This window comes from Lytechinus variegatus, chromosome 16 (genome assembly GCF_018143015.1).
Source record: "Lytechinus variegatus isolate NC3 chromosome 16, Lvar_3.0, whole genome shotgun sequence".
NCBI lineage: Eukaryota > Metazoa > Echinodermata > Echinoidea > Temnopleuroida > Toxopneustidae > Lytechinus > Lytechinus variegatus.
In genome coordinates, this window is record NC_054755.1 from 1,114,062 (window position 1) to 1,175,597 (window position 61,536).

Here is a 61,536-nt window from a genome sequence, read left to right on the forward strand (position 1 = left end):
TGTTATCTGAATTAGGACGTTTAAAGTGCAAGCATGTGTGCCAATAAATGAAATTGGAAATGGAATTTAAGGCGAAATCGAACAATCAGTAAGTCGTCGCGAAATTAAATAACAACTTTGGGCCATTACTTTGAACGAATTTCTCTCTAAATTGAATTTCTACAAAATTTGAAGGAATGCTATAGAACGGAGATGAATACTGAATAAATGAAAAGGAAACAAATTATGAATAAAAGTTTATTTACAAGTAACAAAACAATACAAAGGGAACATATTTTTGCCATGAACTTCAATGAGTTCATATATGTCAAAAATGCATTTTTTTTAGATCATTCAATAATTTCATTTTTTCTTTCCTTTCATGTATGATAATTCGAGCGTGTTTTCATTCCACACCATTATTATTACTATTTATCATTTTATTAGTTCTTTCCAATTTCCCAAAACCACCAACCCTTCAATAATTCCAATATACTAATGATGGGCGATATTATTAACAGTATCGTTGCGTTCATTATTATTCATACATTTGATCAAAAAAGCAAAGCGACACAACTCATAAGTAATTTTGTGTAGTCTACAAAATTTGTTACACTCTTCATCATTTTTATCATAATAAAGTAGATGTATTCTTCTGCCAAGCTTCCTGATATCCTCATGGAAACTGCACACTACACTATAATAATAATCATGATAATAACAACAACAACAATATAATAACAATAATAATATTCATGATATCAATGACATTTTGAAAATAATTGATAATGTAGATTTGGAGATTTTGTGCTAACAAGAAAAGGGTGGAAAATGAAAATAAGTAATAAACAAATAAAAAAGAAAATTCGTACGAAATTAATAGTTGATCTGTCCACCTAATAATGGTGATAATGATGAACACCTTTTAAAGATACGAAGCGCTTTTAACAAAGAACAAATAAAGATACATGAAGGGATCTCAAATAAAAAACATAAAAACCTAAAAGAGTATGAAATTTGCATGGGAGCTGTAAAGAAATTAGAATATATATTTATATTTATAAATGTTCCCTTAAGGAAAAAACCGTATGTATACGCCTACATAACAACCTTCATTCTTAACCGAATGATTTCTATTTTTATCCAGTAATTGGAATTCAAATGAATCTTCAAGTAATCTGTAAGTTTTAAGTTCGAAAAGCTGTATCTGGGGGTTTGTCTGGTTTCAACTGCATCTAAATTTAGCTTAGTCTAGTTCCAGTGTATCTTTCATGTATGAAATTCATTTCACTTTGTAAATTAATCTTATCGACTTTTATTTATTCAGTATGTTACCAGAGACTTTTTATCTATGAGTTGATGAAAGGCCTAAAAGTTGGTTTTTTTTCACAAAACGCAATCGAATTGAAAATATGGTACCGCAGTTCGTAAGCTTGATTCCCCCTGTTTCTCTTCCATACATTTATATCATTAGACATCTATTAGGCAGATTAAATATTCTTTTATTTTACTTTATTCACTGCGAGTTTGACACAAAGACTATTAGGTGAACCACGCCTTATAACAATAATTACACTATAACATTAACACGACCTTATTTGTTGACGATCGGTGGTGATATTTGATTAATGTATTTTTGTTTGAGTAACGTTTCGAACCGTCTTTTTATGATGATCGTAGTGGCTCAGCAAAAGGCTATCATTTTGATCACTTAATCAAATTACAACAAAAGGGATGATAACAAAGAAGAAAGAGTCTATTTTCTGTTTTATATTTTAATTGCGGTGAGCAAATAATGGAATTCAATAACGACCCTAAATTCTGGACTCACTTGCTCACAAGCAGGTGCATTAGCAAAAAATAACACCCAGAAAATAGTGTGAGGAAATTACTCACACAATATATAACGGAATAAATAAGCAAGCGCCGAACGGGGTATATGAAGCATCTTTCGGTTATTTCTTTTTATCCTTCAATCAATCAGTAACATAATATCGGACTTATCCAATTTCATATAACCCGATCTACGATATGAGCCTCGGCCGTACGTGATAACACGTTTATGTAAGGCGGCCGAATTGAGGTATTCTCGTAAAGTAATGACACACAGATACACACACACTCCAAACCACGTATCTCCCGTGCATTCGAAATCCCATACGAATTGAACCCGGCTGCAATGAAAATACACACAACTCTCTTTGTGAATGACGTCACACCTCGAGCTCAGACCGGGGAAAAGCATGGTATACTTTATCATTGCCTGCAAAGTATTCTATAGCTCAATAAAAGCACGCTGAAAATCGCATACACCACGTCCCGCAACGCCGACAGAGCACGCGGGTGAAAGAAAAAAGAAAAAGATCGCAAGACTTCGTTGAAATTTTTCTTTGGAGCCGGTAAGCTTTAAATTGACATCTTTTCATATCTCGTGAGCTTACAAATTAGAAAGTTCACCTTTTATCCTAACTCATTATGTATTTCTTGTTATTTTTGAAGCACGGGTTCGGTTTATATAAGTGTGAAAATACATCGTTTTATTACGATTTTCGGCTGTGTTTATGTTTTTCCTTTATATTTTTTTCCCTCCCTTTCTGATTTCGCAGTTTACTTTGCGCACGCAAGCTGGTTGAGGCTTGGCTTACATTTAAACCGCTTTGAAATATGAAAAGATGATTGAATACTGCTCGCTACGTGAAACATGGATGTAACATTTTAATTTCCTATTTCTCCATATTGCGTTCGTGAATACATTTTTTTAATGTTTCTCTTTCGTTTTCTCATGTATTACTGCTGATGATTATGAAAATGGATGATGGCGGTTTATCAATGATTTGTTTGATGTCCGCATCTTTCCCCTCTCGAGGTTTTCGAGGTCATTATATTTTGGTTGTTTGGACCACGCGGTCTTGCTATAATCGAATCGATGTGAATTATTCTCTTCTCTCTAATATGGGGTCTACAATTCCCGATTCGTTGCCGCCATTTTTTTTCTCTAAATTTTGTTTCGATCGCGGTTTCTCCTTTTGATTTGATTTTTTTTCTTTCTTGTTTTATACGTTTCTGCAGTGTAGGATATATTCTATTTGCAGTAATAATCTACAAATATAACATATTTTCATTCTATTGCTTACTATATTATCTGCGGTCGATCGCAATATTGGGATTGACGCAGCGGGAAATGAATTAAACAAAGGATATCGCTCAATTTTAAAATTTTGGTTTAAGGATTTGTAATCAGGAAATCGAGTATGTTTGGATACTTTAATATCATCGGAAGCTGTGTAATGAGAGCAAAGGCTTGTATATCCGGGACCAAATTATGATGAAGACGGCCTTGCTCATTTCCGACTCAATTATCAAAATAGTGTATAATAATAGCTCCCCCCCCCCATCATCCCTCCCCACACTCCTCGATCCGGAGATCGAAACGGTCGGAAAGAAATTATGGTTGGAATTTTAGATCATTGCAAGCGATACTCCATTACGATTAAACGAGCGTGCAAATCAAGAAAACGTATTTTCTTTGAATTGTCAAGGACTTTTGAAAATAGTTACATGGCCTAAAAAATTTGCCGCCGAAAAGGGCAGTGGACTCGCTAGTAGTTGATTTATTCAAATATATAATAGCAAAATATTTTTTTAATGCTAAGTTCCTACTGTGTAAAATTATTATGAATGTAACATTATATTATGTCAGTTTATTGTATATGCATGGTGAAAAATAAAACAAACAAAATATGTGTGTGTGTTGTTTGTTTTTTATACCTATGGTGGTGATGATGATGATGACGACGACGATGGTGATAATAATAATGATAACAATGATGATAATAATAATAAAAATAATAATAATGATAATAATAATAATAACAATAATGATGATAATAATAATAAACATAATAATAATGATAATGATGATAATAATAATAACAATAATGATGATAATAATAATAAAAATAATGATAATGATGATAATAATAATAATGATGATAATAATCATAAAAAATAATAATAATGATAATGACGATAAGATCAATAACAATAATGATGATGATGATTATAATGAAGATGGTAATGACTACAACAATAGTCCCTGGTGGTGAAGATAGTGATCATGATACTAGTAAAAAAAAACTACGTATTAATATAATTATATTGATTAAGTCACCTTATTATAATGACGTTTTCTAGGGACCTTTTCTCATTTGTATTCATCAGTATTACTTTATTTGATTTAAAGTGTACTAAGTGCACATACAAATTGTATTGGGAATATCGCAATTTATCGATGACATATTAAATTAAAGCCATGCGTGCACAACTATGGGTGTGGCTCACAGCTATTGAGGTTGTATAGATACTTCGTTCCCTTCGATCGGTAATCGCCTTTTCCAGCGCACGGGATTCGTATTAATAGAAATTAGAAATCTTACATCCAGTATTGAAATACCTCATGTCAGATAATCTGTATTATTGATTAAGGTAAAATCATGCGTTGATATTAATCAGTCGTTGATATGAAATGGAAATAAGTCCAAAGTTCAACAGGCCTTGAGATAAAAGAGAAAAATAAACAAACAGTCAAAAAATTTATTTCTGATATAACAGATATGGTTTATGATTTATAAAATAAGTCTCAGAAACATGATCCACCCTGGATTTAAAATAAATCCTGAAATAGATTAAAACTCATTCAATTATTCGATTACTTTGGTTCCTGATGGTCAGGTCTAAGTGTAGTTCGCATTTATCATTTTTCTCTTCAATTTTGATACTAATACTAATCGATACAAAGGCTACTTTAATGATTATCGTATTGATACTATAATAATTAGAGATTTCGTGGCCGGGTGGTCTAAGACTCCTGACTATACATAAAAAGTCCGGGGTTCGATCCCCGGCCGCGGCACCTATACCCATGAGCAAGGCATTTAATGTGCAATGCTCTTTTATCCTGTTTTCAAATAAATGGAAATGCATTATTGGTAACTTGGTGTGCACTTGTTTAAAAAATTGTCGAATAAGAGAGTATTTTCTCTTAAAAATCAAATTATGATGATCCATCGCTCCTTTCACCGGCCTAGTCTCCGTTTGAACTAAATCAATGTATATTGAGAAAGTTTGTGAATCAGTAAGCCCTATAGGTACAATTATAGATACCCCCCCCAAAAAAAAAAAACCTTCGACGAAAATCTCACAATATTGAGTTTAGATGATACAGTCATGATAATACGATATTACATTTATATAAACACTATGTTTTATTCATTATCAGACGAACATAGTATAAAACTACCATCCATTTTCCATAAATACCTAAACCATGTAAACTGAATAGGAATGAAATGAATGATAAATGATATAGCACCTCCCTTACTGTCCCGATCAGCACATACCCCCCCCCCCCCCACCGCCCCCACTTCCGAAAGAGCGCGCCATCGTTTCATGAACACTGTCACACATAGCGCATTTTCTTTCCTTTATTTTACGTGATTTTATTTGATGAAAAAAAATCATCAAATATGGAATGGACATAGTGCGCTGTGTATGTTCGCACACGCCCAGATCAACACAGATCATAAAACTTGGTTTTCACCACGTAGTTCCAAAGTTTAATTACAGCGCTAAATAATACAGTACTTGAAGAACCATGGCAACAAAACATAACAAAAACCAAAGATCTTCAAAATGCGTCAAGAATATCAGAATAATCAATAACTGAATATACATTAAAAAAAAAACGAAAATACAGAATGCAAATTAGGCAGCTTTAGACTTGCTGACGCGGGTTTTTTTTTAAGTTAAAATGTTCTCATGCGCATGCGCAGAACAATAACTCCTGATTCTAGTTTTTATTATTATTATTTATGTTATTGTTCTGCGCATCAGTGCATGGTATCACGAAATGATTCGCTTGTCCAAATGATCATGTTAAAATGGAAGGCCTATAATAACACTTAACATAATTCTTTAAATCTTTATATCTTAAGTTTTGATAATAGTGTCTGTCTTGGTTCAAAACCAGGATCTTACAATGTAAGTCCCAAAACGTTTCCGAATGGTGTGGATGGTATAAAATACAAACATTTTAAGTTGGTGTATTTTACGATTATACACTGTAAAAACATGGGTGTTAAAACTGATACCAGTTGGTGTTAATAGAGGACCACACCCTGAGGTGTTAAAATTACACCCTAGATATTAAACATAACACCAAAGAATGTAAATGGAACAATCAAAGGTGTTTTGTAATAACACCTCTAGGTGTTAAACTAACACTGTCAATTTAACACCGGTGTAAAATGACCGCGGTGATCCTCTATGTACACCGGTTAATACCCCAGTATTTGCTATGTACATCGACATTTATTTTGATCGATTGCCCGATCAAAATTATATTACCCTTTTATTTTTTTTTCTCGGTTTCGAAATCAACCGAAGAATGGGATGGTTTATTTCCAATTCGTCCAATTGCAAGCTCATCTACACAGCAAAAACTGTGGTGTTAACCGGTGTACATAGAGGACCACACCAGTTATTTTACACCGGTGTTAAATTGGTGGTGCTAGTTTTACACCTATAGGTGATATTACAACACCTTTTGTTGTTACATTTACACTCATTGGTGTTATGTTTAATCTTTAGGGTGTAATTTGAACACATCAGGGTGTGGTCCTCTATTAACACCAGTTGGTGTCAGTTTAAACACCACAGTTTTTACAGTGTACTACCATTTGGTCTATGTACAGTTCGTCAACTCACACATTGTCTACTTTCATTAAGTCGTATGTCATTCCGTCTAATAGCCATTTGTTCCAATAGCCATTTAGTCCATATACCATTCGGTCTAATTAAACTTAAGTGTTAATTGCGCAAAATGAATGAAAAGAAAATTGGTATAAGCCCAACTGTTTATTAGACGAAATGGTAATAGACAAAATGGTGAACAGACGAAGTGGTGATTGGACCAAATGTTTATTGGACCAAATGGTGGTTAGACGAAATGTTGAAGGACGGAATGTCATTGTACTAAATGAAATTAGACCATGTATTGAGTGAGCAATTTATCGATAGGATGGGGTGTCGCTCCGAAATCCAATCATTAAATCTGAATTTGTGAAATATGTCTCTACAGGGTTTGTTTTAAAGAAAAATAAAGAAGGGCCGACAGAATGCGACACATACAAAAATTCAAATTTTCGCAGAGATTGATATTGTAGGAAGAAGAAATCCACTGCCACTACTCTTGTAATATTAAAATGCTATAAAGATACACAAGTATCATAGAGCTATTACTATGCAATCATAGAGCTATTACTATGCAAGTATCATTCCCATTATAGGAAATTTACCAATGCTTGTCATATGTTTTTAAATTACCGCTCTCTTTTTCTCTGTGCTTACAGATGATAGTGATCCATACATTGCAAGAAATCAAGAAACCCTGTTTATGGCGTCAATGGTTGTGTAAGTATTGATGTGGATTTGGAGTGAGATGGACCGGAGTGTGGGCTATATACGTGGGCCTACATGATGGGGGGGGGGGGGGGAAACACTTCTTGAACCTTTTCGAAAGCGAAAAATTGATTAAATAACTTGTACACCAGACGAAAATTAATGCATATAAACTTCGACATGTAACTTGGCAATTTCCATGGATTTTCACAGCTTACTGGTGAGTGTAATTTGGGAGCTTAGAAAATGAGCTTTATCTGCCATACGCCTCTCTATGACGTCATGTAATGTGAACGTAGTCATGTGATTAGATGTATTTGTATGTGAAACAAAATCTAAATTAAGAATATTTCCTTCTTTCAAGATTACAATTTAGAATTTTCAAAGATAATTTGCACATAGAGAGATAGTGAAATATTTGGTTACTTAGCATGCCTAGTGTAACGAGAGAGCTCTAGATCACATGTAAAGCATTTTAAAAAATTTTATTTCATTTATTATTATTTTTTTTTTTGGGGGGGGCTCGTGTATGGTTGTGGATGCTATGGCAGGCAGCTGTTATATAATCTGAATGCAGGTGCACATGTTTAATGCTTCGTCAATCCAGCAGATGAAAAGTATACAATTAATAAACACTGTAAAAACTGTGGTGTTTAAACTGACACCAATTGGTGTTTATAGAGGACCACATCCTGAGGTGTTAAAATAACACCCAAGAGATTGAACATAGCACCAAAGAGTGTAAATATAACAACCATAGGTGTTGTAATAACACCTATAGGTGTAAAACTAACACCACCAATTTAACACCGGTGTAAAATAACTGGTGTGGTCCTCTATGTACACCGGTTAACATCACAGTTTTTGCTGTGATTAAGCTGCTGATTTTTAGTAAGTATTTATCAAGAGATAGAAACTATTTTTCATAAGTTCGAATTCATAATATTTAAAGGAAGAAAATAATAGATCTTTTACAAATGCAGTCTACATATTGTGTACAATACAGGTCGGTGAAAAGCACAACAAAGTTCACTTTTCGAGGTGTTCCTTGAGCTAAATACACGTCTTGAATGCAGTGTAATGCAACAGGTATTGTTGTATTTTATTTTGTCAAGTTTTCCGAGAATTTTCCGTTATTTTAATTTTCGATATGGTCTTTGAATTTACCGATAACTAATATGGAAAGTTTGTACTTATATCCTTTTAATGATAACAAGGTTTATTCCACCCCCGATAAAAAATGAAGTCAAGCAAACGTAACGCTAAAAGTTACGTAAACATACTGTGCAAAATAAGAAAATTATTACATATTATCAGATTTCTATGTAAAAAAAATGAAATTTGGTCCGAATCCAAAGTTCCATTTCTTTTGTTCATGAACAGCCATAGTTTCTATACTCCGATTGAGCTTTAATGGCCGAACTGGCTATATAAAGCACTTGAACTCGCGTACGTTAATTTTCATAATACACCAGGCGTCAAGGCCCTATTATCAAAATTACTTTTCATAAATACATAATTATCACAATTTACAAACAAAAAATGATCTTGCTTAGAATGATTAATGAAACTTGGTTGGTTTATATCTGGTTTTATTGTCGATACCCATTCAGTTTTGATATACATCATGATCAATTACATCTCAATAGCCATTGAGTTTTTCTTTCGATGATATAAATGATTTTAAAAGTGCGAAATACAGGGTGGGGAGGGAGGGGAGGGGGGGGGCAAGTAAACGCTATTTGGCACTTGAGTACTGATCGCTATCAAAGTTCAACTTTATATGATTCCTTCTGTGAATAAAATGTGGACATACTTTTTATTATTGTTTAATTTCATCTTCGATTTCCTCTCGTCTATTATCATCATCATTCCAGTCATACACATTTTTTTCCTCTTCCCACTTTATTACCCGTTCTCCTCTTCCATCCGCCCGTCTTCACCCCCCCCCCCCCTCGTAAAATAAGCGATTGCGCTGAAGAGAAGGCTACAGCATAATAGATGAGGAATGTAATCACGGGTTTTGATTTATACATAGCATTGTTTATGCAAAGACAAAAGAAGAAAGGCAGTTTCATGTGAGGCGAGAAAGAGGGGGAAAAGAGAAAGGGGGGGGGGGGGTAGAGGGAATGAGGGATCGGCAAGCATCAAAACCGAAACATCAGCTTGGGTTACCGTGATCATAATTCATCACACGATACGTCAGGAAATCATGGGATTGAGCGAAAGAGAATTGTGGACAAGGATGAATTGACTGCAGTTAATAATTTATTTCGTGTCAGGTATAGAGTTTGTGAAAGTTTGAAACTGAGGCTAGAGATTGTACCCCCCCCCCCCTGCTCTATGCACCAATTTTATAATGCGATTTGCAATTTTTAATCATCATTAACATTTTGCATCATATTTTGTAAAGTTTATACATTTTACTTTCCATTACATAATTCAACTGCCCGGGATCGTTTAAGCATCTACAGAGAAATAATACGCTTGTATATTACGAAAGATTAATGAAAAGAGAAGAGGTCCTAAATTAGACGCCTGAGGCACACCTATCGTATTGTAAGCAAGCAGTGAACAACCATACAGATTGATTTGCAGTTATCATGGTTATATCATCAGATTATTCATTAAGATAGTAGTCCTGAATTGGCAGATTGCATTAGTTAAAAACCTTTTACCATTTGGGTCAGAATAAGAAAGAAAATAGAACATTATCTATACACATATTTCATCCGAAGTCATTTTTTTAAAGGAATATCATCCGCCATTTCCACAGCCCTTATAAGTTTACACCTTACAAACTTTCGTTTGAACAAAGTTTGATCTTGGAATTAGAACGATATCATCATGGACCTACTATCATAAAGGTCTTGCGGGTAAAATTGATCCCGCACTTTTACGCGAGATTCACTTGACCCCCACACCGTCTCTCCGACCTACACCTACGCATGCTCACACGCATTGCCCTCTATTTCCTCACTTTTTTTCTTGCGTGTTTAGAGTTTTATATGGCAATATGCTTTTTTCCTTCATTGCGTAAATATCGACTGATCACGGAAATGTAACTCCTTGACTTCAATCCATTTATGTACCGTATTCATGCGTGTGGCTGAGTAAAAGCGCCTTGAAATGAAGGTCAATCGAGCTTATATAGTGCCGATCGCAATGAGTCCGCCATTCAATTGCCCCGTCAATTGCTCAGTAAATGATTGTAGCAAGTTTTGTAAAGATTACTGTTTATGAATTCGCTTTGTGGTAAAGGGTAGTGAGTTGGTTTTGTTATCATTAACGTGCGAATGGGGATTGTTGATGAGCAGATCCCCCCCTCTCTTGAGTACGGCTGGTAGGAAAAACCTGTTGATTACACTAATCTAGCACATGATTTGTTTTGCAATCTGTGATATATTCATTCACTGTGTCTTAAAAGTAATAATGTTTTATTAAGTATTGGCAAAGCGAACGACAATTGAAAAGTACAAACAAAGAAAAATACGAAAGAAAAATAAAAGACGAGTTGACGATATTAAAAGGCTGAAAAGGAGGAGACGATACTCGATAGCCATGAAAGACGTAGATTAAAACAAGAAGAAGAAGAGAGAGAAAAGAAAATAAAGATTTAGTTGAAAATTCTAAACATTTGTATATATGTTGGACCTCAACAGCTCTTTAGATTGACATTCAATGATACGTGCAGTATACATGTATTATATTACATGTTGCGTTTTTTATAATGCTGTATTAAGAAAGATATCGTAGGGCCTATTACTTTGTCATATTGATTTTTTTTGTTTCTGGATGCGAAAACGGCCCACATGGGCCAATCAATAAATCAATGCAAAATAAAACCATATAATTAATCTTGATGGATTCAACGAATACATTTACATAATGTCGTATCTATATGAAACACACACCTGGGGACAATGCGAACGTCATGCCCCTTTCAACCGCCGACAAATCGTGGCATGCAGATCGGGCGGCGAATTAATTCGCGCCATTTCTGGCACCGGGGACTAAGCCTGGCTCACGCCCGTGTGTTTTGGGCTTGCGGTCAGACGTTTGACCGAACCCAGGCAAGCGTAAAAGGCAACACAACGCAATGAGACGAGCAAATACGTGGTCAAATCGCAAATAAACGCAAAGGGCTTGCGTTCTACCTCATAGCTCGTTCCCTCTGTCGTGCGATCCATTACGAAAGCCACGGTTGGTCTTTCTTAACTGATCGCGATTTTTTTAACCATTGCAAACTCTTCTACGGTCAATTCGATTGCCACGACTGATCTGATTATGATCTGATACGATCTGGTAAGATCACTACGTTTACGTTTGATTTATGGCGCAAATCGTGACAGAGGGAACTAGGCATCAGTTAGCTTAATTTTTTTTCGAACATCCATAACTGAACGCAAGAAAAAAATGCGAGCATTGTCGCACGAATACAAGCAAAAGCGAACGGCTTAAGCCAGAGTTATACCTTGGTCACATTTGTTCCACGGCGGCCGTACGGCGAGTCGAAAACAGTCGTTTTATTCATTTTTATTCAAACCACCTATATGTAGCTGGTACAAAAAATGTTAAAACGCGACTGTTTTCGACTCGCTGTACGGCCGCCGTAGAAAAAAAAACACCTTTATGTAGCTGGTACAAAAAAATATTAAAACGGCTGTTTTCGACTGGCCGTACGGCCGCCGTAGAAGGAATGTGACCAAGGTATCACACCAAAATTCAAATTCTCCCAAATAAATTCGAACCGATTCTCGCCGAATCCGGCCTAATTGGGTTTGTTTCGGTGGCTTCGAATGTTCCTGAATCCTTCTTGATTTTTCTAGCATTCACGGAGGGAGAACAGAATGCTCTCGAATTCGGATGGATTCGCAGCTGATTCGGTCCGGGTATAACGCGGTCTCTACGCAGGCAGACAGTGTCTGGGCTAGATTTAGCTCGACCTGACTCGTGTTGTAGGCCTATGCATGTTTGTACGATGATTGTAAGTGTTTATTTGTGAGTAAAGACCAAATAACTTTCAAATCGTGGGCAATCGTACGGTCGCTATTCATTTCACGACTAGATATCAAATTCGCTTTTACTCTAATAAGTATAATAGCGTACTCACAGATGGGAACATAGGTGATGATTTATAACTTTATAGTAAGATATCCCATTTTTCAATATTAGCATCAAACTCTACTACGTTTTATTCCAAAATCTGGCCGCAGACCAATCATAAGGTGTGCGGTGGCCATACTGGTCTTGCCGACCCCACCCCCCCAAGAAAAAAAAACACACACACTTCTGCGCGAACACGAAAGGAAGCTTTGAATTCATCACACAACGTAAATGATAGTGATGTTTTGAGAAGGAAGTCGTTGGGTTCAAGATTTTCCAAAGCACGCATATCGCACAATACGGGTGTACAATTTTATCGCTTGTGCAAGGCGTTATTTTCTCAATTAGAATTATTTGATTTACAGAATTGTGGCCTAAAACCTCCATAAATTCGGGTTTGACCTAACACGGCGGAAGGCCATAGCCGATAATCAATCAGCTATGGTCAACTGAGACAATTAAATTAATACACACTCGATTAAACGCTCATACGCACACACACCCAACCTTACACACACACATCAAATTCTCATATTTAACATTTAACGAATTCATACTGAAAAAACTTTGGACGACAATATGCTGGTTCCACTGCTTTATATCGGCTTCGTACCGATATAAATATTTGCAATCCTCATCATGGTTAGAAATAGAATGACTGAATACTTATTTGTAAGATGTTATTATTTCGCCATGCTGTGAGCGATACCAGCACAATCTGTTCACGATAATAACACACGTACAGAATTATTCCTGCAGTCCACGCTATATCGTGATTGTTATCAATACTGATTTTAAACTTGTTTTGCTGATGCTGTTGACATTATTGCTGTTATTATTATTATCATACAAGAACTGTGTTTTTACTATTATTATTGTTATAATTATTATCATTAAGTTTATTATATGAAAACAGACATACAAAAGGTTTGCGACGTTCCCTCATGGGACTCGTATGACGTACAAATGAATAGAAGCATTTTGGTACTCCTTTGTTGCAAGTCTGATTTCCGTGGTATTTTTTTAAAGGAGTACCACTACCGGTACCAATTAATATCTCTGATTATTATTATCATGCTATTATTGTCAATATTTATGACACTATGGTCACACAGCAAAAACTGTGGTGTTAACCGGTGTACATAGAGGACCACATCAGTTATTTCACACCGGTGTTAAATTTGTGATGTTAGTTTTACACCTATAGGTGTTATTACAACACCTTTGGTTGTTACATTTACACTCTTTGGTGTTATGTTCAATCTTTAGGGTGTAATTTTAACACCTCAGGGTGTGGTCCTCTATTAACACCAATTGGTGTCAGTTTTAACACCACAGTTTTTACAGTGTATTGTTTGAATAATTTGATATGACTATATATTAATAATCGTATTCGTGAGCAGTGTATTTTTGTAGGTAGTCAAGACTCGTTTATGACGATAAACAGCGTGTGTGTAGAATATATTAATAGCCACTTCCCACAATTTTCAGAACCTTCCTTTTTGTTGTAAATTTCTTCGAAATTCCATCTAAAATGTATATCAAATCCTATTTATTTTTATTACAAATACTGAAAAAACTCCGTCTCCATCGCTTCGTCCTGTCGCATGTCACACTAACATGAAACCGATTTCTATACCGATAACGTTGTTCACAATGCCATACCATTGGTCGGTTTTGAGTCGGTTTCATGCGTGTGCCTTTTAAGTTTCCTTAAAGGGATGCTCCGGGCTGAGAATACTTATATCTAAATAAATAGAGTAATATTCACAAAGCAAAATGCAAAAAAAAAATCATCAAAATCGGATAACAAATAACGAAGTTATTGAATTTTAAAGTTTAGCAATATTTTGTGAAAACATTTATATGTACGTCGTCATGAATATTCATTAGGTGGGCTGATGATGTCACATTCCCTTTTGTTATGTTATTACATGAAACCATAATTGTTTTTTCATACATGTTCCATGAAAAATAACTAATGTACTGAATAGTTGTCAATCCAATTGGTTTAGTTTTCGGTAGATTTTTTAATAAATCTAATTTCATAAAATAAAATAGACCAATCTTCAGCCCACCTAACGAATATCCATAAAGACATGCCTAGAACTGTTTTACCTGAATAATGCAAATGTTTAAAATACACTAACTTAGATATTTGTTATCCAAATTTTTCAAATTTTCAGTCTTTTGATTTGTAAATTTTACTCTATTGAAATATAAATATCTTCAGCCTGGAGCATGCAACTTCGAAAGAAATGTTTTGTTTAAGGAGAGGGACTTAAGGACAACGTGATCGGAGATCACAAAGAGTTCATGGTGTCCAATACGTCTAGTATTCTACGTGAATAGAAAATGTCTTGTCTTACATGTTTTAATGACCATCCAAATATCACAATTCAATCAAATGAATCAACCGAGCCATTCTGAACTTATTATGGTATTTCGTTTTTATTTATCTTTTTTTATCATGTATATAGACCTACTGTATCAAAGTAATCAAAACTTTAACGGCCCTCTAAGTTTTTTTTTAATTTTATTTGAACTAATATATAAATAGAATAAAAAATTAGTGGAAATGATACCACAAACAATAAATAACATTTCAGCTTTATAGTCTTTTTTAAAGGACACTTCCGAAATGGAAATAATGTTCAAGGGCAGAATAATAGACAGTGTGTATTTGATGCAAATATATTTCTTGCAAATATTTGGTTGTGTTTTCAGTCAAGGTCGACGTGTGAATTAGCTGCACGAATTTCTCTCGAAAAATAAACATTGCTCTACAGATTCTGACATGGCGTGGCTAACAAATGCAGATATTTGGATCGAATTCCGTTGTTTGTTTGTACAAAGGAAATATTGTTCATGGATAAAATGTTTTCCACGGCTCATGATAACGAATAGGGAATGGTTTTTAGCGAATATTTATATTCATGACTTTATTTGATTAGGCCTGAACGTGTGCGTTCTTGTTTGTGTGTGTGTGTGTGTGTGTGTGTGTGTGTGCGCGCGCGGGGGGACTCATTGTGGGTTATGAGGAAGGGGGCTTATATCGTGGGTGTTCGCGGTACAGTCTTGCCCCTGAATACATCACGTTATTTATGTAATTCGTAAACAAATTAAGCGAGCCTTCCGCAAATCAATGGCGAGATTTATTAGCTAGTCGCTGCGAATGTTATTTGCGTCATCATTTGAAAATGCGTGCGAATCACGGTATTTTTACGAGTATGAGCGTGATCTCAATGAATTACAGCTTAGAAAAAAGGAAATGATGCAATGGAAGTCATTATAATTACGCCCATACGAGGCTAATAATACAGCACTCATTTATTTACTTTGTCATCCACAAGAAAGATGTTGGCATAAGGAAATTTCGTTTTGTCTGTCCTGAATGTATGCCCTAATCACAGCTGATTTTTTTGAAAGGTGTTTAAAGAATTGGCAAGTTTGAAGCGATTCGTTTGAATGTATTAAAAAGCCAGATACAATTCAGATTACAATAGTTTTGGGGTAAGCGTAATGTACTCTGCGAACCATGACACGTACGAGTCGAGTATAAGCCAGTGCGTAGTTCCTTTCTGCGCATGATCAAAAGATTCTACGCATGATCAGAGGAAGGTCATTTATAAGCACCAACTTTCATGTCTTGATTATTCATATATTCTTTTGAATTGTGGTTTTCATTTACATCCACAAAAAAAAACAATGCGCCCACGAACGACTGGTATTTCACAGTTTGCCAAGTACATTGTGCAACATGCTATGATATGCATTCAAAGAAGGAATGCAACAAATACCTTCATAAAGTGTTCATTGGTGTGCTATTCTAGTCACCTGGTCTTTTCAATTTCTTCATCCTGCTATGTAAGGCAAGCTTACGTAATATCTTGCTTTGAAATCTGCCTATCATAATGAAAGAAATGAAAGGTCATTTGACCAAAATTGTCCCTGAAGTAACTACGAACTGGTCTGTGGGGGGGGTCTGCACTATGTAGGTCTTTACACGTTTATTTATCGAGAATAATTGATCCTATTGAGACCGTGGTTGTTAACGCAATTTATTTACTCTGATATTTACTTTTCCGTTGACTAACAATTGAAGAATTAAGGCATGCAAGTATCGAATACCCGGCGAATACCATGTTCACCTATCTTAAGGATTAGAGTTTGTTTCCCCCTTCGTGCGTAGTGAATCTTGTTGTTAAAGGTTGCCTTCATGCCCGCCTTTTTGTGTAAATCAAATGTGTGATACTAAATTACTATAGTACTAGGAGTCATGTGATTTGTGGGGAGGTGAGTTTTAACATTATTCTATAAATTTATATACGTAAAAGCTTAGCAGCAACAGCGGTGAAATGAAATGTCACCCCCCTGCTGAACTAGACAAAGCGTAAGTGGTAAAGGGCTTGATTATATTTACCGTATATGGCTCAATTTGTCTATGTCATTGTGAACCTGTACCAAGTATGGTGCTACAAAAGAAAATAATTATTATTCACTCTCTATTTCATGCATGGCCTCTCGCAAAATTATTTCATTTCATTCTGTGTTACTCATTCAAGCACCATCGCTGTAACAACCAATTTGAATAATAATGATTAAAAATAACATCGGCGACATGTCTGTAGCCCTGAGGGTTCGCCGTGTTCCTTTATTCAGGTAAAACACAGCGCAAATGCCATGTGATGCTCTCTATTCGCGAGTGTGAAAATAACGGGCATTTTCCGAAGAACGGACATTGTACTTAAAGAACTAAACATGGTATTAGAATGCTTGAATTTTCATGTACATGTATTCAAATTCTGGCCTAGTTTACTGGTGTCATTTGATATACGAACCACCTCTTATTGATTTTACTTTCTAGTCTTGCGCAACTTTTGAGACCAATTTTGCGTCACCAGGGTACGCGGTTACGAAATTACGCAACATTATGTAAGTGCATGTCAGACCCCAAAAACGTGATTTCGTGTACAAAGTCAATGCAAATTGTGTTTTCAACCAAAAAACATAAATGTATGATAATTTTTAGTTTTGATGGTCTAAATGTGTTTATGTTATGTTGTATGTGACCTCCGAAGAGTCCTCAACAAATTTCATTAAAAAAACAATGAAACAAAAGGTCCAAAAACAAAGAAATACATAATAAATTTCTAAAAAGCAATATAATACATAAGAAATTGAGTTAGAAGAAAAAGTATGTTTTCGCATACTAATTACGCATAAACTAGCATAATCACTCGATAGGAATTTGCTTGAAATTAATTACTATACGATTTTGTTAATATGTTCCAGACAAACTGCGTGTAAATTTTGGCGCGATCACGCCGCGGTCGACGGCCGAGATCTCAAAGGCGGCCATATGAACTCCCAAAATACCCCGGCCTAGATAGGGTTAACTACAATGACAATATAGGCGCTCAAGGTGTGGGTAAATGTCTTGCTGAACATGGCAGGGATCGAACCCACGTCCTTTAGATTGAAGGATGAGAGTCATAACCACTAGACCACGACACACCCAACTGACGCATACATGACGGAAAATAGAAAATAAAGAACAATAACAACTCTGGATCGAGTGGGTGTATTTCCATGGAGAAAATATCGATGTAAAATGGTCACAAGGAAAAACATATTGTTCGAAATTTCTGATCACGTGATTCGCCACCGCGAGCGTGAGAATCCTACAAATTGGCTCACACGGACATATTACTGACATGATGTTAAACATTCGCTGTTGTTCGTTGGATTTTCTGCATTTTGAATGGAATTGAAATAAAGCATTAGAATGTGTACAAGATGAAAAGAATAAGGCCAATGGGACAATGTATAAAAGGGTCTTTGTTGATTTGTCTATTAGTGGTGCTTGGATTGTCATGGAGTTGAGCTATTCATCTTATTTTAAGAAGCTGTATTTTCATGATATATTACCAAGTTACCATGGCATCATCACGTTCATTCAGATAATAAACAAACATATCATCTTGAGCCTCGTTGCTTTTATTTCGTACCTGATGTTGGATTTTACATGCTTAAGAGGTCGGCAATGTTATGAATAAAATGGATATGAAGATTACATTGAATGAAAATGATAAACGACACTTTGTTTCTATACTGATGAGGTAATCTGTTCATCATGAGTGTGTATTGATACATCAATAGGCCTATACATCTGTATACATGGTATATATTTGGGTAATAGGTTCGTGCTGCACTGTAAAAACTGTGGTGTTAAAACTGACACCAATTGGTGTTAATAGAGGACCACACCCTGAGGTGTTAAAATAACACCCTAGAGATTGAACATAACACCAAAGAGTGTAAATGTAACAACCATACGTGTTGTAATAACACCTATAGGTGTAAAACTAACACCACCAATTTAACACCGGTGTAAAATAACTGGTGTGGTCCTCTATGTACACCGGTTAACACCACAGTTTTTGCTGTGTGGACAATAAAAAACGCGTGTGAAGTAAAGAGTCCTAGATCAGCAGAGTATTTTGAAAAAAAAAATCCAATCGCTTGAATAATTTACTTAATAAATTTCGTGTTAAAAATAGGGGGTGGGGGTTAATGTTTGTCTTGGTGGGGGGAGTGGGGAGGAGTCAACAAATGCCTTTAACAACGTCACACATGTTATGCGTGATTGTACCAGGTGCAAGTATGCCACTATACCATATGCCGTACCGAAAAAAATCAATAAATTCTAATAGCCATTTAGCTCGAGGTTTAAGACAAAAAATATCAATAGAGAAAAAGAAGGAAAGAAAAGTGAGTAAAATCGTTTTAAAGACGAACATCATTGATATTATTAGTAATTTTTTAAACACAGTCAATCAGCGTATCATAGTACCCTTTTTTTCCTTTAAAATTTACTTATGAAATGTTGGCAAGATCATGAGGAATACTTATTCTTTTGGCCAATGACAAAATAATAATAGGCGATACTGTTGTTTTGTTCTACTAGTCCGTCTTTCTTCTACTTCTTCTTTTTTGGAGGGGGGGGGCTGTTGTTTGAATATTTCTTAAGCTTTAAATCCACCGGGTGTTTCAAATTCGTCAATGTCCGTTTCTAAGCTCTATCAGCATACATTTATTACAGCACCTTACGCGATACACATCTAGCGGTTTAACGATTGTAACAAGATCGCTTTAATTGTTCCGCTGTACTGCGTCCTTACCTTGCGGATATAATAATAGAGGGTTTTAGTCCTACACCTATACTCAAATAACACCTTCAATTGCATGCCCTTTCCCCACCCTGTACCCTCCGTGTGGCCATTTCTAGTACTGTTTCAAGAAAGATTGTACATTGTAATGATCTTTATCATCGTAATGATCTTTATCATTATCCTTTTCTTCTGTCTGTAGGATTTTAAGTGATACTATTGCATTAGAATACATTTACACGGAGATTATACAATGTGTGGATGTCATATTTTCATTCGAGCCAAGTTATTTATTTTTATGAAACTGAGCGATGTGAAAGGGAAAGCTTTATGAGGAAGTGTGAGGAAAATGTCTTGTTTTGTTTGAAGATGTGCGCTCGGGCTTTAATAACATTCGATTGTGAAGCCAAGAAAGGTTGATATTATCGTACCGGGTGTAATATAGCAGTAATATTGCTTTCAAAGATAGGGGAAGCAGAAAAACCCATCAATTTTGAAGAAGGAAAAAGAGCGACTAGGGTAATGATACGTCGGAGATCTCAATTCAAACATCGATGTGTCCTATTTATGTATTGCTCTCTCCACGAGCCATACGTGATATACCCCGTAGAGTTTCGTTCTGTTTTTTCGCGTCATGACGAAATTGAGCTCAAATGTCGCGTGTTTTTCGTTTACGGCAATCTTGTCTTTGAATCACTTCGAGGACCCTGGGCATTGGACAAGCTTTGATATTATTCACATCATGATCACGAATTAAACAACGAATTTCCTTCACATTTCTTTGCATGTGCATAATAGGAAGTTGCTGATTGGTTGAAACTCTTTTGACGTTCTGTGTTAAGGATTTCCCTCTTGTTTTCTTAAAACTCCCATTAGTCTTGCAGAAATTCCGCAAGAAACGCGGCAAACGACACTTGAATCGTTGCCTTTCTTTAAGGAAGTGAAAATCTAAAGAAAATCGATTTCTCAAACATGATATTAGATATATACCTTTATTTGACACATTTCACATAATTCTGAACACAATACAAAAACAATATAACATCAGGAGAATTAACATGGTGTAAAATCAGACACGGCACCATTCATCTAAATAAATTATTAAAGCGATTTGAAATCAAAGACAATTTAAAGTATGTGAATGAGGGAATCTACATAAAAAAGCAACGCTTGTTCAGTAATATGTAGGAGAGGACAATGAAATGATTCGATTACATAAAGAAATGCCAGAATAAATTATAGGGGGTGAGTGTAATTCGATAAGAAAGGATGTCTCTAGAGATATTGACGAAGATTATGAATTATATAGATCGACTGCTTGCGCTGAAATTTCGTAAATATATCTTTAAAAGTAAATGACGATTGTTATCTCATCATGTACATGTAGATAACATTAGTAAAACAACGAACATCCGCTACACAAGTGAATCAATACAGTTGAATTAATGAATTACATTTATTAAACAAAAAACATTTCCGCTATACTGTTGCCGTTTTTGTTGACATGCAAATGAATATAATATCGTTATCAGTCGTCTCGCAATATATGACTTCATTATACTACCTGTAATTTATTTTCTATACTGAAACTTTACCTTGAATAATATCAAACAAGCTGCGAGAGAAATGGCCTCTGACGTTGTCTGCTTGAAAACGGATACCGTACATTCTTAACATATTTTGAAATATAAAGAAATATATAAAGCCCGAACGAGGGAGCTATGATGAAAATCTTGATTCATTTAACGATAGTTGTAGTGGTAATTTAGAATACCTTACTGTCTTTATTAAAAGGCAGCTTTTTCATTTCTTTTCCGGATTCGTTCTCGTGATTAAGCTGATTTGACTGTGCAAACGATCGTTTAGTTTGTGTGTGGGTGTGTGTGTAAGTGTGTGCGTTAGAAATCGGCGTGCTTGATCTCTCTCCCTCTCTCTCTCCTTTTTCCTAACCATTGCACAGTTTATTGATTGGAGTGAATTAATACATGCCCAAGCATAGATAAAATGGTTCGCAATTACAATAATGCCTTGATATGCCGTGCGAGGGTAGCGTGTAATTCGGGGTAGATCTTATATTTCGGCGATAGCTCTTTGTGAGGTAACTAAACGTTCAGCCTGCTTTTTTGTGGCGGTAAGCATTTCGTCTCTTCTTTTCTCGTGTTCGTATTTATGGTACCATTTCAACTTGTACTTAACGGCTCCGTATTTTATCATTCCGACTTAGCATCAACTCCTTGAGTTGAGCGTGATGCGTATGCGATAGAATTCGTTTTCAATCGACGTACCATATCATGATGATGGATTCAGTTTAATAAATGTGTAGTGTTTTTAAAAGTCTTATAAATATGAATGAATTCATTAAATTTTGAATAGCAAAACATTTCCATGAATTTAATGCTAAATATATGAGCAATTTTAATATAGGTCAAATATCTTCTTATGGTGGCCTGTGTGCTACCCATTTTGGTTATTGCAAAAATAGTTACTTATTATAATTGTATTTTTTCCTTTTTTACGTGGAAAATGATCAAATGACGTATTCATTATCGTAAAATGAATCGTCCAAGCATCAGCGTTTCATTTTCGTTGATTTATGTTGTCGGGTATCATTACGTCTACCCGATCCCGTTTGTTAGCGTATGAATTCAATTGTATTTCTGTATTTGTATTAAATATTTTATTTCTATTTCTCTTCCTTTTCGTTGAAAGACTTGTACGCATCACTTTGCTTGCATGTAGAACAGATACCGAAAATGAGTTACCCTGGGGAATCATTCGAAAATATCGTGTTACGAAACACGCATGTTAGTTAAGGGTGATGTATTGTTCTGGAAACAAAACCTTTATTTGCATATCTTCCAATGAATAACAAAACTAAATAATCGTTATCCCATAACCAGGAAGTATGCTATATCTATGTTTTTGTCTTTTTTTAATGGCTAAAGATCTTGAAAGAAATCTAATATTTGTGGAAGTTGGTATCGGATTCGAAAGTGATAAATCGGTGTGGATAGCTTGAAGCAGGGAAATGATTCTCTCAGCGTGAAGGAAACCAGTAAAGAGAAGGCCATTGTATACAAAATAAGCAACTTAAAATCGCTGATCATCTACGCAGATATTTATGACTAGCAGTTCGCGCAAGGACAAAGGAGACGATATACTGGGTGTGGCGAATGATCGCTGCAATATTTCATAAATTCAATTGTCCTCCAAGGTCATTTTTAGAATATACAAGGTATTCGCAAGGCGGTGTATTTGTTCAACATTTGTCATTACATCTATGAATAACCATTCTGATTTTTGTTAAATTTCATTTTACTGGTAGACCTGAATATTACACAGCAAAAAAATGTGGTGTTAACCGGTGTACATAGAGGACCACACCAGTTATTTTACACCGGTGTTAAATTGGTGGTATTAGTTTTACACCTATATAGGTGTTATTACAACACCTATGGTTGTTACATTTACACTCTTTGGTGTTAGGTAGGTCTATTTTTCTCTCTATGATTTTATGCAGATATTTTTTTACTCGTGACATTACGAAAGAGTATTATTTTGCGTGTGGTGCATTCTTTTGTTACCCGATATAAAGCGCTTTATTTTCATATGCAAATTAAAATCAGCCCGGCTGTCGCTGGTATACATCGTCCAGGTATTTAAACTATTCAACATGGCCGCGGTGTTCTAACCCCACTCATCTCCGACCATATGAAATAATGTTCCAGTTCTTGCACACAGATTGGTACGCGGTGGCTGGTATAAGGGGGTTTATGCGTGGTATGCCGAAATCGTCATCATTCGTAGACCTTGTGGAAATAGCCCCATTATTAATGTGTGCGCTTTGGTCATAATCATGATTATCGCCATTGACGTACTTCGTGCGTGACGGGTAGTGAAAGGTGGGGTGGGGAGATGAAGAGGGGGGGGGGGGGGGTATGAAATCGCTTCAGGGTCGAGTAATCCTTCCCTGGCGATCTCTTTTACTCAATTGGTAAACGGTAGAGTCGGCAACAAAGGTCAAATTCAGATCAGAATAAAAGGATGATCGATCGTAGCGCACCATCAATGTCGATTCTTTATGTTTTCGTTGAGCTTCTCCTAATCATTCCCCGTGTCGGTTAAAGTTAATGCAGTACATGTCATCATTGTTGATTCTTTATACGCCAATCGCTATAAATTTCTTTTTTTACGAAAAAAGCTAATATAGAATATCAATCTCCTATATGTTTTTGCATTCCCTCAATCCAATCGGTCAGCTTTATTGAACAACATATACAGATGAATATGAAATTGGCGGTCAACGATATTGACATTAGTTCTTAAGTTTGGACATTGAAGTTTGCTGTATTACATGACTCAATACTATTGAACTTTGTAACGCGATTTACCTTGATATAATTTTTTTAGTTACGTATTAGCCTATATTAATATCATCGGGTGATCTCGATAGGGAACACAAGCTCTATTTATAAATCTTCATAATTTGACATCCGTCTCTCAACTGAAACGCAATGAAATGGAACTTAATCGTATTTAACTGATTTTTGGGGGTATGTCTTTCATTGTTCAAAATATCTGATGCGGTGATTTACTAATTGAAATTCTTCGAAGACTTTTTCAATAGTCCGTTATTTTTTTTCTCGGCAGGCGCGGACCCACGGAAGTGAGGGGGGGGGGGGGAGCGAAGGTGTGGGGCACCCCGTAAAATTTTAATATTTCCATGGGCATTATATAAAATGCATTAATTGTGCACCCTGTAAAATGAGCGATGACCTTTTTTTTCGTGCCCTGCCAAAGTTATCGGGGTCGAAATGTCCATCAATTTTACTGGTGATCTTTTATTTTTGTTCAATTTTTCAGGCACAGTGTTACCCCGCATTTAGGTTTGACATTTAGGATCAACGTCTGTTCGTTTGCTCTGTGTTCATTGTACGTGTCAGTTCTTAAACATCGCCCGGGGTCGTGGGGGTGGGGGGGGCACCATATCGCTGTACACAAGCATGACAAACGTGATTACATGTTTCCAAACGGGCATTCTTTTTTTCATCATGTATGTACTTTGGAATTTTGTAATAGACCTCTTGAAAATTGTGAAGTTCACCTTTTCTTTTAGCCATTCAATTTTTTGTCTCCTGCATCTTCATGTATGCAGCTATTGTCTCTGGCAACACAATAGTAAATACTGTGTGATCATTAGAGCGTCTGCACACTGTGAGTGCGTGGGTGAAAAAATCCTTTCTTTAGATCGACTCCATTAAGCAAAAAAAATCAAAAGAAACTTTGCACGCAATTTTTTATGTTGTTATTTAGGTAACGTCAAACATTCAACATTTATCCAAATACTGCTTTGAAAATGTCGGATGAGATTTTGCATGCATGCACCACAAAAACGACAGTTTATACGCGGGAATACACGTGTTTAAAGGTGCCTTTTTAAAAACAGAAAAGAAATGAAAGAACGAGATATCTTACTTCATTTGACATTGACGTTCATTTTCAAAATTTTAATTTTCTAAACAAATGCATAAAACGATTGGTTACTAAACAAATAAATACTAAATAACTTTGAGTTTTATAGAATAATTATTTGATCAGTACTAAATACCTGATAACTCGACTAATAATCCCGAAGAAAGTATTTGGTAAACGTATGGAATATGAGTTCATATCAAGCAAATCACACAACGCATAATTGGCAATAATGACCATCTGTTATGAACATAGAAGAGGAAGGAAAACTGCAAAATACATTCGGGAGTAACTTGCTTTCATAAACTGATTCGAATATGGAATTCAAATTCAATTCTTCCTTCTATCGAATATATAGAAATTGCCCACACTATCAATCCACAAGCTTCCTCAGCCTAACAGTATTAATAGTTGTATGTCTACTGTCACGATTATGATAAATGAAAATTAAAGAGAAATTCCAGTAGTTGCAGTAAATACTGAGTTCATGAGAAAGTCTGTAAAACAAGGCTTAATTGTCAGTATATCATCGAGGATCTAGATCTGGTACAGTCACATAAACTGAACTTTGTGAAATCTTGAAATCTACGCTGAAAAATATTCACACTGAAGATCACCAACACAGATAAGTACACGTTGGACAGTGTATATTTATTGCTTCGAATGTCGGGCCCGACGCTTGACCAGAATCCTGTGCTTATTTGCTGATTTCTCAGCAATTACACAATTTCTACTATGGCACACATGTTTTATTTATACAAACAGACACTTTAGTGGTCATTTCATTGGATTCTGTACGAACTCATTTTGATTTCGTTACCACAACTGGAATTTACATTTAATCTCTCGCTCTCTTTCTCCCCTCTCTCTCCCTTCGTCCATCCTCCTTGCACTATGACCCTCCCCCTATCTTTCACTTTTTATCTTTCTCCTTTTCACTATCCCATTCTTTCCTTTGTTTCCCTATTCTCTTTCCTTCTATTCATCTTTATTTGTTTCTTGTCTTCTTTTTTCTTACTTTTCTTTTCTTTTTTTTTCATTCACCGCTCCCATGCCCATTTGTCCCTTCCAAACTTTACAACCTTCATAACTTTTCACAATAATTTAAACGAAATTGCTTATACTGATATGTTGCAAATTATTGTGTGTAAGTGTCTTTTCAAGTATTTCCATATTTCTCTTCTTTTTTTTCAATCCCAGGTTTTTGTGCATGACTGACCAAATGTAAAACCCGCGAAAATGATACGCCACAACCAAGCCAATGCTGTCGTCGCTCGTCGAATGGAAGGAACCGCAATGAATGGACCGTCTAATAAAATGACCCATGAGGCACATAGGTTACCAGTGGCCGACCTTGGTTCTGTTGGATCTGATGAACCGTTGGACCTCAGCAAGCCGCTTGACCTGTCTAAAAAGAGCAACAATTCCACTGTTCCTGCTGCACCACAGTCCTATGTGTCCAACGGAACACCGCGTCATGTCCAGTCTGAGGTCCAACCAATCAACCTTCACACTAACTTTAACGGAATGGACCAAACTAAAGTGCCTCCACTACGATCGACAAAGTATCCTCTACAAAGAGGATTGGCGTACGTTCAGCCTCGGAAAGCACAGTTCTCTCGCAGTGGAGGAAGCGCAGAGGGATCTGTTCCTGTTCCGCAAGCCAGCAAGAGTCCTCAAGCAAAGACCGGTGGCGCTGATCGACAGGCCATGATGAATTACGCAGCCATGCAACAACGTGTTCGTACGGAGGCAGCTAACATCGCAGCCTTGCAAGCTCAAGCTACGAATGCAGCACAGGAAGCTGTCAAACAGGCTATGGCCCGACATGCAGCTACTGCTGCAGCCAAGCAGGCGAGGAAGGAAATGGCGAAATCGACGGTACCGACTGGTGATGTCAACTACCGATCTCATAATACTAGCAGGGTGTTTGATGCTCATAGGAAGAGCCTGGACACAGCTCGTACAGCTTCTGTTAAACCTGTACAACGGATGTTGTCACCTTCGGATATTCGGACATTAGCCATTGAGAGGCAGCTCGCTCAGTTATCAGCAATGCAGTCAGACCAAGATCTACTACGCGCATATCGTCAAATGATGTCATTACCGAAAGCAAGTTCTGATGTTTTTGCTAAACAAATACCTAATCGTCTGCATACTTGCACCTCGTCAAAACCTTCCTCTAGCCATGAACCATTACTGCAGAAAAAACATTCAGGGGCAACAGACGGATTTATGGGAAGGAATAATGAAGCCAAGCAAGCACAATACACTCCTCAACAACAACAGATTATTGACTCCCACATTGCTGCTGCAAGTAAACCAAGTGGATTTGCTGCACAGGTTAGAGCTAGAGAGCAGGAGATGATCAAACAACAACAAGACTTGATCATGCGTCGGCAACGTCAGCTCATGAAAGACGTAAATAATAATCGTCGACTGTTGGATTACGCGAAGAACGAACGTGATCGTAAAGAAATGATGGCTGAATTTAACAGTAAACGTTTAGCCAATCGGGCTATCCACGACGAGGAAGCTTTTGTAAATAAGCTCGTCAGGCAAAGAGCAGTTCGCGCCCATCCTAGTCCAGAATATCTAGAAGCTATGGCTGCGTACAACGCAGCAAGGACAGGTCAAAGTCAAAAGCATACCGTCAGAAATATTCCACACACGATGTCTCCACCACCAAGGCATGGTATTTCTGTACCACAGGCTAACAAGAAACCCTCACCATCTATCTCCCCTCTTGAAGATCGCAGTGCAGTCAGTACACGCTCTCCACATGCAGAAGTCAACTCTTTATCAGAGATGCGCCGAACCATTAAACGCCCATCTTCCAGCCCACATGATGAACCAGTTCAGAGGAAAATAAGATCAACATCCTCCGACACCAGAGCCGTCAATGTTTTTCACAACGCTATTGCTGAAGTCCAGAGAAGTGTCGCTGCACAACAGATGCTTTACAATTCCTATAAAGGCGTGGCTGCAAAGAAACTGTCAAGTATCCCTGTCAGAGAGCGTCTTCTGATGGCCCGGATGTCAGAACGTGATCGTCATGAACTCATGGTTGCACAGATGATGGAAGAGCGGGCAATACGATCATTAAAGTCAGATTCTCGCTTGGGACATAAGAGAATGCAGAGCAATATCTCACCATCCGTAGAAGATGCATCATCGCACAGTGTAAGACAATCTCGCGAAAACATAGCAAAATCTACGGATAATCCCACCTTGAGTAATAACTTTCCCAGCTCGTCGCAAAATAGATTGCCACAAAACGATGTGTCACAACGGTCAGTCATGAACGAAAATGCAACTGCCGACTATTCACGCAAGCCTCATTTTGCTAAACAAAACGGTGAAGCGGTAGGACAACCTGAAGTGAAAAGAAGTAGTCGACTTCCATCCTATGACGATGCGATTGCTGCCCAAAGGTCACTTTCATCAGCAGAAAAGAAAGTCACTCCTGATGTGATGTCTACTGTAGCCCGTCAGCTGGTTTCCTCAAGTCAGGACTGGTTCAAAAATTATCTCTCTCGAGAAATGGAACTTCAAGGAAATAATGTCCTCCAGTCGGATAAAACACAAAATAAGATAGCGTCTGCTGATCACAATCCGTTTTCGAAAAACAATTCTACTAGTGACCGGTTGACAATGTCTCCTGTGGTAGAACTGACTAGGAATTCAAAGAAAGAACACAAGCCTGAGAGCGAACCAGCAGAAAACGTTGAAGAAAGGAAGTGCTTGCCGGTCAAGGAGACAAGGAAATCATCCCCTACACTTCCAGTCACCCCACCTATCCTTGATGCCCTCGGTTTAGGTGGGCGCTTGCCACCTGGAGAGAACTCTAAGGAGGAAGACCCAGAATTGAAATCTGCCATTGACGTTAAAAGGTCGTTTGGGAAACCTTTCTCTGATGTCTATCTTACACAGTCATTCCAACCAGCAGCAGATATAAAACCGATTTCTTCTCAACCCAAACCAAAACGCAAGGTGAAGCCATTCACACCTGAGAAAGCAGTCGAGGATTCGAGGGAAAACGGAAATGCGAGTGAAGAGCAGAAGAAATCAGATGCACCGTCTGATGTCAAGAACGAAGGTGAAGAAAGTCACAAGGTGAATGATCTGATGCAAGCTGATACAGCATCGCTTGGAAGCAAGGAACGTGCTTTACAGGTACCGAATCTTTACATTTGCACATATTCTGTGCATGTTTTGGAACATATCTGTATGATATGCTACTACTAACAATAAACACATCCGTAGATGACGTTTATGCCACTGTTGCAGGGCCCCGGGTGATTACAATCACGTTATGATCTGCAAGAAAAATATTGCAATATTTGTGTTCAGTCACCTTGTTCTTTTAGGGAGTGGCATCCCATTACATGAAAATTTGTTGTCCTTTCAAAAGAGAATTGTAATTGAGTGTAATACATTTTGGTCATAGGACTGATTTATTCTGTTGTTGCCAAAGGCCATTCTTCACCTCTTGTTCCTATACGATAAAACTTAGCCGTTATTAATAGACCTCTATTATAATACATCTTTATTTTGTTTCCCTTTGCAGCGAGCCATCATTAGATTCAACGAATCAGAAAAACAGCTCTCGGGTGGCGACAAAACAGAGAAGACACCCAGTCCAGGGGGAAAATGGCAAAACTAGTCCTCGATTAAAACAAGTGCAGCGGAGAAAGAGACGAAAGCTAAGCAAGTTCAGAAGGCGGATACGACTACAGCGATCAGTGTCAAGTGAGTGATTGTAACGTTCAGTTGTAAATCGATTCCCAAAATCAAACGGGCCATGCAGGAGAGTCGAGTTACAATTGACGCAGATGAATTAGAAATGCATTTAATCAAAGGTCGTAAACTTTATCATGGGAATTTCTACAAGGCGTAGTAGAACCTTTATCTCTCTGTTTCCGTTTTATAGCGTCCCATGAGTTTATAAACACTTGAAGTCATAGTGCAAAACTTACATTTGAAATGTTCAAGCATATAGAAAGAGAACATCCAACAAGGGTCATTTTCAGTTACTCTAATTAACAAATTTTTCTTCGATCAATATCAGAAAATAAAGCCACGAAAAAAGAAATTGACAGAACGGTTTTATAGAAGAGTTGGAAAATTTGTATAACGTATAATTGAGATTATAACATCTATACATAACAAATAAAGTGATTGAATCCAAAATTAATAACCGTTCCCTTTTTTCTATTTACGCAAGGCACTGAGAACAATTTTTGAATAAGTGGTGCTAGTGTATTGTTCAGTTGATTGTCAGATATATTGGACAAGCAAAAAAAAAATGAAAGGGTTTTTGTTCACAAATCTCCGCCATTTGGGAGCCAGTGTTTACGTAATACGCGAAGCTCCCTTGATAGTTTATCAGTACCCTTGGCCATTTCAAAAGCTATAATGATAAAATAGAAAATGTTTATCGAATTTAAGTTTCCCTGAAAATCCATAAAGAACAAGTTTTCTTTCCTAATTGATTTTGCCTGATTGTATTTATTTTTTTTACCTCAAATCAAGCGCGTACCTTATCTACCATGGTAATATACCATTGTTCTTAATGAATAAGACCTACCTTTAATTCCATAAATCTTTATGGCTTTACCAAGACTTACAAGAGTACTGAAAGACCACATTTGTATCTTTGTTGAAGTATAGAGTTTCTATTGTTATCATTAGTCATTGTACCAGGAAGGATGTTCTCAATGTTAATTTTCATTCTCAAGTGTCTGCCCGAGTAGAAGTTTTTTCTTATATAGATGAATTAACGAGGAAGGAAAGAATCACCATAAAGACAGGCAGTAGGGGAGGGGGGGTGAAGTCAACAATGTTTTATAATTTTAACCTTGAACCATTGTTCTCTTTAAAAGCATAAGTAAAGGTAGAAGGCTAAACTCTTATCTCGTTATTGTGTTTATGATAACGAGTACCAAAGCCACACGTACCAATATTTCACCATATCGATTGGTTTTGATTCGGCCTGTAAACAAATTTGAAGTTTTTCAGTCAGGTTTGTTTGCGGTGGAAATGAGCGTGGTGTCATGTTTGAAATGAGCAATACAATAAGCGTAAAACAATGAAAACATTTTTTTTTATTTCCATACGAGCGTGGGAAGCTTAAAATGTTACATTTTTGTGTTTTTGTTTTATTCGTTCATTTTTTGTTTCTACAAATTCCGCTCTTTATTTCATCATTCACCAAAACCAAGAAGGCGTTATTATGACAATTTGCTAAATTACACGAATTATGTGAGAGGTAAGAAAAGACCCATCTTAGATGAATTTATGACTGACTTGTGTGGGGGTATTCAACACTGCGTACGGATGGGGGGGGGAGTAGGGGTCATAGACCTCCAAAAATCTATCACTAAAATAAAACTTTGTATCAAAACACTTTTAAATTCCAAGGATTGTGAATGGTGACCAACTGAATGTTAGGTTTGGATTTAAACATTGCGTATATAAAGCTAAAAGATTTGAATATCTTATGATATTCAAAAGTAAATCCATTGGATTAAAAGGAAATCCGTTATTCGGCTGGTCACTATTTGGCTTGCCATTCTTCATTTAGAATTTTCCCCCATAACCCCATGACTTGCCCACTCAAAAGGTTTGATTCAGTACGCTACTGAGATCATGGACCTACCAGCAAAGGTCCATGCTGAGATTCAAACGATAGGCTTATCTCAGATGAATTCTAATTGAATAATTCAAACTACTTCTCCCATCTTACCCAGATGTTCCAGTTCTTCAGAGTGGCAAGAAGAGAGGTCGGCCTCGTAGGTCATCCTTGCCACCATCTACAGACATGGCAGCCATGATGAGGTCGAGGTTCCAAGACTTTATTCCTACTATCTTAGAAAGACGAACGAGAAATTCTGGATCAGGTTAGAACGGATTTAAACTTTAATACAAAGTGGGGTATTTTGATTATCACCCTTGGGGAGGAACGGCGTGGAGCCCCCACTCAATTTTGGCAGTTGCACGAAATTCGGGACAAACGTCACCGACGACATAATTTGCCTAATCGTACTGTCATTTTCCCCGTCAATTTCATGATTAATCACAACAATACATATTCATTATATGAATGATATTTATGTCCTATTTTTTTTCAAAACATTTCATTTGCTATCACAAGGCTTGTCGTAGCATTCTGATTAAATTACTACTGTTGTGTTCTATAGTCATTTCTTCGATGAACATTGGGCTCGAGGCTGGCCCGCCACCCCTACTAAAAGTAAAATCACTGCATAGAGGCCCAGGAATGTTATCACTTATTTCAATGATAATTTGCTTTTTTCGAATGGTTCGGCTGAATCGCAGAAAGAGAAAGAGACGTATTTTGTCAACGACGGACACCAGTAATTTTTAACACAATGAAGGTGGATATATACAAAATAATGACTTTCCAGTCTGTTTTTTTTTATATCTTCCAACATTCCTCCTGTCATTAAAAATAGCGGTAATATTGACAATGGTTTGAGAATAATGACGAGGATTATGATGATGATCAATGGCACTTATGAAAACCCAATTTTGACTGCCATGAGCATAACAATCTCACTGGGCTTCAAAGTCTTTGTATTGCCCTTCTAAAGTCATTCCCCTTCTCACTTAATATCCATTTAGATCGAATAAGGAATTATCGCTCGATGTACGACGCCCGTAACATTCGTTACGAACTGGAGATCGAGAAGGAACATGCAAAAGTGATGGAGAGACGGCGTCGACTTCGAGAGTGCACCAATATGGAGAATGTCAGCGCTACGGAGACAGACGACACCGCACAGGATGAAGACTACGCACCTCAGACGAAGAAACCACGTGGTCGCCCAAGATCCAAATCTAAAGACGAGAACACTCCAACCACTTCAAAGGCTTCAAAGCAAAGTAGCCCGGGACCACCGCCAGGCGAAGGAACAACAACAGATACAGGCCTTGAAAAAGAATCGGACAGTCCGACCAAACCACTGCGAGTCGTTCTAGACCAGAACACACCCAATCATATTAAACTGAAATTCGTCAATCTTCGCAGTATAAGCACCAACGAGAAACAGGAGGAGGAGGAAGAGATGCCTCCATCCCGGCCACGCCGGCGGGGAAGACCACGCAAGTCCGCCCGGAAGTGTAAGCGCAAGACGAAAAATCTCGGCCCGCCGAAATCCCCGGAACCACCTAAGCTTGAGATCATGTCGCCACGCGAAGATAAAGAAAATGAAAGCGACTACGAAGATTTTGTACAGGTGAATGATTGATGATGTAACTCAAATATGTACGACATTAATTTAGTTCAGAACATGATGTACGTGGTCGGTTTGGTATCTGATGATAAATATAGCTGTTTCTGTGGCGCCAGGGGTGTCAAGAGGGATGTGAACAAGTGTACAAATTTCGGTGGGGGGGGGTTAAGTTAGACATAAATTTGAAAATCATAATAACCAACCCAACATGGCACATATTTCATGATAAAATGTTGCACCCCATGCCTTTATCTTTATCAAAGAATCCCCATTGAATTATATCCACAACATGAAATGATTAGAGCCTTGAAGAACCAATGGCTTCATCAGAACTTCGGTTCAATACATGTAAGTTTCCAACATTCCATAGTGATGTAAACGCCTGTTTTATCATCATTATTATTATTTTTATAGCGTCATTTGAAGCGTCATTTTGCATCGTGTGTAATCTACAAGCCAATGCAACAGATGGTCTCTTGTGTGCTTTGTTTACATACATAACAATTGATTTTTGATAAGTCAGTTCCTCATCCAAAGCTACGATTAGTCCTACATGGTTTCAATTCATGTGGAACAATAATGTAATGTTTGAATGTTGTTACAGGATCCCGACTATGATGTGATTAACCCGGAAGTGACATTGCCAGAGTATGCAAGGGTAATCAGACCGGATCCTCCTCAAGGTAAAAATATATTATATCGAGATCCTTCCCTCTCTGATCATTCTTCGTTATCGCACCCCACGCCCTCACACTCCCACGCAGACGTTCGTAATTTCCTTCATCCCCCCTCCCCGCGCACTCACACATAAACACGTATTTTGTTCTCCAGTCATTATCGTCTTCCTTGTTCTTATGTTTCTTATTTCACTCCGCTATCCTACCCCCCCCCCCCCACACACACACACACACGCGCGCGCGCGTGCACCCCACACACACACACGCACTCGTTCGCTCTTCTGTTCCTCAATATATCGTAAGATATCTTCCCGGTCCTACTGCAAGTTTTCCGGGATTTTCTCCCGACATCAGGACAGAGTTTTTCGGTCAAGGATTACTATACATCATGAAACCGCACATCCGAAAGCTTTGAAATAATTTTGCAAGGGCGCAAGGAATTCGTTAGCGTACTGGCGCAATATGACAATACTTGCACTTAAATCCGCAATTTGGCTGGTTCCAAGCCCAGTATTGGCAATAACTTCAAATGTGCAAATTTTATCTCTACTTTGTTTGAATTGGCGGCGAGACTTTGGAAAGAAAAGGGACAAAAAAAACACAATTTCACCTCCGGTATACGTATATGATACCCTACTTTTCATGCTCCAAACGGGATATGATTCTGGGCCTAACAATCTACTGTAGGTGGTTATTTGAACGTCACGGTAATATATAAACGAAATACCGAAGAGCATGAAAGGTAATTTTCTTCCGATATCGAGACACACTGTTTTGTATTTGTATTTATTTCCATATAAAAAATAAACTATATACATGCTCAATTTAACATAACGTACAGATCATACGTCCCATTTCAGCGGTATTAATGATATACCACTGTTCTTCCATGGGGTCCTTTAAAACATAAATGCATATAAAACAAATTACGAAATTATACATGCATATAAAACAAATTAAATGCATGACAAGAAAGAAAAATAACCGCAACCTACCCACCCATGAAAGAAAAAAAAGCAACAACAGGCAAAATAATTATAGAAAACCGAGATACAACTGAATACTGGATTTAAAACGTAAAATGGTTGAGTTTTTTTTTCAACCAACGCCGAACGTGTCTTTGTGTTTACCTCGTATTTCATGCACTTAAATGTGTAAAATAGATCAAGTTGCTTGTAGCCATTCTCCAACATCTGACCGCGATCGTAAAATGTCAAAGATCACTATGTGCTCTGATGAAAATGTCGTTCTTAGATCTCTAATTATAAAGGAAGTATTGGGATCAAATTATATTTATTGGCACAGACCACCATAGCCGCAAACAAGGATATATTTGCTCGCAATAGTGTTGTCAATTAAAACCAGTGTTTTGATAATAAAGGTCTCCTAATGAACATTTATGAAATACGGAAGTTATAAATTTAATATTTCCGTTATTTGAAGCGTTTTGGCGAAAAGGCTGTATTGATCACAATGCCAATCATGGCTACAAAATCATTGTCCTTTATACCAGTTTTATATTCTGGCGTAGCTTGGATTTGCATCTTAATATTTTTTTTTGGTGGGAGGGGGGAGGGCTGCGCTTAAGGAAATTACTGCCATCCATCATCGAGTAAAATTCTACATACATTGGCGATAATGATGATATTGACAACAGTGTCATCAATAATAATAATAATAATTGTTAAGTTGATGATGATATTAATGATGATAATGGAAGTGTTGGTGGTGGTGGTAATAATGACAATGATGATAATGCAGATGAAAACATTTACAGCTCGATCATACACCATTTTTCTTATTCCGGGACGTATAAATTCTGATTTATACCAATGATACTTGGAAGATCCAATATAGCTTACATTTTAAGGAGACTTTGCTACAAAAGAATGACTGCGCTTTACTGATGTCAATAAAACAAACAAAAGGAAACGTAGGAAACGAAAACGTGACTAATACGAATATCCGAAAGTTTGGCGAAATATTTTAGGCAGGTGAAGAAGGTCATTGGGATTGGTTAAGGGCAAGGCCTATCTATGAGGCTTATGGGCTTTAAATAAATTCAAGTTTCGATTTCAATATACCGTACCAACGGGGAGCGGGAGCCCCCGCCCTTGTAAAATTCAGACCTGTTTGAAGTAATTCCAATAAATGCCAACCCAAATAATGCGAAAGGAAAAGAAAAGTAACAGTAAAAAGGTTTGTCGTTTTGCTCGCTCGCTTTAATACGGGAATATTTATTTGCAACGTCATCCGAATTTTACCTCCTAGGGGAACTATTTCCTTCCTACAATCTGGAACGTAATACAGCAGGGCATAATAGGTTAATTGATCAACAACCTATTGAGTGGGTATCAGGGGTGGATCCAGGATTTTCCAAAAGTGGGGGTGGGCACACATTCTCCCGAAGAAAAATTTGACAAGCAAAATAAATGAATGTTATAAACCTAGTAAATGGTGACTTTTTGAGAATATACCTTAGAATGTTTGCAAACTTTGAAAGTACCTTAATGGCGGTTTCATGTCGCTTATTACAGAATGTATATCAGTCATTGTTGTCATTTTCCTTTAAAGATGAACAAGGCAGTACCACAATTTTTTTCCAGGGGACAGGACGCGTTAATATTTTCGAAGAACCTCGAAAGCGAGTGTGAATTTTTGGAGAATTTTCAGTAAAAAAATGTAGGTTTTCAATTTTTCCCCTTTTTATGTTGAGGGGGGGCTGCCCCCTGCCCCCCCCCCTTCCCGCTGTCACGCCCATGAAAATGAAAGTTTGTTTACTGGAATCTTTAGATGAAATAATACTGTTAAGTAAAGCAATTGTCATCTATCACGTGATCACGTGAAACCTGGTCATCTTGATAATGTCACAATAATAGAGTGCATACTATACACGAAACTGTAAACAATGGTTATGATATGCAAATTAATGACATTCTTTTATCCCTTGTTATGACAGAAATGAAACGCTTTCCACTCAATAAGAAACTAGGAGAGACTGTCCTTCATAGAGCAGCATCGCAAGGAAATATGGTGAGTAGACGAATGAAAGTCATAATGGTGGGAAATATTGTTACTTGGCATACGCTTCCTTCATAATTGGGACTTATTTATGAACATTTTCAACTAATATATCTTTTGATAGGATCCGTTTACTTTCCCCTTTAGATATGATCCTCAAATATGGTATTACTTTTTCCCGTTTAGTTATCATTCCGCATGCTTTTCTTCTCCATTCGTAATATGTTTTTAAAATAAGAAATGGATAATTCTGACTCCAAATTTGACTTCACTGCGGCAGTTATTCTTGAAGGTTATAAAATTTTGTTGATATGAATTTGTAAATTGGAGCTGACAGTATTCCGCGATACGGAGAAAATCACGGAATTAACGGAAAATCCAATTATCAGGCCCCAAAACTCTAAACTATGACTAATTAAGTAAATATAATGAAAATCGAATAAAGATCTAGTAAAACAAAGCTTTAGGTAGTGAGCCACCCCTCCCCCCCCCACTCAAATCTGCAAATCAAGCAATGTTTATACTGTAGATTTTCCGTGTTTTTTTTTTTTGGGGGGGGGTGCATTTTTGCTATCTACAATTGCTTAAAGTCGCCAAAGAATACAGAATGTGATGTGTATAATACGGAAGAACATATCACTGGTATTTTAGAAACAGAATAATGGGGTCTCTAACCTAGAGTAGCTGAGATTTTGCGAAATCAAAGAAATGCTCTTAACATGCGTGAATAAATATGCAAGGATTCTTCTGGCAGCTTACTTTATATAATAATCTTGACATGATGAAACATCATTGCCTTTTTATACTAATAATTCAAAACAAAATTATGTCTTTGACAGGAAATACTTTCGTATTGCATCGACTACCGGGTCGTTGACGTGAACGTTCGTGACAATGCAGGTTACACGGCATTACATGAAAGCTGTGTCGAAGGCCACATCGACGTCGCTCAATATCTTCTCAGCCACGGGTCCGACGTCAACGCCAGCGCCGCAGACGGTACAAGGTAAATAACATCGAAGGCAAGACGCAGATCATCGTTTCTGATTGAAAATCTAATTTTGTTTTATTATATCTCTTTCTACAAGGATTACGTTTTATAATGATTTGAAAGCTGCAAATAATTTACCGTCTGTAACTTAATACATTAACCCTAAAAGACTACAGGGCTAGTTAAACTCTATTACAATCCTAACTCTAAACCATATGCCCTATGAAATGCAAATGTTGCAGGGCACTGTTGCAGGAGCATGTGTCGTGTCACCCTATTTTAACGTCTAATGATATTGATCGTATGATCATGATGATCGCGACGGAATACGCCACGCACGTCACCCATAATACAATCTACAAAATCAATAGTTGCGCTTGCGGATTATTTGCCCAATTAGATGCAGTCATCTTTCGCTCAATAAAGGAATTTACTACTGATACTGAATTTGCTAATATACGGGAGTGATCTTAAATCATTTTTTTCTTCAAAAACAAAGAGTGTGCCAAAATGAAATAAGATATATTTTTATTATGTTGCAAAGATTCAAAATTATCTGTCACAGTTATGCCAACGTCTACTGATTTCAATGTTAGTCATACTTTTGTGTTCGATTTTTGTCAAAAAAATCCTCTCAACGATACTTCTCCATCACCCAATAAATAAGATTGACATCCTTGATTTGAATTTCTCTAACGTTTTGATGGTTATTGTTTTCATGTTAGGCCCATCCACGACGCTGTTGATAATGATCGAGTAGAGCTAGTCAGACTTCTGTTAGCGTATGGTGCTGATCCCTTCCTTGCCACAAACACAGGGCGTCAGGTTACCAAGTTAGCCCTCAACAAGAGCAGCGAAATGAAGACATTAATATTCGGTAAGTATTCACTGTCTATTTTACTGATCCTAGATAGACAAAAAACTGGAAATATTCGGCTAATTTCAGCTACTGACAATAGTCATATTCCAATCAATGGTCCATGGTGTCGGTACCTTTTGTAATTTGGAGGGCTACTCTAACAATAACAAGTAAACAAAACAATAACAATTCTTTGAAGGCAATGTCTGTCAAGCCGATGATCTGTTAATCCGAACCTTAGTTACAGCAGTGAGATTGAAAGCGACCTTACTCGGAATGACCTTCCCCTCTTCGGGTAGGAATAAGATTAGCGGAGTTTAGATTAAACACAGGTGGGTGTTTCATAAAGCTGTTCGTAAGTTATAAGAGCGACTTTAAGAACGACTGGTGATCCTTTCTTGTGGTAAATGTTACATTCATTGTCGACGGTTTAAGCGCGTAAGAAAGGTTCACCAGTCGTTCTTAACTTTATGCTTTATGAAACGCCCCCCCCCCCTAAGATTGTTATCATGAAGTAATTTACTAGGTATTCTTTATATTTAAGGTTTTGTTTACATATTTTTTTTTTATTTAGAGAACAAATATTTGAAATTGATTGGAAATTTTGGATACATTATGTACCGAATCGTGATCCGAATTCATACAACCGTTTTTAAAAACATACGTTACCTCACTAAAGGATGAAGCTATTGTCTCGTAATGAGTTAATTTATCTCCGTTTATATTGTTATAATAATATTGTATATTTACCGTGATATTTTCAGGATATTTGCAGGATGTCAATGGGGACAGGTCAAAGCTGGAACACGCTCCGCAACACGCTCTTGATTACCAGTGGAGTTTCAACGGATCATGCAGTGTATTCGGTAAGAACAGAAATACATCTCTCTTTTTTTTTGGGGGGGGGGGCACCCTTATCGTCCAATTCGGAACGTTTCATAAATTGATTGATGTTGATTGGGATTTGCGGTATCATCAGGGTTTTTTTACACTTGTTACTCGTTCGATATGAACCTTTGAGTTACAAGTTTTCGTTTCCTAATTGCGTAAGAATGCGTCATTTCCGAGACATGTACATCATTTGCTGATTAAATAGTCACAAAATATCGGACCGCGCCAATTCGCGTCTTATTTGTGTGATTTTTTTATCGCTTGTTCTTAGAGATGCAGTCACGAATAAGTTTCCCATTGTGCTTCCTAACAAGTACACACTGTTGTAGAAAACCTGGCAATTTCCGTGTCTAGCCACGGGGGCTAGACCCATCACTTTGCAAGAAATAAGACCTGGGGTCCGTTGCAGAAAGAGTTACGTTTAAACGCAAGTCAAAAAATCAATGCAAGTCCCAAATGCGCGCTGTTGATTGGTTGAAAATCAAGTTACGCTTGATTTTTAGAGTTACGATTGATTGCAACTCTATCTGCAACGGGACTCTCGTCGATTAAACCAGACACCCGACAATTCTTTGAACGTTCTCTTTTCCATTACCAATAGGGGGTTAATTACGTTAGGCCTACAGTGTGAAAGCACATGTTGTAGGCCGTTTATTCCCGAGAACAATGTGGAAACAGGTGAGAAATGCCTCTTCAGTAAATGAGCCTTAGAGGGTTCATTAAGGCGCTCCATCCTCGGGTTATTCCATGTCAATATCCATACATAATAGTGCCCATCAATAGCATTCCTTGGGTAGGGAGGGGGCGCAGGGTTAGCATAGGGGAAAGATGTCACATCCAGACAAAATTTGAACCTTTTTTTTGGTTTGCTTGTCAGAACATTTTTTGCAATTTTGACAAGAATTTCTGGGTATGCCACTCTCTATTCTGAGAATGAGACAAAATGACATTTTCGTTGCTCTTCCATGTAATGTTTTCCAAGTGTTACTTGCAGCTATGAAAGTTCCGGATATTTTTGTAATAATCCCTGGTAGGTGTTTCATAAAGCTGTTCGTAAGTTAAGAGCGACTTTAAGAACGATTGGTGATCCTTTCTTGTGGTAAATGGTAGATTCATTGGCGATGGTTTAGAGCGTAAAAAATGATCACCAGTCGTTCTTAACTTACGAACAGCTTTATGAAACGGACCCCTGGTTGTTGTTTAAGATTTGCGACGCAAAAGCTGCCACGCGGGTAATTGGTGACAATGTTTTTTGCACGAAACAGCTCCTCTCCTTTTGTTGCGTATAACGACAGATAATGGACAGATAAACGCATCGCAGATTTTGATTTGTAATTCTAAAGCCGAGTAATATCATAGTATGTGATTGCCATTGTATCACGATCGCTGTTTTTTCTCATAGAATCGAACAGCAGTTCTGAGACATACATCTTTGCTGATGTCCCTGGACCTGATGAAATGAAGAAACAAGAGAGTGGTGACGAAGATGAAGGAGTATTCTTTGAAATGAGTGATAAAGCCATCCTACCGTCTTACAATATTCGCATGGACAATGATGATAAGTAGGTTGAAACCTGTCTACCCTAATTCTTCTTTAAAACTGTTAGTAAATACATTTCAATATTTCAAATTTCTATAAAGAAATCTAGCTTGATGGTTTATATACATATTTTTTTGTCTTAATATATAAAAAAACTGATATAGGTGATATTTCCGATTATCACGTTGAAATCACTGGGTTAAATCAGTTCTCATTAACTACTGAATTGTATAAAAAAAGAAGATTTTAGTATCTTGGAAAATCAGTCTATTATATATCAAAAGTGTTTCATGGTGCTGGGAAAACATATTCTGGATTGTTAGGAATCCTTTGAACAACTCAACTTGATGGTTGTGCTACATACCAGATGATTTATTCGAAATTGCCAATTAAGAAATATTGAAGTCAAAGTCCGTTTTAACATCTCTTTTTCTTGTACAGATTCCGAAACTGGCTGCTGTTCTCTGACGTTTCAGAGCGACTATCCGTGACAAAAGAAGAGCTTCTGAAGACGTACCCGGATCTGGAGCCTGTCTCACTGTCGGAGTGTCAGTTCCGCCAAGCAGCTCAAGAATCTCAAATCATGAAGTCGACACTGAAGAGAAGCAGAGAGGATGACAGCATTGTTGACCCGGAAGTGAAAGGTGAAGATGTTGTATTACTCGAGTTGAATGATAGCCTCAGGAACATTCTTGGTATGGAATTGAAGTACGTGAGGTGATACCAAAACAAAAATATCGACAAGACTAGGGACTTGTTTGTGCAAGGAGCAACGTAGGATGCATGCAAAGTCAGAGACGGAACTCTCTACAAAGAGGACAGGAGTGTTATTGAAATACCACATATGGCTTGCTTTGGAAGCACCACAGTCTCCAGTGCCGGTTTATGTTTCAGAACATGGAACAATCTCCCTTCGAAATCGCTACATTTGGATAATCTGAAAAGGTACTTTGATTATCCATTGCCAAAGTACTTATGAAAGTGAGATGGGTGCTAATGATTTGAATTCTTCATGTCGGATCCCTGTGGGTTTCTGTCATGACCGTATCCTGGAAGTGTAATCATCGGTACCTGATTGCAAATTGTGTAATAATCATTATTGGTAGTTAAGCAATAACTAAACTTAGATTACATACGCTGCACTGATTACATATCATAATGTTTATATTCCGCTTTTATAAAGTGTTTAATGAATCTGAACGACGGAGTTAACAGAGGTTCAGTGAGTAATCGTTTAGCAGTTGATAAAATGCTAATGACCAACTTTAATTTAAGCACAGTTAACATGATATTACGAATTGTTAGTTTCTTGATATTTCAAGCAGACCAATAAAAGCTTCATTCCGGAAGGAAACCGCCTTTCACGCAAAGTGAAAGTGAATAAAATCTGCTCGCTTGCCATGATTATGAAAGCTGTTTTATAAACATGTATGACTGATGATTACAGAGATGATGATTTTTTTTTAAATCATTTTGCCTTTAAATTCATTTTGCATTTAGGTTTGTGTTTTGGGGCCTCTTTTCTAGCACTAGAAAGTACTTGCATTAGCTTCTGGCTAACTTTTTCTTAATCTCCAACGCAATATGCTTGGATCTATTGGAAGTATGGTGTACAGCACAGTGAGGGATGTGATTTATGACATATACATTTTATTAAATATGTACATATATCCAAGGGCACTGGGTCATGTTCATATGATGTCTCATTATAAATACTGTAGGGAATAACTCTACATACAAGTTTCAACTAAAGCGTAAGGTTGTGATTTTTTTTGTGCTGAGTTATGTTGTTGGCTCATTGTTTAGCCTCTGTTGGTATTAGGGATACCATTTGAGTTGTTCTCTTCACATGAAGTTGCACTTCATATTGTACTGTATAATGGACTACTGTATTCATGAACGAGGTCAATTCTATTTAAATATTGCGTTGTATATCATTTATCGCTGTCGTTCACTTGTAAGATGTGTTTTCGTTGATGAATTTGTTTTTAAGTTTAAAGTGTAGCTGAAATACGAGTCAACACGAAACGATAAATATAATGCTTTATACTGCCATCGACGTATCAAAAATCATTTAAAAGAGTCATGATACCATAGCAACCTCTACCCCCTGCCCCCCTCTCTCTCTTCCCCTACAAAGAAGCAAATTTCATATCATGTACCTATGTGACGGCACCTATAGATGTATTTCAAGTAAAGTCCTGCATATATGAAATGGAAAACCTATTACCAGTCCTGCAGTATTTTGATTGGTTACTTAATAATTTATTTTTGTATTTATTTATTAGAACATATTTAATCAGGTACAAAAGATCAGTATAAAACTGTTTTTCATCAATGACCTGATGAAAACAAAGAACATCATAAATCATCAAATCACACATGAAAGTAAAGTCAAAATCTAAATCAAAGATAACAATACTTAGTATCATAAATAAACAAATATTGTTACTTAAATGATAATATGAATCAAACTAAAATATTTCAAATTATTAAATGGGAACAGTAACTAATTTTAAAACTACTAATTGTATAATTTATTTGCTGATAAAAACAACGAACAATGAAATAATAATAGAAAATCGAGTGAAAAAAATCTGTTATAAATGTATGTCTAACTATAAGATATCAAAGGGTTAAGATCATTAAAAATACAAGCAATGTAACATTAATGTTAAAGAGGAATAGGGGAATTGTATATTACAACAAATAAAATATAAGTAAAGGTTATTATGGACAAAATCATTTGGATTACCAATACTATCTGAAAAGTATTTAAATTGCATCCAAATTCAGTTTTTTCGTACTTTCTCCATTTTCGGTGGCAGCAGTGGGATAACATCCCATGTCATCAAAATAGCCAACACTGTATAATCATAATACTGGCGCAATTACTTTATGGTGCGTTTCCTCGTTTTATTGTTAGATGTAAATGTTCGTTGTACATCAGACGTTTTATTTATTTACGTCTTCCTATTGCAACCTGTTACTCAATAAATGGTTGACTCGTTTCCAAGATATATTCTGTTTCATGCTTCCTGCTTGATATGGTCACCCCTTGGGTTGATGGCAACATCTGGGGAACGTTTCATGAAAGTTTTATCCACGGTTACCATAGAAACAGTGTCTCTCAGCCAATCAGAATCAAGGAAAGTTTGTCAGATATGACAACTTGTTGGACAAAAATGTTGATGAAACGCTCTCCGGTTATTCAACATACATCAAATCAAAATTTAAAGAAGTGAATTTGTAAGCTTACACGAAATTTCAATATAGCTTCATCTCGCGCCCTGATGAGCTCGTCGATTCCATCACCTCTTGATATGCCAGAATGCATCATTCTGTTCTCTCAAACACTTAGTCTTAAAAATTATACACGATAAGATTATAGGTTAAGCACGAATTTTGACCTATTCTTGAGCTCCACGAGCTGACCAAAATCTCTTATGTCATATCATGGTGGGTGTGTATTTACGAGGATAATCCTACCCAAAGATTGTCAGCTGAGCTTTATAACGTTTACGAGGACGAAAATTGACAAAATTTGCTCCCTCGCAACTTGTTTTTTTTTTTTAGAAATGTACGATGTTTGGCTCCCTCAAAATCTTTGGCTCACTATGCCACTGATAGTATGATAATTCATTGTCTTTTAGTTTCTCTTTCGATTTATTCCTTAATGTTCATTGAACAAGATTTAGCCTGTGTAAATTTGTAACAGGCAGGAGATAGTAATATGAAACGCATCTATATTTGCAATCTCTCTCTCCCACACATACACACCCACCCACGCACACACTCCCCATCTCTCTCTCATTACTTGTATCAAGTTCAAATTCAGGAATAGAAAATGAATGTATTTTCAGTCTGAAGTTGAAATTCGATTATGGTAAACTACCAGCATGTCTGTGAAGCCCATTCAAGGTTTCATTGCCAATATTTGTTCTATTTTGATTCAATGCCATGTAGGTTAAGACCTTGTGTACATCGCTGTTTTTTCATGCGTGTCATGCATCCAACTTTTTTTTCACTTTGCTTAAATTGAGAGGTACTGCAAGGGGGCGGTGGGTAAACGCCCCCCCCCCCCCCCTCATCCACCCCAATGACTTTCCAATTAAAGGTGAAAGAAAAAAAGAGACAGAAGAAATTGAATAAGGAAGAGCGGAGTAGGAAAAGAATCAAAGGGACGGTTTGGGTAGTGTAACTCTAGCTGTTACACCTGGGGCCCGTTGTTACACCTGGTGGGTGTTCCATAAAGCTGTTCGTAAGTTAAGAGCGACTTTAAGAACGACTGGTGATCCTTTCTTGTGGTAAATGATGTAATACATTGGCGATGGTTTATCGCGTAAGAAAGGATCACCAGTCGAAGTCGCTCTAAACTTACGAACAGCTTTATGAAACGGGCCCCGGTTGTCTTGCCCTGCCCCCCAACCCCCTCAGTTTCTATATCCACACACAGAAACTTGCACATGCGCGAAACTCAATACAACCAAAGATTGAAGAGTTTATGGAAACACTATCCTCCAGTTAAGAGGTGTCGATACTGCAGGGGGGCGGCAGAGCAGGGGCGATCATAAAATGAATATTTTCATACATTGTGTTGAATTCGTACTTCGATGAAACACGATTGTTATGTGTTATCATACTTATCATATCAAATACAGATTGAGGGCAATGCAAAGGTCTCATATTCAAAAACCTCGTGAGGCTCTGCCCCCAAACCTGACAGGGGCCGTAATCGGTCGCTGGATGGACCCAACACAGTAATATGTTTGATAAAGGCACGGTATAGATTCCTTATAACAAATGTGACACTTAAACTAATTGAGAATCATTGCGTAAAGATCGCCAGCAAGATATTTCCTTTATTGGCCGGAAAAGGTGTCTTTTTTTCTTTTACCCCCCCCCCCTGGCCAGTGTGCCCCTCTCTCTCCCACCTCCTCCCTAACACACACACACACACACTCACACCCTCTCTCTCTATCCCCTCCCTTTCTGGAGAGCTCTCACACTCTCCTCTCTCGCGCACGCATGCATTCCTCTCTCTCTCGTTAATCTATACTGAGTATCAATTTTGTTCCGAAGAGATAGAGAGGGAGGGGAGAGGGGGAGGGGGGGCAACTCAACACATTAAAACAAACACGAACTAAAATTAACAGGGCATATGCAGTTTTATTCATATAAAACATAATATCATACAATATATACTAGTAGTTAACCAATGGGCATGATAAAATTAACATTTTGAACGAAACCTTGTAAAAGCAAGCTCTCAAAATTATTGTACTATGAATGGCGACAGGGGCGGATCCAGGATTTTCCAAGGGGGGGGGGGCACATTTTCCTGATGAAAAAATTTAACAAGGAAAAAAACTTAAATCAAGACTTAAGTACATTCCGTCCGCGAAAAAAAATGTGACAAGCAAAAAAAAGTCCTCGGTTTCAAAGGGCAACGGCATTTTTACATTACAAATTTTAAAATTGTGCCTCTCAAGGGGGGGGGGCACGAGCCGGTTGTCCCACCCTCCGTGGATCCGCCGGGGAACGACGACGTCTGGTAACTGAAACAGTTAACTAAAACATCTATAGCTTTAAAATCCTGTCATTTAAAGCATGGAGGTAGAATTTCTACCTCCATGTTTAAAGGTAGCCTACAAATAAAACTAAAATATCCAAATGTGAAAATGTCCAATGTTAGAAAATAGTGCTACTTTGCCCATAAATTGTGCATCGTACTTAAGAGTTTCTATTTCTACTTCTATCTTGAAGGGGGGGGGTCTAGGAATTGGTTAATTTCTCATGAAATTTTGGGAGTATTTCATGCAACAAAATAATGATTTTGTAATGACTAATTGTTATAAGGTACTGCAAAACCTTGCATTTTTTTTGGTTCAGAACAATTATGTGAAAATCACAAATTTTCATACCCCACTCATAATCCACTTCTTTATCCAAACCAATTTCCTAAAATTTAAATTGATATCTGTTCGATTTAAATAATACCTTAATACGGACCCTCATCGGGTTTTGTCATGAGAATTGAAACTGTATAAGTATGAAGAAAAAAAATGTAACGTATTGAAACAAGTTCATTTTTAACTCTCTTCTTCTAAGTTTGCAACCAAATAAAGCAAAAGAAAATCGTTGAAATTAAACAATATTTGGGTTACATCCCCAGCATTTTCCTAATCAAATTGCTTGAATCAATGAAGACAATATAACCTGATGGGTTCATATTGGGTTATGATTCAAATCGAAAAATGACATGGGCTTACAATGGTTTCCATGCATTCATGATGCTTCCCAGTCATTACGTCTGAACTAAATGACCCCAACAATGACGCACATTGTATATTGGCGGAGGAGAAGGCAGGATACTGTGTTGAATCTAAAGATCTGACATGGAATCTCAAAGCCCGTCTTCTAAATCACGCCTCTCTACCTTCATGTCTTCTAGATAACCTGAAAAGAAGAGCAGAAATTTAGTCTGAACATGATTTGATGGTATTATAGCTGTTACCATTTATAGAATTCATTTACAGTAATATATTTTTCTCTCTTCTGTTCATTATCTCTAACTTCCTCTGAAGCATCTTCGACATCTAATTAAGATAGGGAAATTCTGAATTCAAATTGCATGAATGTATTATTAATATTATCATTAAGATCCCCATCTGACAGGCAAATATATCAAGAAAATGTGATATTCGTAATGGCAAAGGTACATGGAAATTCAGGTAAAAGAAAACAAGGAAAATACGTTGGTAGGAGCTACAAGATACACCTCTGTAGTTGTACGATCGTATGGTCATTAAATTACCGCCCTCCTTTTCCATCCCTTTTTAATGGCATACATTTTTTCATCGTCCACTGATAATTATGTTATTGGTAAAGCAGATAATGCAATTCCTTCTCACCAAAGATCAGACTCTTCATTTCGCTGCTCTGGTCTAAAGCTAGCTCAATACATGTTCGTCCATTAGGTTTAGGATAAAAGGGATCAGCACCATGGGCTAGAAGAAGGCGCACAAGCTCAACGTGGTTATTTTCTACTGCATCGTTGATTGGTCTAGAAAAGACAATGGATAGAACATTGGGATATGATTAAAATGATTGAAGCGAATATTGTTTCGGATGCAGACCCCTCACCCTTTCTGATTGAAAAATAGGAATGATTTTGCTCAAAATTAGGAAAGAAATAGCATTTCTCATATGAGAGCACGTTAACGCAAATAGGAACCAACAGAATTAATAACACCACCCAAAATTTGTATACTCAAAACTGGCAATATTTTAAGCAGTGTATTCTTGTATGATAACACATTAATACACACTGTGGCATACAGTGTCGGGCACATTTTCGGACACATTGTGGTACACACTCTGATACACACCGTGGGGCACACAGTTATACACTGTGGTTTACTATGGTTCACTGTGGTTCACTGTGGTTCACTGTGGTACACAATGTGGGACACACTGTGCGACATGCTGTGGTGTACACTAATTAGTACACCATGTTCTTTCCAACATGAAGAAAGGGACAGAGAGTACGGAAAAGCCAAGATTTTTAAACTGTTAAATGCTCCAATCATCTGACCTGGTGCCGTCGTAAGCTTCCGCGTTCACATCAGCGCCGTGATTAATTAGAAACCTGGCTACGTTTAGATGTCCTGGTACGCAACTATCATGTAAAGATGTATAGCCAGCGTGATCGTGAACATTCACATCTTCTAGGCCATTATCGATGCAATAACGGAGTATCTCCTGTAATCAAATGCAAGGAAATTAGATGTGTAAAATTCACAATTTGTGTAAAAAGAAACTAATTCCAAACGAAGATAAAACAAATATATCTTATCTCTAGGCAAAAGCTGCCACTATTGGCACTAAAGAATTCAAGGAGTAAATCCTACCAAGTACGAATTTTCTTCACCTGGGTTGAGTGCAGCACATTGGGTGATTTCAAGTCCGGTGTTGGTTTTGGTGTTGGAAGCACAATTTGGATTGCTTCCTCTAGCTCCAACACCTTTTCTGAGTTTGTAAAACTGAACCAGATCACATAATTGACATCTCAACAACTACATGTAGTAAGTGACTTTTCAGGACCATCTTCATTTTATGTTTGGTGTTATAATCGTGTAAAGATTGACCCAACACCAATACCAAAAGGTCAACACTAAACTTGAAATCACCCATTGTAGATGGAAATCCTTGCTCAATAATAATAATAATAATAATAATAAACAGTTCTTGTATAGCGCATATCACAATTATGAATAATGTCTCTATGCACTTCCAAAGGATTTGGATATTATTATCCCAGCTGTAGCTTGGCTGCCGTAATTACTATGATTACAGCGCACACGCATAAAAGCATATTTTGATATACTTTATCGGTGGTCTTTTAACTGCAATTCTAAGAATCACACTGAAGAAGAACGGGTAGTGTAGCTGACCCAAATCTAATGAAAAGAAAGGTGTATTTTTTTTACATAATATATATTTCAAATTTCAGAATGATTCAGATTCACTTCGGTTTATTGAAAAAAATCAAATCCTCATAAAACAGTCGGAAGACTGATACAAAATGTACAAATTAATATAGATGCATAGTGAGATAAGTGACCTTGGGCATCGCTAATCTGCTGTTACAGGACGGATGGACTACTCGGGTAACGATTGTTCTTTCAATATTCAGAGCTCTTTGTCATGGAAAGTATAAAAAGCTTAAGAGGTCGAAAAACTTGAATATTTTAATACAAAGTGATATCATTTTGTATTTGAACACATTACAATAACATGTATTAAGGAGTGTGGAGAAATGAACTTAACATCTATCATGTCTATAGAACATGTCATAGTCATACTCGTACCATATTTCCAAGTTTTGCTGCTCGATGTAGTAAAGTTTCTCCCCGTTTCTTATTTATGATGAGTTTCTTTATTCCTGTAATTAAAAGTTTTTAAAGCAACTATAAGACTTCGTTACAACATGATAATAAATCTATATCTACAAACGACAGACTCACTCCGTCATGTATTTTAATTCCTTACATTTTTATTTTTTAACAGAAGGAGGCACGTTTTATCGTTATATCCATGCCTGTATGTCATGCAAAATCTAGCTCGCCAAAAAGATAAAGCGTCAAAGTCATTTAAGCTTTTTTACATTGGTCATTTCGGATGTTCGTGTTCATTTATAGAATTTCATTTTAGTTTTGCAAACGGCTATGTTTACCTAACCTTATCTTGATTGTATCATATCGTAGACAATTGAGACCAATTCCATTTCTTCTTCTCAACTTAATAACCCGTCTCATTGGACTTTCAACAATGACAAAAGAGCTGCGTCATTTTCAATTTAGCAATAGGGCGAGGGGGTCGGGGTGCAAAACGACCTAAAAGTGATGTCATGATGTCTTTTTATCGCCAGGGGTATTCTAGAGTCAAACGACGCACTCTTTTTAATACACTTCGTACTTCTCATTTTGTTACCCTTTGCCCCTCATGTCGTTTCTCCTCCTCCCACTACTTGAAAAATCCCATCGGGGCGTTCGCCCCCTTCTACAACCTATCTGTGATGCCAACCGGCCATCTTTGGCTAAAGAGAGGCTTACACTCGAGCCCATAATACTGTAGGTCACGCGATTTACTTAATGATAACACGAGTAAATTATTTTAGCCATGTTTGTTTTATCCTTACCAAGCGGTGGGTCCACCGGAACACTGTCCATCTCTAAAGACGTGCTATGAGTAGATGTATCAGTCTGAATAAGTAATGAAATGGAAAATATGAATTATGGAGGTGATAATCGTATAATTTGGGGTTATTAATAGTCATTTTGGGAGAAAAAGAAAAAATACCAGTAAGGGAAAACTGGATACGAGAGGCACTTTTCGGGAAATTGCTCTACCAGCAGTGGGCCTTGCACATATGATATGTTATTATGACCCGAAATTCTCGAATCTAAAAGCTGAACGCCTAGCAAGAAGGCAGAATGTCCCATTTTTAAAAGTATTTCGTATTATGTCTCAGCCGGGGATCAAACTCACGGCCCCCGTTAGGAGCAGGCGCTTTACCACTGAGCCACCATGCCCGGTTTCAAGTTACTGGTATATAACTAAGATTTAGTAAATGTCTTCTTCACTATTTCATTGTCCTATTCTATCAATGTTATTTGTTGATTTCTTGTTTGCTGCTACTGTCATTATCATTTGTAGCTAGGCCTGATTCTGATTAACATTAATTTTAATGTGACTTTTCGTTTCGTAGTCATCTGTTTATCATTTACATTATCTTTTCAAACATTAATGGAAAAATCATGAAATATTCGAAAGTTCAATGTTGTGCTAAATGATATAACTAAGGTTAGTAACATATTTTTTCATAGTTGTTTTCTAAAACGTGTATCGATTGCCTGGAGGATCTTAGGCATGTTAAGTAAACATGGTAAAGGCCTAGAATCTTGATTTTCAATCTCACCTCAAGATTGTTACTGGATCTCTTCTTTGCTTTCGGGCCAACATCAAACATGAATGTTTTATTCCCTTCTTTGGCAGCTTTTGACGAATCGTCGATTTTCTCGTCACCCTTCTGCTTAAGTTTAGCCTTTCGATGTGTCCGATGTTGTGATTGATTGCCGGAGGAGGAGCCAGAATAGATGCTTCTCAGGTTGACAAACTTCAGTTTGATATGATTCTCAGAATTCGTTCCAATCTCGACCCTAACCGATGAACCGCGTTCGTACTTAGAACCGGATCCGAATGAAACCGAGGCAGTCTCTGTTTCCGTCACTGTATCCACTTCCACGCCACATCGTTCAGATGATGAGGGTTGTGATAATGATGATAAAGATGGTGGTGGTGGTGATGATGATGATGATGATGATGATGGGAGCGATACTGCCGTTGTGGTTGAGAACGATAGAGGAGATGATCTCTTTCTTCTGATCCGATGTCGCCTGGCGTGTTTATTTCGTGGAGTGTAATCTTCATCGTCCTTGTTGATGTCGTCCTCAACCTTCATTCCGTCGTTGATGACGTCATCCAGATCGTTTTGTAACAGCTCCATGGCTAATACACGACTTGAATGACCAAGTCCTGCATTTTAAACAAAAAATAATAAAATAGTAATAAATTATACGTCATTTAAACCTGTAGTTGCAGAGTTTATCAATTCATGAACTCGATTGAGAGATTGGTAACCTAATTTGAATTATTCACATATTAATTACATTATAATGCTTGCTGAAACAGGTATTCAGTCGACTATTTAGTGTTTCATAATGTAACCAAATTACTCTACACTTATAGAAGTTTGTGTCAATTCACTCGCTGTTGTAAGTTCTGTATGTAATGATACTTTGATTGAAACTAATGACGACTTTATTTACAAGCAGATATAATGAATGTCACAATGATAATCAGAAGGTTTCACTGTGCATTGTGATATGCCTGGGGTCGTTTCATAAAGTCCTTCGCAAGACTGTATTCAGGACTTGATTACCTGATTACGACTTCATGACTTTATTCACGACTTGATCATTGTGCTAAACAATCTATCCTTGAGAAGCTGACTTAGCAATACAAAAGTTCCAATCGTGGGTAAAATCGTATGAACAGCTTTATGTAACACCTACTTGATGTAGCAGTTCTTGTTCTGGTAGGGAGGATGGTGGGCACAAAGTCTTGGAAATTATGTCTGGATCGTGATGAACAGTCTAAATATTGATGACATGAAATTAATGAGAAATTTATTAACCAGTGATTTCAGATCTTAAAATATTCATCCATCAACACATACATGTTTATTATTCCCTCAAGAAACAAAGCATGAACTCCATATTTCATATAACAGGTCAGAAAAAGCAAAGATGTATTAATGACATTTTATCAAAACACAATGATAAATAACAATGGCGGTCACAACCGTATGGCGGACCTGTGGAAATAAAACATTGACAAAAGAGAACATCAACTACTAGAAATAAAACATCAACTACTGGAAATAAAACATTGACAAAAGAGAACATCAACTACATCAACTCTTTCTGCAACGGGACCCTAGGTCCCTAGGTCCCGTTGTAGAAAGAGTTGCAATCAATCGCAACTCTAAAAATCATGCGCAACTTGATTTTCAATCAATCAACAGCGTGCATTTTAGACTTACGATTGATTTTTTCGGCTTGCGTTTAAACCCAACTCTTTCTGCAACGGGACCCAGGAAGGACATGCTGGGAAGATGAAACCTTGAATCGAACTATGCAGTGTTTCTTGTTATTTTACCTGCCGTCGAAGTGCCTCGTTGCTTAGTCCCTGCATTTCTGGTCTGCCATCCATAGTTGCTGCTTCGATGATTTCGCTTTTGTCTCTTTCTCTGTTCAAGGTGAGAGGCATTCTTGTCATCTAGGATGTCTTCTGTCTTCTTCTGCAATCGGGTTAACCTCTTCCTGAAGTCTTCTATACGGACGACCGCATTCTATTAGTATGAAATGAGGAAATATAAAGTATTCTGTAAATGAAGTCCCCCTATAATGCCTATTATCTACTTCACCCAGAACACTACATTTGGAAGAGCGAATAATTCGTTTATTTTAGAAAATGAACATGGAAAGTGAAGTTGTTTAAGAGTGAACAAGTTGAGAAAAGGTGATCCTATGACCTATCATATGCCTTTGGAATATTATCAAGAAAAAATTAGTCCCAAAAAGGATGCCCACCTTAACGTGATGGCTATAAAGATACTTGACCCTGATGTGAATATTATTTGACTAAAGTAAAGATATAAATTTGAGCAGTCACGCCGATGCAAACATATTCAAAGGCATATGCGCCATCTATCATTGGCTTACAGAAATCTCTTTGACAAATAATTGTTGTTTGTATGCATTTAATCAGAAGTCTAAACCTGGTGTTTTATGCTATGGGGGGTTAAAACTAACCTTCAGAGTATGTCTTTCGCTGCCTTGATAAACAATCCCCAGTTTTTCATCAAGAGAATCCATTCTGGTTGTCATTGTTACTGAGTTGTCTTTCCTTTTGTCCATCCAGCTTGATGTGTCAGTAGGTTGAAATAATGTATCTGGCTCATCCGTAGATAGTCCACTTTTCATTCCCGTCTCAGGGCGAGTCTCAACGTCACACTCCATCTTTATGCACTGATTTCTAGAAGTATTGTCTGAACATTTCTCGGACTCGCAATCCTTTTGGAGGTCGTGCGTTTGTGAAGACAAAGCTGTACCATTTGTAGGCTTGCACATTCCGTGTCCACTGATACTCTGAGGCAAAGCAACAGCAGAAGAAACACTTGGGGTTAAAAGTTCTGACTTATCTGACGTTAAGGAACAGTCCTGGCTACTCGGATATATATTGTTGATGGTGGCATCTTGAGGAACTGCTAGGGGTTCTATTGATCCCGGATTCACCGCATGGGGTTTCCTGGATGACATCAAAGAAGTTGGTGTCGAGCTATCCATTAACCGCCCACTGTGAGTGTGCAATCTTTCTCTTGATAATTTACCGTGTCCTTGCAGGTTTTTGAAAAATTCTTGGCTGGATAATAAGAGACGTCTTGCCAAAGCGGGCAAAGGATCAACAGAGGTTCTGTCATTGGTGTCCTTTGCCCTCAAAGTCATAGCTTCTTCGTAAGAAGGTAATCGGCTTTTATGTCGTCTTGATGATAATTCGGCAGGAGGATTCTTGTCTTCGTGCCTGATGCAGGGCGAATCCTCTGTCAGATCGATGACCGAATGGTCATCAGCGACATCCAATGGACCTGCAGTTCCTAATGCGACGTGAGGATTGCCACTGAGCATACTCTGACTAGAATTGGCCATTCTGGATAGTCTGGGAGGGCGATTGAACTTCGTCAATTTTGATAAAGTGTGGACTTCTTGAGACGCATTACTCATTCTTTTGAGTGAGAGCCTATACTTTGGGTCGAACCTCTGAAGCTGTTTATTTCTGCGTTTCAGCAAATTTGCATACTTGCAACGCAGAAGGGCCGTCTTTCCATTTCTATCAAGCGAATTGAAATATGTCAAATGTTCTCTCTTCAAATCTTTGAAAATCCTGTCCTTGTCTTGCTTATAACGAGGGATTTGCCTCGGAGCCTTCTGTAGAGGAGGTTTGACACAAGGGTTATTCTTATTTTGTTCACCAATACAGTGTTGTGGAAAAGTAGAAGGATCAATCTTAGTGCAGGCTGGTTTTAGAGTAGGATCCTTTACCTGCGGGTTGATGCTGATGTGGCGACCACGAGGAATGGTATCATCCCACTTGGGTCCAGTATTCCTTACTGGATGCAAACATCCATTAAAATTTGAAGACATTTGTTCGTTCTGGTTGAAGTACTGACTACATCCATGATTATCGTGAACTGATCCCAGCGAAATCTGAGCATTCCTTAACTTGTCGGATGGGTTCCGAACATACTGCATTTTGTTTCCATTACTCTCCTCCGTAGTATTGTTTCCTTTATCATTCATCATAGTTATCCTACTTTCAGTATCTGTTTTACCTGTCCGGTGGTGCTCCTCGTTCGCAAATCTTGTATTACACCCAGCCCCGCCCATCATGTCCGTCCAAGTATCATGATGCATTAGACTAGATGCCAACATTTCTCGATTGTAAGACAAAGACTTCATCTGACCCTCCGCCGTATCAGTGGGAAAGTCACTGAATTCAGGAATTCGTTGATCGAACGAAGGTGGCAGTTGCAGAGCCCCGTTGTACGATACCCTTGATCTGTCAATATTCGTCTGTATATTGGCTATTTGATTATAGTTCGTCAGGGTATGGTCAATCTGGTTACTGACAATGAAGTTTACGTACTCCTGGTTCGTATTGGAAATACCCATGCCATTCGAGTTACGTACATCATCTAAGCCATGATCAGTTGCCTTGGGTCCTGTAGATATCGGGCAACCAGATTGTTTGCTGGCATCTTGGGTGATTTTCTGACAGGATGGAACTATTCCATCCGCGTGGAAAGGAACTAGGTGAGTAGCCTGTTGACTTCCTATCATTGGCATTGCAAGTCCCGTCAATATCAGTAATGGTTGGCTATCTGCAGAGTTAGCTCCCTGTCCTATGGTGGCTCTTGAGTCGGATATTTTAAGCAATTCTTGCTGCGATATATCCCACTTAGGAAGGATTGGTCTTTGAACGGAAGGGCTCCTCCTTCCTCTTGGTTTAACAGATTTAACGTTTCCTATTTCGTGAGTGTAGGAGAACCCTTGATCGTTGACATTCTGTCCCTTCTGGGGCTGCACTCTGGCTACTCTCCTGCCTTCAATTCGTTTCCCTACTTCACCCGAAGATTCCTTCGACATGCCCTTCAACATCATCTTCGGTTGATGATCTGGCTATCTGGTGATAAAGCAGAACGCCTCACCTCGTTTGGTTAGTTTAAATATGTGTTTTTTCAATGTCTCTCAATGAATCGAGTGGTGTATTAGATCGAGTAAATTGGTCTGATTTCTGTTAACCACGTTCATCTTGCACTTTATCGATCGGTTGTACGCTCTGTTAAAGCTCGCTGGCCTTTTGAACACGTGAGATGGAAATCGGTTGACCAGATGGACACATCACACATTACAAGGCTATGCAAAGAAATAAATAAAAGTAAATAATGGTGAGGATTTTATTTTAATAATAAGGTCATAGTCCACTCAATGTAATATACAGAGTTTCCGTGGGTGGGGTGGTGGGAATTTCACACCGGCCAACTGTCATGACTGTAAGATGTACATGTGTATTCAATATGCATGCGTGTTGTGACGGTGAGTGTAGGTATATAAAAACGAGAAGAGGCCTAATAATTGCCTTCATTTGGAGGTGAGGTGATGGCCTATTCTTTCGTCTTTTATTCTTTTTGCTTTGTCATTTTTCCCCTGAAGACCAACGTCCTTCATTAAGTCATGAGTCATGGCCTTTTTTTTGAGGGGGGGGGGCTTGTCAATAGCTGTTACAAAATGTACCCTCTTAAAAAAATCATGAAATCTGCGTCTGGAATCTGTAAAGAACTAACAAAAATGACCTTTATCAAATGAAATATCTATTTCTTGGACAGCGTTTTACATCTGAATCCAGAACAGAATTTAATTGACTTTGCATTTCACTTCCTTCTCTTCTCTTCTTTTTTTTGTCGTGGAAATTTGAGAAAGTGAAGGCAACTGCTCCGAGCCCCCCCCCACCCCCTTCTCCCACCTGTACTCCAGTGATGGGAGTTATGAGTGATATTTGCACATTTTCCACGATATTAAATCACGTGAGTGGCTATCAAAGATAAAATCATGCATGCAAACAAAACATGAATATTTCAGGGTCACAGATAGGGTAAAAAGTTTATGTGAATGAACATACGCTCATTGGACTTTAATACTGATCAACCGTCGATAAGTGCTGAAGCCACCTTGCCCTTTTCCCTTACGGTTCATCATATATGGCAATTCCATAAAATGATCAACCTTTTTGTACACCCGACCCTCAATTTTCTCAAGTCTTACTTCACTTCATGAGCTGACGAAGTTATGGTCATTTGAGAACATTACAGACTGTCAAAAGAACAAGAAATCAGAGACTTAAGATTTCATTAAGGTCCCCCATAGGGGGTCGGACGTATATATTTTTTTGGAATTGCCCATTATTAAAATCACAATATATTCCAGTCATGTTATAGCTCTTAACGAAAAAAGTGTCCCTGCCAAAATATACCACCTCCCCCGGACTGAAGTTTCTGACTATAGACCGCCATCGTTTGTTAGTTCCGACTATGACAAACCATATGTAAGGGTCATCAGTAACACAAAAGGTTCGATCCTCTTAAAGGTAAGTCCCCCTCAGAAAAATGTTGATTTGAATCAATAGAGAAAAATCAGAAAAGCACAATGCTGAAAATTTCATCAAAATCGGATGGAAAATAAGAAAGTTATGACATTTTAAAGTTTCGCTTATTTTTAACAAAATAGTTATATGAACGAGCCAGTTACATCCAAATGAGAGAGTCGACGATGTCACCCACTCACTATTTCTTTTGTTTTTTTATTGTTTGAATTATACAATATTTCAATTTTTTTAGGACCTCCTTGCCTGAAGCACAAAATGTTAAAATAATGGAATTCTACGTGTTCAGGGAGGAATGAAACTTCATTTCACATGACAATGACGAGAAAATCAAAATATTTCATATTTCATATAATAAAATACAAAAGAAATAGTGAGTGATGTCATCAGTTCCCTCATTTGCATACCGCGCGAGATGTGCATATAAATGTTTTGTGAAATGAAGCGGAACTTTAAAATGTCATAACTTTCTTATTTTACTTCCGATTTTGATGAAATTTTTAGTGTTATCCTTGTTGAATTTTTCTCTTTTTATTCAAATCAATTTTTTGTTGGGGTGGACTTGCCCTTTAATCAAAATGGTGTAAAATGGTTCAACTAATAGGTCTCGAAGAAACCTTCTTAACTTACTAAGTTATGACTAAAAAAATAACATTGATGGTGAGATATTGTTCATGAATGAGCGAGCATGCATTACATAAAAGCCAAAATTTGTCACTTAAAATTTACAAGTGATTTGTAAATTAACTTGAAATCTTAAACAGCGCTTCATCATATTGTACATGGTAGTGAAGATATATCAAATTGCAGAGCCAGTGTGTCCTTTGAAATATCATAAACCAATGATTGAAGATTGAATACATGAAAGATGTCTGTGATGATCATTAACTGATCAATAATTAATTAACAATGATATATAACGCTCTTTTGTATCCAAAGGTATAGAGGGGTGATCACATGCGAACAAGTAGTTTCAAGAGAATCCTTGATGCGAGCAAGGAAGATCTGAGGAAGTGGTGATCTGTCCCTTGTTTCTGACCTATAGAAAGGACATTGGTTCGCATCTCGATCCTGCCTTGGTATTTAAAGGTTGGTTAATAAGGCATATCATAGCAAGCACCGCACACACCAGACACCATTACATTTGATCTTCACCCACGCACATACCAACGCATACAAAATTTACTCCTTTGAAAGGACTATAAACAAAAACAAAAATGCCTACCCGCGTCACATCCCATTCACATGGAGAGGTCCCCGGGAGAGAGGTGTCCAAACTACGATTCAGGCTACCAGCTTTCTGATGTTAGAAGAGTACCACTGCCGTCGATAGTGATTGGTGAGTGGTGAAATGCGTCTGAAGAGCGAACAAGAGATGATGACGATTATTCAAACTACGCTGTGAGAAAGAGGGAGAGGGGGGGGGTAGGGAGAGAGAGGGCGTGTCATCACTGGCTTGAGAGGGAATGAGAGATAAAGAGAGGTGGGCGTTCAACGGATGATGAGAAGTAGATAAACGCCAAACACAATACCAACTATCCAAGTTCAATAGCTTCGCTTTGATCAGACACACCTTGGTCCCGTGACACAAAGGTTAGTGATTAATCACACTTGATTTTCACGATTGATTATACATTGTAGTCAGTGTAATCAATCGTAGAAACATGTTCTACGATCATTGCTAAGCTTTGTGTTACGGGCCCTGGTTCAACTCGTTGAGCGGGCGTTAGGCATTCTTGTCATTTCTAAACGCAGGGCACTGGGAACGATTTTCTTTTTTACTGGGGGTGCTGAAGCAAATTTGACAAGCAAAAAAAAAAGGTGGGGGGGGGGTTCACGACAAAATTCCTGAGAAATCTGACAAGCAAGAAAAAAAAGTGTTTTACTACAAAATATAGATATTTTGCTTATATTTGACCATTTTTTTTTAAACACCGAACAGAATTCCAGGATGTGCTGACTATGGAGAATGATACACACAACACCCGCGCTTCCCATGGCCATAATTCTAGTGCTTTCAACAGCAAGGGGATAGGGGGTCAGGAGCCATAGTATTCCCTCCTAAAAATGTTACGTGACCAATAAAACAAATAAAGGAGAATGAAAATGATATCATTTTGTTTACTAAAATAAAAATATTGTCAAAATTGATCGCATCATCAGCTTTCTTTTGATTAAAAAAAGGTAAATGGACATATGCACCATATGCTACACTGTAAAAACTGTGGTGTTAAAACTGACACCAATTGGTGTTAATACACTCTAAAAAATGAAGTGCTAATTTAGCTCTTAAAGAGCGTGTATAGTGACTGCATTTCAGAGTGCTGATTTGTCTGGTGCACTTCATTTCTTAGAGTGTAGAGGACCACACCCTGAGGTGTTAAAATAACACCCTAGAGATCGAACATTACACTAAAGAGTGTAAATGTAACAACCATAGGTGTTGTAATAACACCTATAGGTGTAAAACTAACACCACCAATCTAACACCGGTGTAAAATAACTGGTGTGGTCCTCTATGTACACCGGTTAACACCACAGTTTTTGCTGTGTAGTTTGGCCTCCTTACATTTTTTTATCATTACACCGCTGGCCAGCACCAAACTTTGGAAAATTTTCATCCCCAGCAGTACATTTCGTTTTCCTATGGAGATTGTCCTGGGCCACGTAGCACAAAGGTTAGCGATTAATCGATAATACACAGCAAAAACTGTGGTGTTAACCTGTGGACATAGACGACCACACCAGTTATTTTACACCGGTGTTAAATTGGTGTTGTTAGTTTTACAACTATAGGTGTTATTACAACCCCTTTTGTTGTTACATTTGGTGTTATGTTTAATCTCTAGGGTGTAATTTTAACACCTCAGGGTGTGGTCCTCTATTAACACCAATTGGTGTCTGTTTTAACAACGCAGTTTTTTACAGTGTATGAAAGAATAATTCTGATTGGTTCCTGGTCAGTCTACTGAGCAAAATGTGGATGCAACGATGATCTTGATTGGCCATTTCATTTAATGATTAATCGCGAACTATTGTATACGGCAGTATACAAAAGTTCGTGGAAGTTCGTGGAACCTTATGACTATGGTTGCATTGACAATGCAGATAATACTAGAATCAGTATATAGATCGCACCATGAATGGTCTATTCGCAGGAAAATCACCTTGAATCGAGTGAAATAAGTAAAATATGATTACAATAATAATATCATAAGTATGCAACAATTATATAGCACATTTACATAGTAATATTTCTAAGCGCTG

General features: G+C 37.4%; 2 protein-coding genes across 2 annotated transcripts; one reads left to right on the forward strand and one right to left on the reverse strand.

Moving 5' to 3' along the window:
- Positions 1 to 2,240: 2,240 nt before the first annotated feature.
- LOC121430370 lies at positions 2,241 to 42,538 on the forward strand. The gene is given in 14 exon segments (XM_041627658.1): positions 2,241 to 2,378; positions 7,389 to 7,449; positions 26,388 to 29,363; positions 29,758 to 29,832; positions 29,834 to 29,939; positions 31,940 to 32,089; positions 32,835 to 33,448; positions 34,050 to 34,128; positions 37,082 to 37,155; positions 37,983 to 38,149; positions 38,860 to 39,011; positions 39,758 to 39,859; positions 41,287 to 41,446; positions 41,866 to 42,538. Coding segments are annotated over 12 exon segments (4,896 nt in total). The 5' UTR covers positions 2,241 to 2,378; positions 7,389 to 7,449; positions 26,388 to 26,426; the 3' UTR covers positions 42,146 to 42,538.
- A 4,037-nt stretch (positions 42,539 to 46,575) lies between these two features.
- On the reverse strand, positions 46,576 to 59,658 carry LOC121429954. The gene is made up of 10 exons (XM_041627219.1): positions 59,495 to 59,658; positions 54,366 to 57,026; positions 53,710 to 53,902; positions 53,064 to 53,144; positions 51,908 to 52,524; positions 51,128 to 51,191; positions 50,298 to 50,371; positions 49,022 to 49,188; positions 48,339 to 48,490; positions 46,576 to 47,883 (listed from the first exon to the last, which is right to left on the reverse strand). The coding sequence occupies exons 2-10, from the start codon at positions 56,769 to 56,771 to the stop codon at positions 47,831 to 47,833; spliced, it is 3,807 nt and encodes a 1,268-aa protein (XP_041483153.1). The 5' UTR covers positions 56,772 to 57,026; positions 59,495 to 59,658; the 3' UTR covers positions 46,576 to 47,830.
- Positions 59,659 to 61,536: the final 1,878 nt, after the last annotated feature.

Excerpts from the sequence above, each read along its gene's own strand:
- LOC121429954 (XM_041627219.1), bottom strand. The coding sequence starts at position 56,771 with ATGATGTTGAAGGGCATGTCGAAGGAATCTTCGGGTGAAGTAGGGAAA. Across the intron at positions 53,903-54,365 it reads GCGAAAGACATACTCTGAAG|AATGCGGTCGTCCGTATAGA; the intron begins GTTAGTTTTAAC and ends TCATACTAATAG. Across the intron at positions 47,884-48,338 it reads AATGAAGAGTCTGATCTTTG|GTTATCTAGAAGACATGAAG; the intron begins GTGAGAAGGAAT and ends TCTTCTTTTCAG.